The sequence below is a fragment of the Pithys albifrons genome, chromosome 7, assembly GCF_047495875.1.
Source record: "Pithys albifrons albifrons isolate INPA30051 chromosome 7, PitAlb_v1, whole genome shotgun sequence".
In the NCBI taxonomy this organism is placed as follows: Eukaryota; Metazoa; Chordata; class Aves; order Passeriformes; family Thamnophilidae; genus Pithys; species Pithys albifrons.
The window spans coordinates 4941106-5011997 of record NC_092464.1 but is presented as its reverse complement, the minus strand read 5'-3'; the positions used below and the strand labels follow the sequence as shown (position 1 = coordinate 5011997).

The window sequence follows — 70892 nt, the reverse complement described above, 5'->3', positions numbered from 1 at the left end:
GAGAAAATAACGAAATATCTTAATCTCCAAGACTCCTAAAGAGAGAGCTTTTGGGCTCAGCTCTGGGTCAAGGCTAGAAGGATCTGACTATTTCATTTCTCATGATTTTGTCTGGAGTCTCAGGCTGCTGTGGTAGTGGGGAGTGAACATTGCCCTGGAAGGCAATGGGAATTTTACCTTTGACTTTCATGAATGTCCCATTTCTTTTACATTTTCACAAAATTCCAGTCATAGGAGCCCTATAAGGATGTGAGAATCACAGGTTTCCATTTTCAGCAAAAAGGCTCTAAATGTGACTTTTAGGCATGCAATCATAGATGCGACAAGAAGTCACAATTACTAATTTAATACCTCAGACTGAAGATTGGCCCTTGCTCAGGACTGGCCCTTGAATTTTTTTCTGGTCAAGGTCAGCCAAGCTGCTGAGGGAAGTTAATTTTTAACCTCCCTGTGGCAGTCAGGAGATGTGAGGTGGCTCACTCACCATCTAGCTGTATGTCTGGGATATAAATGCCTGTATGTGAGATGGGGCACGCTCCCCTAGCTTTCTTGTGCCATTTGAGGTGGCCCAGGGAGTGCTACCTGGCCTCCAACTGGGCCAGAATGGCACAGGTCTTCTGCAAATTCTATGCCAGACTTGGCAGGCCCCTGTCCTGAATGCTCTGGAGGTTCCCAAAAGCATAGTCTGCTTAAGTTAAACACTAAATCATACTCCTGTGCTAGGAATGTTCGTGATGTGCTGCCTGCAACTAATAGAGACAAACTTCTGTCCTGTATCTTGCTGTGCCCATCCAGCCTTCCAGGAGTGAGTATGAACAACTAACAAATCTCTGGATCTTTCCTCTGATCAATAACTCGGTGTGTGAGCAATGAAGGACATCCCTGGCTTTCCTTGATGGTCAGATGTGAGAAGGGAAATGAAGAGCTCAGCACTGACCTTGGTGGGGTTCTGTGAGCCCAATGGTGGAGGTCTCCCCCAGACAGTGGGCATTTCATCCCAAGTGCTGTCATCCCACACATCAACAGCTGCATCCTCTCCTTCTGTGCTCTCCAGGGGGAATGTGGGGAGGTACTCACTACACGTGTAACCTCAGGTAGGAGGGCAGCTTGATGGGGAGGGAGCACATGGCATCCAGGGCAGCACTGGAGAGCAGATGGGGCTAAACACAGAGAGAAATGAGCTCCACCTTAACCAGAAGAGACCACAGATCTGAAACACGCATGTCTGGCAAAGCTGCTGTTCTCCTCAGGTTTGGGGAACTTTGGTAGAGGGGGCAAAGCCCCTTCAGCACTCAGGCCGTGAGAGAGACGTGTGTGAAGAGCTGAAAAAAAGGAGCTAAACCTCCATCCTTTCCATGATGATCTGCTCAGCCTTTTCATTTTCCTGCCAGCTGTAAAGCTTTCTCTTCCCTTCCCCATCACATTTTCCCGCTCATAATTAGTTCATCAAATCAACGTCTTCTCTCTTTTTTTCCCCTGCAAGTTTCAAACTACCCAACCCCACTCTGTGATAAATCTGCCTAAAACCACAGACGCTTCTTCATCCCTCATGCCTGGATTGCCTGTTTTTATTGAGTGCTTTTTATTGAGTGCTTTCTATTAGACACATATATGTATATATAAATATATATTTCTATGTGCCTCTATTTTCCTCCCAGTGCTATTTTCTTTCCACTGTCTTGTTTTTAATCCCTCTCTGGCCTCATATGGTCATTTGTCACTCTTTGGATGTTTTTTCTTTTATCAAGATGTTTTCTCCGGGAATGCTTCCCACCAACGCAAGCTGCCTGGCCCATTAACTTCCCAAGTTCAGCTGACAGCCTGGACTCCAAGTCCTATTGTCTTGTGATTCTGAGTGCTTCTGAGATGCAGGAATTAGTTGGTAAAATGACCCAGTCACATGCATAATAGGAAGAAATACTGTCTCAGGGTAAAAAAAGATAATAAATTTTGCAGCTGTACTTAGATCCTTCTCTCTCTCTCTCTCTCTCTCTCTCTCTCTCTGCTTTCCCCTCCTTCCTCTTGTGTGATAATCAGATAAATGGTTGTGGAAGTTTGACTGTTTCTTAACTGGAGCTTTATTGAAGCATTTGCTGCCCCAGACAAATTGTGTTAAATTTCTCACAAACACGCCAAAGAGTCCAATCCATTGTCATTCACGAAGATTGATCAGGCTTGTGTCTATATTATTGACACACAGAAAGGCCTTTCAAATCTTTGTTTAAGCACTCAACTGGTGCCATGAATTATCTGTATTTAAATTAGCAAGCTTGCATTTGAGGATTCATTACACTTCCCTGCTAATTGGGTCTTGCTAATGATCATTAAACCAACGTCCCCACCATCTTGTTAGCTGACAATTTAAGGGATCGTAAAAGGCAGCCAGCAGGGAGGCTGCACAATTCCAGAGGTTGTTAATAGCTCTGGAGCTCGTTCAGCTCTGAGTAGGATGTTTGATGCCAGTTCAACATGTGTCTGTGCCACAAAAATTATTGTCACAGTAGACACCATGCTAAAGGACAGAGGACACGTGCAGGGCATGAGGTGATGGTTCCCCAAACCTGTGGAACTCAGGAGTCCTGCTGTGGATGCTTGGATGCCCTTGTGCATGGTTTATATGCAGGCAAACCTGAAGCCTTCCTGGACCAAGAAGATTCAGGCAAAAAGGCCTTGGTTAAGGGGATTTTTGTCGTTGTCCACCACCTAGCTGACCAGAAAGTTAATTATTTACCTCCTCTGCCTTACCCCCGGGGTAGGGGACACGGCTATTAATGTGCACAGTGGAGGTTTGTGGGGGTTGCAGGTCCAAACCCCACGGAGAGCCCAGATGGGAGCAGTTCTGTGCAGGTGATGGATGACCCTGTCTCCTCTGGAGGAGCATTCTCCTACAGCAAATGCAGCCCCGGGGGAATCCAACCTTTCATTGTCCATCCTATGGCTGCTGTGGGTCACTGACCGCTGCTCAGCCTCTTCTCAGGATGAAATGCTGCCTCTGCTTTGTTAGCAGGAGGACTGAGGGCTGGGGCTTTTATAAGGTGGAAAAAAATTGGCTGGGTTTTGAAAAGCAGTGATTTTCATTCCGAGCCCTGGTCAATCTGTGTTATTGCAATCCACATTTGGCTGTGGTTGTGTCCTTGGGCATCTGGATATTCACAGAGCTGGGGCACTGCTCACATGGTTGTGCCCTGCAAACAGCCTCCTCCAGACAGTCAGGTCCCCACAGGAGATGTAGTGAGAGTACCAAGGGGCAGAGAAAGTAAATGAATGAGGTAGTTAAACCTCCACCTCGAAGATTTAGTGATGACACTCTGAAAAGCAAAATGAGCGGCCGTTTGCATAGCAACTGCAACATAACTACACCGTAATTACAGTTCTGTCACAGACGAAGGAGGCCATTTAGAAAGCTCCTGTGCAGCCTCTGGGTCTTCTCCAGTGTGTATTCCCAGATGGAGAAGCAGCAAATGCACCTCAGCATGCAAACCCACCTCAGGGTTCAGGGTGCATGATGGAGTTCACAGAAGCACCTGAGTTGTACAGGGAGGCTGCACCAGTGATGCTGGAAGCACCCATGGAGCAGAAGTCCTGAGTCATGGGAGGTCCCCCAAGAAGAGGGTTGGAAAAAGTAGATGAAGTGGCCCAGTGTAAGTCGGATCCCCCACCAACTATTCCAGCCAATGAAAGTCCAGGGAATGTTATGAGGCAGGCAGTCCATATTTAGGGCAGAAAGGCTCAGACACATTGTGTGGGTGTGTGTGGTTTCTCTTTTTCATTTAATTTCAGTGTGGCTGGAAAACCAAAGAACCAGGGCAGGAATATAACAGATTCATAGGATTGTTTGGGTTGGAAGGGACCTTTAAAGGCCATCCAGTCCAACTCCCTTGCCATAAGCAGCAGCATCTTCAACTAGATCAGGTTGCTCAGAGAACATACATGAGGAGGTGACTGAAAACCCATCAGAGATGGGCCAGATTTCAGATTCCTTAGGGAATAGGTACTTGAACCTGAAATGATACTTGATGTGCAAAACCCATACACTAGATTGAGATGGATTTGTAATTATTAATTCCCACTGGACTTCCCATAGATGAGTTTGGCTGCATGGCCCATTTGAAGCCAAATAATCATGTATGGATTCTCCCACAAAGTAATGCAGCAATGCATCTTCCTCTCTTTCTGCCAAATGATCTGAGTGTCAACCTGCAAGTGTCTCACATATTCCTAAACTTTTCCTGGGGTTTCAATACAAAATAGAGCCCCAAGGCTCTTAAGCAACAGCCTCCCCTTGACCTAAAGAGGGTATCAAACAGCTGAATACCCTCCTCTGTCAATTCTGAGCCAAATTTTTATCACCTTGGAGAACTCATAACCAGCATTAGAAGATAAATCTCAGATATTTTAGGGATCACAGCTTTAATAAGGCCAAAAAGAGAAGCCACACAGGACTGCAGGCACCTTGTGCCCTCTTGGACCACACAAGGAGCCAGAGATGTCCCTCCAGTGGGTCTGGGGAGGAGCCACATAGAAGCAGGATCTGGTTGAGAGAGGAGACACAGGACACCCCCAAGCACAGTATATTTGGGGACAGTTGGATGAACCCTTAATTGTGCAGGCTCTGGAGCCCTGGTTGTAATTTATCACAACCTGACACAGATGTTGAAAATAGGGCAGATGAATCACGCCCTAAAAGTGCCTGTTTCTGCTGACTACAAAGGGAGCCTGGGGTGACCAGCCCTGCTGGAAATGTCTGCATTGTGGATGTATGAGGTCAGGTGAGAGAAATTCCACATCTCCCACTGCTTCTTCTCTCTTTCTTACCTGGAACAATCACTTCTCAAGATAAAAGGCTGTCCCAGGCTCCGGGGCTACTTAATCCTGTATTGAGCTGCTTAAATGACAGCGGTCAGCTGGGTAGGAATTCCTGCAGACTTGTTTGCAAAGTCAAAGTCAATTCTGAAGCAAGGCTGCTTTACTTTAGTGCAGTGGTCAGGAACTCAGCAGAATTTTCAGAGCTGAATTAAAGGTTTTTTAGTGCAGCCAGCAGGGAAATGAGTGATGCAATCGGCCCACTCTTCCCAGTCTTGCTTATTCTCAGATTAAATTCAAACTATTGTATTCCACTTCGCCAGTTTGCATTTCCCACATGTGCTTGTGATGACCAGCCATATTTCCCTCATGAGAATTATTGTGGGGGTAAGGGGAGGAATTTGGGTTCTTATCTCTCCTCTACCCCAAACAATCCAGTCCTGTGTCTCCCCAGGAGCAAGCAACTCATCTGAAGGTCTTCCATCAAACTGAACCCCAGGCAAACTGTTGATAAAATCATATGTTTAAATGTCATCAAATTAAACCCCAGGCAAACTGTTGATAGAAATAATATGTTTAAATGTCATCATTAAATTTCATTGTTATCAACCTGCTGAGAATAGCAGCATCTCTCACATTAAAATTTACAAACTGAAGGAGACATCAATGAATTGGTTTCCTACATTTTCTATGAGTCCACGGTGCCCAGACTTTATATTGAAATCAATGAAATTTATGGTGGATAGTGGATTGGGGTTTGTTGTTTGGGATGGGGTTGTTTTGGTGGTTTGTTATTTTTTTTCCTGTAGAAGGGAGGGGTTTGAAAAAGGAAAGAGGGGAAACTGCAAAGAAAATCAGCAGCCCAGGCTGGTTTGCCCATGCAGGCTTGACGACAGCCCTGGTTGTGATGTATAGACTCGTGCAGCAGGAATGGACTGGAGCCATGACAGAGCATCTGTCAGATGATAACTTGCAGTCATTTGCAATCTGTGCTGGAGGCAGACCAAAGGCCTGAGCCAATGCTTCCAGTTATCCAGGCCTTTCCTCTGGGTCTTAACTCCATCTTCTTTACATCCCATAGAATGAGACTCTCCTACTGCTCTACTGTAGCACAGCAGTGACATCCAGGGGCCATTTCATTTGCTGTTGAGATCAGCCTACTGATATCCAAGAGCATATGTACCTAAGCCAAAACCCCACTGAAGTCGCTTGGAAAGATCCCCATCAATGTCAACAAGCTTTTGATCCATCTGTTTTACTCCATGTTTTTTAACAGTTAGCAAAAAAAGGGCTTTCGAGCCCAATTACCTTGGTTGCTACCTTTTTGGCTGAGTAATCTAAGAAAAAAATCTCACTGAGCCAGCCTTCTGTTCAACACATAAATTGGCTTTGTGCACTGAGATTCACCCAGTCCCACCACGTCTCCCCAGAATGATGACTTACAGCAAGAGCAGTAGGTCCATCCACATTTCTGGATTGTAGTAGTGCAGCCTCTAGTTTTGCACCAAAAGCCTATTTCCTCCTCTAAACATGAGGTCAGAAAACTAACGAGGCAATCAGAGGTGATCTTGGCCACTTTAATGAGCAGTTGGCATGAAAAACCTGCCAACCATGTTGGATGGTGGCTGGTCACCTGGACTGGGTGGGGGAAATCTGACCTCTGCACAACTGGTTCAGATCTCTCACCTGGATTTAATCTGAGTATCTCAGTTCCCATCTTGTTACAGCTTTTCTTGGTGTTATTTCCGGCATTTATACCTGTGCAGATGTTGGTAAACTGCAGTAAGGTAATTTCATTTTTTTTCTTGGATATGTTTTTCTCTCTCTAAAGCAGGTTTTCAAGGCCTGAAATGGCTCTGACAGGAATCTTTGCTGTTTCCTTAAGATCTGGTTTTTTGGCCCTGTGAACATCAGGACTAGACATAACTTTTCAGAAACGGCCTCACTAATGCTGTTTACAGAGATAATATCACTTCAGCACTCCCACTTCATATTTGCCGGCTGCACAGCCAAGGATTACTCCAAACTCTTGGCTAAGACGTTGCTGGGAGTTCATACACAATTGTCTACCAGGACCATTCAGTTTAGTTCTGAGTCACTGATTTCCAGGATGTATCCCACCATGTCCTAGGTGTGACCCACATCCCTTGCTCCAAAACAGCTGTGGCCACACTGAAATGAGTTGTTTAGGGGTTCCCATCTCAGCCATCAGCACCTGTCTGCACAAACAGCCTGTGCCCATGGCTACTTGCCACCAGTCTTGTTTTCACACTGTCTGCAAATTTTACCAGCTCTCTGGGTTGGCTGTTCTTTTTTTTGTCATTCACTACTAAGGGGCTGCTGCTCTGTGGTTATCAGATCACTCACCAGATATTTGCTCTTTGCATTTTTCTTCCTCCCACTTTTCTCTCAGCTTACATTTCCCCACCCAAACTTTTACTCCTTTTTGCTAACATCAGTTTGGTCTGGTTTTGTTTTCTAAAGGTGATTTGTTTGGCTCAAATGACTGGACACAATGGCAGATGTTTGGGTTCAAGGGGAGGTGTAATGAAAGAGGATCACGCTGAGAACATGCCCTCTCTGTCTCTGCTCTGTGTAGATCAGACGTGCTCTGTGTGGCCCAACACAACAGTCATCCTGCATTGAAATTGAGAATATGAAAATATTCATCAGAAAAGAAGAAATGCATAAAGCTACCAGAGGTGGCTCTCCAAAAATCTCTTAGTCTCAGCAGAAAGGAAGTTTCCCATGGTCCAGAAACCGTTTTGATAACCCTTTCCCTGTGTATCAGAATACTAATAAATAGGTAGCAAAAGGAATATTTTGCTACAGGCTTAACTGCAGCAAGGCAAGCATTTTCTCCATATTCATTGTTCTCCCTTTTTTTGGGCTTCCCCAGGTTGGGCAGGGCAGGCTGGAGAGTTGGACTGAGTGCTCACAGGAAAGAAATTAAAGAACAAGTGGAGATTTTGCATTTGTATCCTTAATTCCAAGTTGGAGTATATTGGGCAGTGAGAGGAAGAATGGGGAGGGGGGGAGGAATTAAATTATGTCTGTAAATAATGGGTGGTATGTACACAGCCATGTTAAATGCACAACCAGAGGCTGTGGTTTAGGGTTTTCCTGTGCAAAAGCTATTCACATTCCATAATTCCAGCCACTTAGAGAGCTTCCTCTATAGACGATAGAACCATGGAATCATGGAATGATTTGGGTTGGAAGGGACCTTAAAGATCATCTTGTTCCAATTCCCTGCCATGGGCAGGGACACCTTCCACTATCCCAGGTTGCTCCAAGCCCCATCCAACCTGGCCTGGGACACTTCCAGGGATGGAGCAGCCACAGCTTCTCTGGGCAACCTGTGCCAGGGCCTCACCACTCTTATAGTGAGGAATTTCTTCCTAATATTGGAACTAAATGTACCTTCCTTCAGCTTAAGGCCATTTCCCCTTTTCCCCTAACTACATGCTCTTGTGAGAAGTCCCTCTCCAGGCTTCCTGTAAGCCTCCTTTAGGCACTGGAAGGGGTTCTAAGGTCTTCCTGGAGCCTTCTCTTCTCCAGGCTGAACAACCCTAACTCTCTCAGCCTGTCTAGGATACGAGTTCATCGTCTTTTAACAGCTGTAAAACCCTGATGACCTTGCACATGGCACCTTTTCTCATTTTGCAGTTGCAGAGCTGAGGCAGGGCAGGTTCAACAGCTCAACAGCCCACAGACAGCCGATGGCAAGGAGATGGATGATCAGAAGTCGGTGCTGTCATTGCTGCTCCATCCTCCCTCCTTCCCTGCCTGACCCTGCAGCAGTGTCACTGGGGTGAGATGCTACAGATCATTTCTTCATTGGAGACTGAACCAAACATTTCAAAGGACTACTTTTCTATTTGAAAGCAGATCTTCTTTGGATCTCTTATGCAAAGCATAAAAAGCTTTTCAAAATAGCCAGCATGATTATTCATGACTCCTCATTTGCAGCAGTGCTTGTTTTCCATGGCAGCGCCAAGGAGCTCACCTGAATAAAGATTTATGGGGGACAATCGATAGCTGAAAGTTTTGCAGCAGTAAAGGTGTGGGCTGGCATAGTCCCTTTGGACTTGTTAGACCCTGCTAGACCAGAGACCCCATGCCCATCCCAGCGCTGGTCTGGCCCCTGTGGTGCCCTCACACGGCTGTGCTGCGCCTCTGGCACAGGGAACTCATCCCTGTTTGTTTTCTTTACTAGGATCACATAGAGAAAGGGTTTGGGGGCACACTGGGGTTTTCCAAGGAAGCTCTTGGTGGATGGGCACGCCTGTTGAAGGGTGATGATTCCTGCCAAAACAACCCAGAGTGCTATGCCCAAGGCTGCTTGAGGAGGATGAGGCAGCTCTGGGGAGCGAGCCCAGGTCACTGGGATCCCAGCCTAGCTCAGGATGAATTCCCAGCAGGCAGCATGCTCTGTCTCCTCCTGCTTACCCCTGTCCTCCACGTACTCTGACCAGCAGGCTGCGGGGACTGGAATTTCCTGACTCCTGAGACCTCGGCTGTGCTGCCGTAACACCCACTGGAGTCTCCTTCGCTTCCCGCTCCCTGCCCCCGTCCCCGAGTTCGTTTGTTTGTGGTTTAGCACAGGGAAGAACCGCAGTAACCGGAGGTTTCCGGGAGCCCCCTGCTCCGCACCGTGCACCGGAGAGCAGACAACAACATCGGGCTGCTTTGATCAGTGTGTTGTTCCAGGATATTTAGATGGCGAGCTGCAGATTCCAACAGCAGCTGCGAGCAATGCGGTGCAGCCCAAAACACAGGCAGGGTTTGTCAGCGCAGCCCGGTGCCGGTCGGGCTGTCTGCTGCGTGATGTAACCCCTCCTTTAATTGGTTTTCCAGAAAATTCATTTCGAGAAGTGCTCTGCGAGTGGCTTGGCAGCAGCCGGAGGAAACGGGCTGGGGAGGACGTCAGCTGTCAGCCCGCAGCCCCCGCTGCCAAACCCGGCCAGCGGGACGGCCCGGGGGCTTGCAGGGCTGCCTGCCCGGCCCGGGAAGAGCCTTTGGGTCGGGTCCATGCGGAGTTACTCTCGGTCAGCCGAGTTCCAGCACAGGAACCGTGTTTATTTGTATGCTCTGCAGTGCCCGGCACAGAGCGTCTGCACCTGTGGATGCAACAGTAAAACCAGGCAGAAATAACAACCCAAGAAGGAGCTACAGCAATTTAATCTGTAGAACTGAATACAGTTAACTGGGGAAGGATGCTCAGGCTGGCTGAGGACGTCTTTCCTTTCCTCTGTGGGTGTGAGGATGCACATCCAAGCTAAGGAGTCAAGGGATTTACAGGGTACAGCACACAGAGCGTTGCATGCTCTGTTTCGTGCCACTTGACTCTTTATCTGTAGGAGATGGAGGGAGCATGGCTGAGAGAGGGAAGGACAAGGTGTGCCAACTGCAGCTGGGAGTAGGACAAACTGACAAGAGTCACTTGCCGTGCCCTTTCCCACCCCTCCCCTCCCCTCCCCTCCCCTCCCCTCCCCTCCCCTCCCCTCCCCTCCCCTCCCCTCCCCCCCTCTCCCCTCCCCTCCCCCCCTCTCCCCTCCCCTCTCCCCCTCTCCCCTCCCCTCTCCTTTTGACCTTCCTCCCTCCCTCCCTCCCTCCCTCCCTCCCTCCCTCCCTCCCTCCCTCCCTCCCTCCCTCCCTCCCTCCCTCCCTCCCTCCCTCCCTCCCTCCCTTCCTCCGTTCCCTCTCTCCCTCCCTGCACTCTTGTTTAGTAACACAGAGGATCCCACTGACTTGCTCTGCAGTTCAAAGCCCTGTTACACCATCTCCTCCTTCTCTTGGAAGTCAAGGGAAGATGCGTTGGTCTCTCCCATAGACTCAGAGCTGCAAGGGACCCCAAGGCCATCATGCCTGTCTGCGGCTTCAAGCAGAATCTCGCCAGGTGCAGTCCAAACAGGTGTTGCTGTAAAAGCAGCAACATCTAGGGCTTGATCCAATAGAGCTCCACAACCTCCTGGCAACGTGTTCTGGTGCCTGCTCACCCCTCTCCAGCAGGAAGCTTTGCCTGATGCATAGTCCAAATTTCCCTAGTGCAATGTCGCCTGTCCCTTAGTTGTCCTGCCCTTCAGGGACATGGAGAACAGACTGTCCCTTGGTGCCCTGAGCAGCCTTTCAAGAGCAGACCTTGGCCTGTGTGCTGTGCCCCAAATGGGATGGGGAATTCAGTTCTACATTTCCTGGTAGTGAATGTGTGAAGGAGTCTAATTATTTATGGGAAAGGAGGTTCATGCACCTTTTCCTTCCTTCTGCCACCCTGTAATTCTCACTAGGACCATCAGGGAAGATGACTTCTGGGAGTAAGGCCACTGGAAATCAGCTCCCTGGCTTCTTCCATGACAGCTGACCCTAAGGCTAAAAAGGAGGGGTGCAGGTAATGATCTTGCTGTCTTCAATGGGATTAAGTTAACATATGCCCAAATGCTTTGCTGGAGGAGGTTGGAGGCACCTGCAGTGGGACCGTGCAAGATGGGATGGAGGGCAGCTGATGACCTTCCTGATCTTTAGAGCATGGGAATTGCTGAGCATTTTGGCTTAGCACTGCAGGTAAGCAGAAGGACACTGCAATCTCCTTGCTACCTTGCTGCAGGTCACCTACTCCATAACTCATTGGAGTCATTTCTCCATGCACAGAAGGACAAGCTGAAGAATTTGGTTGGCCAGATTGTGTTATATTTTTTTTTCCTTTTGGAAAAATAATGGCATAGCATTTCCTCTGCCTTGTCCTCTCCCGCGCTGTACTGGTAGCTGCACTGAAGCTGATTGATTAGTTTAATAACAGGCAGTTGATATGCAGCCATAAAATTATGCACTTTTACTCATCAGCCTGATTGAACTTCTCTGCTGACTGTACAGGAGCAGAATGGCAGAGTTAAAATAATGAGGGAAACAGCCAAGGGAAAAGCAAGCATGGTGGTGTTATTGTTTTAAATCTGATGAAGAAAATGAGTCCAGGGAGAAGCTTTTCCAAAATAAATACCAAAATACAGAGGAAAGACGTTAAGATGTAATTAGCACTGGTACAAGTGCCATTAAATGTCTACTGGGGTTGAAGGCGTCTGCAGAGCTTCTTTTACACCCACGTGGTCTGTGTTGGGGTTTCAGGAGGTTGAGGCTGACTCTGCTGAAAACCCTCAGTCCCCACCCCCTCAGAAAGGGCCGTTTGCAGGGTGAATCAACTCAATGGGAAAGAGATGGAAATCCAGTTTGTTGTTTTTTGTTGGTTTGTTGGGTTTTTTTCTGATTCTGGCTAAAGGGGGAAAGGTATGAGGATGGAGCTGGAAAAAAATGTGACTGGGAAGGTTTGTCTCCTCTGCCCCCATGGTAATGGCATCAGTGGAGTGGAGATGGTGTGATGGAGGTGTGGGAAGTACCAGAGCACTTGCAGCCTGGCCTGGAGAGAACAAGACTCCTCTTGGTGATGTCCCTGCAGCCCTGAGCTCTGCTCTCTGTGTTTCTGGGCACCAGGGAGCTGAAGTCAGACTCTGACCTGCAGGCTGTCAATCATGCTCTCCAAAGCCACCAAAGGGAATTGAAGGTTCCCACTCAGCCATGAATCAATATGCAGGCTCGCTGATGAAAAGCCACACAGCCCCCATCCATGCATGGAGAATGGCATTTAAGATTTTATATCCCAATAAACTATTTCCCAGTGCCCCAGCAGGGCTTGCTCGCTTGACAGGCTCACTGTTTGTCCTGCACACATTCATTTTATTTATAAGACCAATTTGTCTGTGAATAGGTCAGTTGGATTCTTGTGCCTGTGATCCCTGTCGCTCCAACCAATGTGAAATGTTTTAATTGAACCTTGTCACGTGCTGTGTCCCCAGCCCAGCCATCACAGAGCCTTGATCCTGCCTCCAGTCTCATCCAGAATACAAAACTGTTCAGATTTTGCCTTTGGGGCACATCTCCCTGAAGGAGGGAATGGGAACAGGGGAGGGAGTAAGTGGCACTTGGCATTTATTTTCTCCCAGAGAAATGTTTGGCAGATGGTTGCACAACTCTTCTTGCCCTTGTCCCTGATTGCATCCTATCCAGGTTGTTCCTGGAAGAAAAGCTCTTCCTTATTTGCTCCAAAGGGCTTTGGGTCAGGCCACGTGTGGGTTGCATGATGCTGTTGGAGATGACACACAGCTGCACTGACATATCCAAGAGTGCTGCTTCTCCAGCAATCTCCTGTTTATTAAGGGTGTTCTCACCTGTGGTTCTTGTGTGGGCTTTCCTTCTGGGCTCCTCCTCTGCCACCTCCTGCTTCCCATCTCCCCCTGGACCAGAGCAGATGAGTTGCTGCTGGATTATCTTGTCTGGGTTATCTTGTCTAGGTTATCTCTCCAGGAGACACAGGTCAGGAAACTCCTACACAGCTTCTGGCAGCCAGGTGTTGACTGGCACAGTCACTGTGCTGGGCTGAGACAAGTGTCTCCCAAGGCCAGAAGGAGATAGACATTTTAGTGTCTGAGCCGCATCCCTGATGTCACCTCCAACAGACCTCAGTGCCTCTGCATGGGGCCCTGAATCCTGCCAAGGTCCTCAGTGACCATCATGGAAAGGAGCTCATGTACAGCCCTTTGCATTCTGCAGAGCCAGTACTGGACAGGATTCAGTTTCTCCAGAGGCAGGACTGGGCAGGATTCAGCTTCTGTCCCTGTGCAGGATGGACTCAACCCACGTCACTCCTGATGGACATTTCTCCTCCTTATCCTTCAAAACCTCTGGTAATGGAGGTCTATGATCTTCACTTTGGTCACTCCAGTGTTTCACCACCCTTAGGCAGAGGTGGGGTACAGCTACTGTTGGTATCACTTTAGGCACCCTGTTTTCTGTGATTCCATGAGATTACTGTGAAATCACAGCTTAAGTAACCTCATAGAAAGAATGTAGTTAAGATTTCAAGAGTTGGATCCATGGTGAACTTCATGTCCCTCAGGACAACATCCATAATCATCCCTCTGCTCCTGGCAGGGGTTCAGTATCAGCAAGACTCTCCTGGGTGTTTTTGTAGTGTGCTATGGAGCTAATCCAGAGTCTTGTGATGTACAGCACAGGGATGGATCAGTCATTATGAAGAACATCCTCACACAAGCCCAAGAACAAAGAGTGAGGTGCTGAGTTGATGAATTTGGAGCTAAAAGTCCTAAACTGTGTTTTCTCTCTCTACAGTTGTGGGTATGTTTCCCTCCTGGCAGTCCCTTGGACTTAGCAAAGGAAGATGTGGAGCCTGCACCTGAATCCAGAGCACTGCAGATGCTAAAGCAATACCTTGCTTCACTGCTAAAGAGCCAATCTGCATGTGGCTCCTTGTCCTCTGGGTTGGAGTGTGTCCTCTGACCTGGATAAACACACTGTGGTGTAGCAAAAACTTTGCTTTTATTCATATTCATCTAAAGTAAAAACAGACCCTGCAAATGACTAACAAATTGTATTTCTGCAAGAGCTGTCAGGGTCTCTTTATGCAATGGAGTTGGAAAACTAAATTTAACTGCTCCTTCAGGCTTCCCTCCCCTTTCTTTTGTTTTCTGGCAAAGGCCCCATTACCAGGATGGAAAGCTTCAGTACTGAAATTTGACATTAAAGTTTTAAAAAACAACCAACAACAACCTTTCCAAATATTTTGGAGAAAAAAAACAAAACCCAAAACTTACTTAAGCTCTTTTTCCCTCTCCTTACTCTGAGCAGGTGCAAAGAAGAGCCCTTTCCAAGGTGAAGTGTGGCACAGGAGAAAGAATGAGAGGATGCAAAGGAAGGTGACATGGGCAAAGGCTGTAAGAACAAACAATATTCTGACTCAAAGGATGTTGCAAACACATTGCATATACTCAGAAATACTTTTAAACCATTTTTAAACCAAAGCAGAAATTGAAGAGAAGTTGGCCCATTGCAGGAGGAGAAAGACGTGGGGTTTGAATTAGGAGTCCAGGGAGAGTGAATGATCCTCAGCCCTGAGGGGGAGCTTCAGTGCAGCGTGAAGAGGGCTGGAGCAGGGGCAATGAGGGTGGGAAAGCCACCAAACTGAGCAGGCTGGTGTGGGACATGGCAAATCACTAATGCAAGAGAGGGTAATGATACAGCTTTTCTTGAAACCATCCAAGCACAGCAGCTTGAAAGGTGTCAGGGCCAGAATCTGCCTGTACAGCTTGAGGAGTCTGAAATAGATTCAAATGGTTAATAAAGGGAATGTTTATGCAGTGGTACTTGCCAGCTGAGAGGGGAAGCCTAACAACAAGTGCCTAGTTATTCCTGATTCCTGCTCTTGGCAGAAGATTTGGCTTGGTGACCTCCAGAGGTCCCTTCCAAACTCATTTATTCCTGGTCCTATGAGCACCAGTCAATGAGCTCACCAGGATCCTCGTACATATTGCATTAAGGATGATGTGTGGTAACTGAAGAACAGAATTAATTCAGTCCATGCTGATTATCTTTCTCCAGACATGAATATCACAAAACCACTTGGGTTGGAAAAGAGCTTTAAGACTATCAAGTCCAGACATTAACCCAGCACTGCCAAGTCCACACTAACCATGTCCCAAGTGCCACATCTACATGTCTTTTAAATAACTCCAGGGATAGTGACTCCACCACTTCTCTAGGTAGCCTGTTCCAGGGCTTGAAAAGCCTTTCTGTGAAACAGTTGTTCCTAATATCCAACCTTCCTCTGGCACTACTTGAGCCTATTTCCTCTGCTCCTATTTCTTGTTACTGGGAGAAGAGACCACCCCCCACCTGGCTACAGCCTCCTTTCAGGTAGTTGTAGAAAGTGATGAAGTCCCTCTCTGAGTTTCCTTTTCTCCAGGCTGAGCCCCTCCAGCTCCCTCAGCTGCTCCTCATCAGACTTGTGCTCAAAACCCTTTCCCAGCTCCATTTTCTTTCTCTGGACATGCTTCAGCTCAGCACTCATGGAACCCCAAGGATGCTACAGCAGGATCTTGTTCCTTTACAGAACTGGGTTTTTACAGACTTTTCCAGCAGAATCTGACTTTATTTTGGAGATGTCCCAGACCACCTCCATGGATTCCACTTCCTTCCTTTCCTGGGAGAGTTACAATTGCTTGAGAAATAGGAACTTTATCCACAGCTGAGAGAAAGGCAGGCACACAAGAGATCTGAGCCCTGCTGCAGCCCTCTCAAGCTCTGTCATTTTATTTTAGTTCTCTGCCCACCCCTCTTCAGCACTTTCCCAGAGCTGCCTCTGTTCCTCTTGCTGTAACACAAACTCTGACTGCCACCAAACTGGAGCTGGCAGCCACTTCCCCCCATGCTGCAAGGTCAGCCCACCCTGCTGCTGCTCTGCTCCTCCATCCATGGCCCACAGCCAGGAACATGGAGCCAGAGACCTCACAGCACAGAGTTTTCACCTGAGAGGGAGAAAGGAGAAAGGAGAGAGGGGAGAGGAGAAAGGAGAAAGGAGAAAAAGGGGAGAGGGGAGAGGAGAGAGGAGAAAGGAGAGAGGAGAGAGGAGAAAGGAGAAAGGAGAAAGGGGAGAGGAGAAAGGAGAGAGGAGAAAGGAGAGAGGAGAGAGGAGAGAGGAGAGAGGAGAAAGGAGAAAGGAGAGAGGAGAGAGGAGAAAGGAGAAAGGAGAAAGGGGAGAGGAGAAAGGAGAGAGGAGAAAGGAGAGAGGAGAGAGGAGAAAGGAGAGAGGAGAGAGGAGAAAGGAGAAAGGGGAGAGGAAAAAGGAGAGAGAAGAAAGGAGAGAGGAGAAAGGAGAAAGGGGAGAGGAGAGAGGAGAAAGGAGAGAGGAGAGAGGAGAAAAGAGAGAGGTGAGAGGAGAAAGGAGAAAGGGGAGAGGAGAAAGGAGAGAGGAGAAAGGAGAAAGGGGAGAGGAGAAAGGGGAGAGGAGAAAGGAGGGGAGCAGAGGGGAAGGGAGAGGAGGGGAGGGGAGGGGAGGAGATTCGAGGAGAGGAGAGAAGATTTGAGGAGAGGAGATTAGAGGAGATTCGAGGAGATTCGAGGAGAGGAAAAGAAAAGAAAAGAAAAGAAAAGAAAAGAAAAGAAAAGAAAAGAAAAGAAAAGAAAAGAAAAGAAAAGAAAAGAAAAGAAAAGAAAAGAAAGAAAAAGAAAAGAAAACCCTAACCCAAAGAAGATTTGCCAGTGATTTAAATATTTACAAAAATATTTTACAGAAAGTAGAAAGAATGGGGAGTGAAGGAAAAGGCAGGTCTTCAATGCCCTGGCCGTGCTTTCCCCTCTGCGGGGCAGCTCCGTGGCAGGGCGGCCGCTGCTTTTGTTTTCTTCCGTCCGTGTGACCTCCCGGTCACTCCAAATGTCCCCGCGGCCTGTGGAGCGGTGGCTCCCCGCACAGCCCCTTCCGGAGGGGGAACGCTCCGGCACCGGACGAGAGACTTGGCTGCAAACACCAGAGAGCAAATCGGTGTCAGAAACAACCGAGCGCTGGGAACAAGAGAGACAAGAGGGGGTTGGTCTGAGAGATCATTATTCATTAGCAGACCCAGTACTAGCAGTCCGTGGACTTCAAAAACAGCCTGAATAGGCTCAAATGCCCCGAGTTCCCAGCAAAAACCACCTTCGGAAATACAGTTTCTTCATGTGGCTTCACAGTCGGACTTTCACCCGATGCACTGATAAAAGCTGGAGCCACACGAGCAGCTCGTGGCCGAGCGCGGGGTCTCTCCCGGATGGCACTGCTTTATTTTGGCGTTGGCATTTAGCTGTCACTGAGGTGGGCACATTAATGCCACAATAAAACAAATATTTGCTCAGCATGGAAAGCTGTCGGTAGGTAAATTGCCTGGCATTACCTCCAGTGTGTCTCACTCACACAGTGTGAGTGGGGATGCACTGGCTGGAGCCAGGAAAATCCCAACCTTTGACCGGTCACAGGCTATTAAAGTTACCAGTTACCCCTCTGGGAACCCATCTTCTGCTTGAAGCTCCATTTGCCACGTGAGCAGCATTGATCTGAAAGTATCAGGAGCTCCATTCATCTGCTTAAACCTGTTGAAATTCTGATGGAGCAGCTGATGGGGACCAGGAAACACTTGTCCCATTTTCCAGCAGAAATCCTAAGTGGACCAAATGAGTCACAGTGCCTCCAAGGTGCCTCTTTCCCCTCAAGGCCTGCCAGGGTGTCTGCTGGCTGCACACAAGGTTTGCTGTGGGGGAATATGTATTGCTGCCCTTTGAGTGCACCCTGATAATTTGTCAGCATTGATGTTAAAAAAGCTGTCTCCTTTGGAATACAAATTCACTTGTGTCTGCTTTCCACTCTGCTATTTTTCTCCAGCAGATCAGGCAGCCCAGTATCCTGTATCCTCTCCTCTCGGAAGCAATCCTCAGCTGTAATGAAGTCCACTCCCAATTTTAGCTTTTGTTTGTTAGCCCTCCCCCTGTGCTAAATATTTATTATGACATTTATTATCACATTATTTTTGTGACTCACCATTCCCAACTTCCCAGCATTGTTTTTAACGGGAACTTCTCAGTACCTGTTTCATTAACACCCTGTGTGGAAGCAACTTTACTGGCACATCCCTTCTCATACTGACTCAACTCTCCACCTCCACAACAAAACCAGTCCCTCCTGACCCTCCTTTGGGGCGAGTTCATGGCCTGCTCTTTGTCCACTGTGATCACTTTGTCCTTTTGCACCGTCACTGCTCTCCCCATGACCAGATGGGACTGTCCTTTCTTTGAATGTCACTAGGTAGTAAACACTGGTCCCAAGGCAACCATCAATTTTTGTCCAGTGCTGAATTAATCCACAGGCACCATCCTGAGGTCCCCAACTGAGTGATTGCTTTTTTGATGCATGATAGTGCATGTTCAGCAATGACCAGCTGTGTTTTTAGGAACACTAATGCTATTCTGCTATTGCAGCACAGGCTTCTCAGGCTGCAATCTTTATTAACCAAGGTCTTTTCATTTCTGCAAATTAATGCCCATAATTTTTCTCCACTTGAACCCAACAGCTCATAACAAATCCCTGACACTGCCCACTCCTGGGTAATGTCAGCTCAAAGATGCAAAGGCTTGGAAGACTCTCTGGCTCTGAGGTTTCAATAAATCTTAAATGAAATGTGGATTTTTTTATTAATAGGTATCCTCTGCTCCCTTTCTTCCCTTCCATCTTCTCCACACTGCAGCCCATGACTGCAGCACTCCACTCGCCTGAATCCCTCATTTCTCACCCCAGACTCCCCACAGTACTCTCTAAACTGCTGAAAATCTCTGTCAAATTTCTTTGATCTGCTCTTGTTACAAAAAATCCAGTTTTGTTTTGCATTTGCCTGCTTTACTCGTGCCTGTTTTGTGATCAGTTTAAGACCTTTTTGCTTGCATTCTCTAGTCTCCAGACAATAAAAAAATCCCCCAGAGCTACCCTTCCTAGGGGCTGTCAGCTTGCTCTGTTATCTGCCCATCTTTGTCTTCTTCCACAAACCCAAGGCTTTCAGCTGTGCTATCGCAGAGGAGGTGGCTCACGCCAGTATTTTTTGCTTTCTTTCTCAATCCTTTAGAATAATTTCCCAGCTGCTCCCCCCTTCAAATTACTACTTCTTCAGACTCAGGGGTTCTCTGCAGTCTGTGCTGACCTGTGTAACTCCATGTGATGCTCCATCTGTTGTTGACTTCTATGTGTTTACTTTCTAAGGGGAAAACTGAAAACGACTTCAAGCTCTGGCCAGTGTCACTGTCATTGCTCAAAAATAAAAGCTGCTGTGGATTGAGCTCTGACTTCAAGCTGCTCACTGTGGTTTAGCCCCAGGGATGCTGATTGAGGGAGGGCCTGTGAAATGTGTCCTGTGCAGTGCTTCATTTCATGTGAGGCCACCTCAGCCCATGGAGGGCCAAGGATATGAGCAGGAGTGGACAGCACCACTCTGCTGTGCACAGCCACCAGCTGTGGGGCTTAGCTCAGAGGGGTCCCCAGAGTTCTGATTTGACTTCCCACTCCACCATGGGGTGCAAAGCAGTTCCCAGCATGGAAGTCTTGGTTTTTGCCCTCCCTAAGGACAGCACAGCAGTAACAGCTCTCCAGAACAGACCATAACCCACCATTTTGAGCTTGGACCAGTACACGTGAACCCCCTTTAATGGGGGTCAGACCCTGATATCTCAGCATATCCAAGAATCTACATTCAAACAGCAACTGGACTGAAGGTATGTCAGGGTTTATATGTACATAATTCTCTCTGTGTTCTTGTCTCCATATAGGCATCCAACAGCTGGACCTCCAGTTCAAGTGTATCTATAAATAAATGTATCCATGCATGGCCAGTGAGGTGTATTAAAACCAGTTTATCTCAGAAATAGCATCATTTTTCCTGGCGAAGGAGAGCAGCTTCTCTAATTTTCTGTGCCACTTGTATTTTTGGGCTTAACGAGGCAAAATGCCAAGGAGCGACAGCATGTTTACCTAAGCAGTTAAAAGAGCTGTGTGGCAATCAAGGTATTGAGTGGGTTGGCAAGAAAATGGATCTGCTCAGAAAGACTTTGATCAAAAATGTTCATCAGGGGACTGGATGGCCTTAAGCACCAGCAACAAGCTCTTAGGGAACATATCCCCCTACACAAACACTGAGCAAGGTGCAACTCCTCCCTCCAGTCTCTTGTGAACCGTATCATGAAATGGGATTAATTATGAGGAATGTGATATTTTTTTTTTTCCCTGGGAAAACCCTTTTGAAAGGGTGTTTGTGGCCTCACTGGGATATTACTGAGTCCTTTACCGCAGCCACTCTTGGGCAATTATTATTGTTTAACCCCTTGAAGCTCTCCTGAGCTCCCAATAAAGCAGGTTGCAAACCTTTTCCAAGCTGTTTTGCCTCCTCCTTTCTTGTTGAGCAGACATGCTCTGCCCTTTGCCAAGCCTAACCTACCCATGTGATTACCAAACTATTCGCCTGCAGCTTCACATATCTCACTATGTACAACACCTTGTGCCAACTCTCCTTTCTGGGCATGTCTACATAGCTGCTTTGGCCCAGGGTGTAGGTCTGGCGTGTCTCTTGGCATCCTGACAGGCATGACAGATTACAGGAGAAAGTGTTTGGGCTCTTTTGGTGGCTCCAGGAGAGCTCTCACTCTGTGATAGAAGAAAAAGAACACAGCCCAGGCTCTGGCTTTGAAGGTGTGGAGATACAACAGGTCTAGTCACAGGCTCTGGGCTCATGCCCAAAGAGAACAAACAACATTGTCATGTCTCTGTAGCACCTTGTTCAGAAGTGTTTCCCATCCTTAATTGCCTCATTTTGTAGTAAATGGGTTAGGATGCTGCACTATGGAGCTTTTTTCCTTTGCAGTTTCTCAGCTGCAAACATCAGGGAGAACTGGCCACCATGCAAGGCTGGGAGAAATTTGCCCACTAGACACAGCACTGTAAAACCAAAGGTCTCCCCAAACTGCCATCAGTGGCGTTACAGACTCAGTCCCTACTGTTATCATGAAAACCATGGTTACATCAGGAATTTTGCATTTCCAGAGCTGCCAGGCCCCTAGTTCTATACCTCATCAGTGGGAAGAAATAAAAGCACCATCTAAGGTTGTTTGAAAGGGGTCCTACGGCTCCCCACAACTTGCAGAGCATCCCGAGTCCATCACTGTCCTGGATGAATCCACTCGCTCCCATTCCCAGCCCCACTGATGTTTAAGGCTTTATCAGATTCCACAGGAAGTTGACTGAATGTGGTCCAAGTGATTACCTGAGGTTTTCCAGCCTCTTATGTCACATCTGGTACAATGAAGCTGAGGATCTTGGTGTTACTGCTCCAGGTCTCCTTCTCCATGTCACAAACACTCCTCTTCCACTGGCTGGGGTAGCGTTTCAGCACCCTATAAAGGTATTGGAAACCAAATTACTATTGGAACACAATGATACTGGCCATGCAGTTCTCCTTGCAGATCTTGGAAATTGCCTTGTTATCCACATCAGTCCTTTCCTGGATCAGCTAACAGCACAAATCTCATTAAATCCCTCACACACTGCCACATGCCTACGGCTCTGGAGGAGCTCAGGGAGAAGAAAAACTCAGGGAAAAGAAAACCCAATTGTTGCCACGTTTGGGTTTAGAAAGAGGAAATCAGAGTGAGGAATTAAAAATGGCAGACTTCTGCAGTGCCAGTATTTTCCTCCTGGACTCATGCCATGCTGGATCTAGAGGAAAGCTGAACAGATTCCCAAACACACCAGTGGAATTGAGGACCAGCATCCTGGAGACTGACTTCTCCTCATCAGAGAAACCTGAGGATGGCAGCAAGTCAGTGACATCTCCTAACTGAGCCCAGAGGGGCTGGATCCTCAGCCTTGGGAAGCAGCAGCCTATGGAAAACAAATAGCAATGAAATATGTGACTTTGTTCTATGGAAAACAAATAGCAATGAAATATGTGACTTTCCAGCATCACTCTGAAGGTCCTTCCTGCCTGATGGAGGAGACAGTAATGGGACTTTTCTGTCCAGTGGTGACTATAGACAGGGCTGTGTTTTCTTCCTTGCATCCTTTACTTAGAAGTGAATGTGAAAGGAAATTTCAAGTGCTGAAATTTTGAAAGCCTTAAAAAAAGAATTTTCATGTATGGACACCAAGCATAGCTTTTAGCTTATGCCTGAATATTTTAGGGCCTGTCTTTTGGGATGCTCCCTATGTTGCTGAACCACAGCCCAGACACTGGGGTTTGAGAATTACTGGTTTAGGGAAGATGATTTCAGACACTGAGGTAGAAGGTTGAGAGGCACAGAATTACTCCTGCATGAACTTGGTTAGTTACTGTGGATCAGCTGACACTCTTCAATTTGCTAAATCAGGTAATCTGACCTTAAATCTAAGCCCATAGTTGCAACAGTGGAAAGAGCACTTCCAGGAATAGGCTATTTATCCTGTAGCTGTGCACAGAATTACAGCAAGATAATAACTCTGGGACATGCTTTATTTCCCTGTGGTTGCTGCGGCTTCTGGGTGCTCAAAAGAAGCTTTTTTCTTGTCTTTTTTTTTTTAATTTTATTTTTAATTTTAACATTGGCATTCCAGCAATTCTAACCTTTGCTGATTTCAAGAGTTTCTGTTTTAAAATGGAGAAAACGAATGAAACTGGACATAGATTAGTGCTGCCTCTGTGGTAAAGGCACCTGCCAACATCCCAGCCCTGGTCAGTTCAGAGCATCCAACTTTCAGCTTCTATCTCTGCAGATGGGATGCTGGGACTGACTGTTCATCATTAGGGGCCAAAGTACTGAATACAGCACATCAGCTACAGAAAACAAATCCTGCTGTGGCACAGCTGACTGGCTGTAGAGGTGCTTTATTTCAGCATGTGATGGGAACACTGAAGCAGCCCATGCCTGGGGGCTCAGGGGCTTGATTCTGCTCACAGCCAAGATCCCCAAAGACAGTCAGTGTCTGTTACCCCTAACAGTGTAGTGCCACTGAAAATCCCAGGTGCCCAATAATCCCTGGATAAACAAGCACAACATCAGCCCACCAGCCAGCTCCTTGTTTGCATTCAATGTGCATTTAGTAGCAGGCTAAAAATACAATATCATGACTAGATAATGCTCTCTTGAAGACCACTTGTATTTCAGATCATGTCAGCCTTATGCCACTTTCAAAACTTGCCTGAAAAGCTGGGAAAATTATTTGCAGGGCTACTGAGGCTCAAAGAACAGCTCCAGTCAAGGGCCCTTTTTCCCATGGTTTTCCAGGCAGGGCATATATAGTTGACATAGGGATCATGTTCTTTTTCAGGAGAGAGTTTCAGGGAGGAAAACTGGTGGATACTGAAAGCAGCTTTGTGTCCTGTCATAGGACCCAGGCAGGACACCTGTCCCAATGCAAAAATACCAGGATCTTATTCCATCTTCCTGACCACAAGGACAGTCAGGATCTGACTCTGTCAGCTCTGTGGAGCCTGCAGAAGTGGCTGATGCTGAGGGGTGCTGCCATGGGCTGTCTGATGCCTCACCAGGTCCCAGCTGCAGTGCCTCAGTTAGTCTCTCTGTGCTCTCTTTATAGCCAGGGATGTCCCTTTTGGGGCACAGCCCATCTTACCCCAAATGAGTCAGCTGGAAGAGGTAAAAAAATTCCTACAAAACCATATTGTAGACTGCTCCCTCCTCCAAGAATATTAAACCCTCTCCAGTCATGTGTGAGATGCCCTGCCTTGATCAGGGGATGGGAGAAAGGAGCAGGACAGCTCTGCTTATCCAGGCAGGAGGCATTAGGGAAGTCACAATGTCCTGTCCGGCTTTTGCCCTTAGCAGGGAAAACCTCCATGTAATGCTTTCCAGAACTAATAGTAAAATCATTGCTCTCTTGAATTCCAGTAGAGATGGAAAGGGGGGTCTGTACAGCCCCTCAGTGCAGTTTTATCCACTACACCTTTAAGTGCAATACTTGCACCTTTCTTGCATGTAGCCTCTCCAATGGCCTTTCCCTCTGTGACAGGCACCTGTCTGCCCTCAGGCAGCTTCCTGAGTGTCTCCAGCTGATGCTGAGGGAATGTGCCAAACCCCAGCTTTGCATCTCCCTTACATGAATCCAGAAGCTGGGATAGGCAGGCCTAGAGGAGTGTCTGCGACCTTCTCTCGTCTGTGTTGTGTTTGTACCTCAGCATCCCCCTTGTTACGTCCCTATTTTATTCCTAGCCTTCTTGCCAGGGTTTATGTCAGTCTCACATGATCCTCACACCAGGGAAAGCTTTCTTCATGGCTCCTGTGTGGCTATAGACTGTCCTGACAGGTCCATAATGAGAAGAAATGCTCACAACCTCCTTACCTGATATCTTCAGGTAAATTAAAATTATGCTTTTTACTCCCGCTGACTTTCCAGCTGCCTCCACAGTGCCACTGTGTAAAAACATGGAAAATTGGGATTTGTTATAGACTGTTCCAGGTGTGAATACCCAAAGAATTCATCAGCATCTTGGGACGGTGCTGGCGTTTTAACATCTATCCCAGCAGTGTCTGGCATTTTTGGCAGGAAAACAAGCAGATGTGGTCAGACTGTTTCTCTGCCACTTCCTGTTCACTGGTTGTGGACCAGGAGAGAATTTCCAACCTTGTTTGACGGTCCCTTTGCATTCTCAAAGGCTGAAGCCTACAGGGTTTGTGCAACAGGCAGGCAGGTAGGGAGATGAGGGAGAGAGAGAGGGAGAAAGGAAGATTTACTGGTTTTGGCATGCAAGAACCCATCCAAGGGTTCAATCTGAAGTCTTACATCCAGGGAAAACTAGGTCACTTACGGGATCAGTCACTCCTTTGAACACCAGTCCTATGGCTTTCCAAGAAGCAAGGGGCTCTGTTACTTATCTGCACTCACTGTATCACCCTAAGCTGGTTTGAACTGGGGATAAAACCCACAGAAGAACCTTTCCAGATTAAACTTGAGTCCTCACCATTGTCCTTGTCCTGATGGACAAAATAACAGAGACAACTGGCAGTGATTCGAAGTCTGACAATTCCAACTGATGGAAAATGTGTGTGTGTGCACGTGTAGGTGTTGGGGGGAGCATGAGCCATTCACAACCAGACCCTGTCCCCAGTGCATCAGGCTTCAAATCCTACATTTGTTTTTGTGCAGAGCAGCTTGTTTGTCCAGGCAAGAACACGGATAGATGCCAAACCAGGCTGCAGGTACCCAGGGGACAGGAAAGAGCAGCCGTGGGAAGCAATAAGTGTCCAGCCCTGACCATCTGCTGCTGTTGGATTAATCTCTAACCTGTGCTCTTAGCTGGCCAAGTGAAACTTGTTAGTGTGAATTTGTATCTCTAGAGTCAGGTTACAGGCTGGCGTGTTAAAATAAACCATCACTGACTTTGTGTTAACCTAAAACCATGAACTGTGGTTTAGAGATGGAGGAGAAATTGTAGAAGGAGCTGTGTGTGATCACCAGTGTGGGGACAAGGAGATAACTCGGTGCTACCAACAGCTTGAGCATAGCCCAGGGCATCTCCTTGAGGAAAAGGAAAGGATGGAGAGCCCCGGGGTGAACGGGTGGCTAAAAGGAGTCTTGGACCCATGAGCAAAGTCCTTCTGCTTCTGCTCTGGGATCAAACATTGTGTGCTTTGAAGAAGCAAATTTGAAACATTGTTTTTTCCTCTTGTTCCTGTTGTTTCTCATTACCATTGTTTGTCTTGTTCTCTTGCAAACCATCCTCTGCCAGAGGAGTAGCAATCTTGAAACTTTGGAAGTATTTTGCAAAGGAAGGAGGACAATTATTTTCTTAAAATTTCCATTTTTCAAATGTGAAATTAAAAAAAAAAAGTATTTTCACTGCCAGGGAATGGTAAGGACAGAAACAGAAATGTCTGGAGAAAAGCAGCCTCCTAGCTTTGTTGAATGCTGGAGAAGGAGACGAATGAAAAGTACTAAAAAACCAAAAGTTTGAGGAGTGGACTTGAAGGCTGATTTTTGCTTATCTGATTCCTCTGCAAACCGGGCTGGCTGTCTTGCAGGATGGCTTCAGGTAGCGCCTGCCTGAGCCCCCTGACTCATCTGCGTGTGGGTTTTGGATGTGTTGGAGCTAAACTGAACCTGCCAGGCACTTACGGTTTGCTTTTCCACACACGGAGAAGAGCTGGGCTGGTTGGACCGAGTGTTTGAAAGGCTCTTTCTAGGAAAGAAGCTTTGCGCAACAGGAGGGAAAATAGGTCGTTGTCAAGGTTTAGGGCATTTGTAGAAGAAAGTAAATAAGTGGTTCAGCGTGGCCAAGATGGGAGAGCAGCTCCACACCGAGCAGGATCTGCCCCTGCTCAAGACAAGGCTGCGCTTGCAAGGTTTGGCTGGGAGGAAGGTCAGCCTCGTGTTTACAACAGCGGGACTCGGATTCTCCACGTGATCCCTGGCAAATCATTTAATCCCAGCGCTCTGGGAGGGAGAAATCACCTCCCCACGACACCCAAGGCTTTGGGTGCCAAGCTATGTGGGGCACAGTTTGCACCTGGGCATGACGCACCCAGAGAAAATGTGGCCTTGGGATGGCTGTGGAACTGCTTGGGAGTGGGAGGCTAATGGGGATGGGGAGCTGGTGCTGGAGCAGTAGCACCAACCACGGCCATGGCAGACCCAGAGCAGAGCCTGTCCCAGGAGGACTCAAATGAGGAACGAAACAAAAGGCAAAAAATAACAACCACCAACCGCCTGCAAAAGCACCGCAATCCTTAAAAATGCCCTCAGGCACTGGCCGAGCAAAATCCCGGGGGAGATTTTGGAACAAATCCAGCTGCCTCCCTGGATGATACTGAACCTTCCCACCGCCCCCTTCCCGGGACAGAGGGCTGGGGGAGGCTGGAACACCGACCCACCCACCCACGCATCGCCAGGCGCAAGAGACCATGAATGGCTCTGCCCTCGCAGCACGGGCTGTGGTTTTGCCCTCGCTGGGAGGGTACAGGCTGTGCTGGAGCGGAGCTGTGGCACCCGGGGGGCTGCGCGGGGGCTCTGCAGAACATCTGCCAGCTGCCTGGCCCCCGCCGCCAGCCCGCCAGTACATCTTGTTTGTGTTTTTCTGCGGAGCACACTCCCAGCGGGTTATGTCAGAGGTGAGGAATGCAGGGCCACCCTGTGTCATGAGATCAGACTTACAATTTTAGGCTGAGCGCTTACCGTATTTGCTGGGAAGCAGCACGCAGGCGGCACGCGGGGCCCCGGAGGGGTGGGAGATGCCCCTTCGCCTGCATCCCTCTTTTTCAGCCCTCGCACCAGCAGTGCCTGGTGGAGCGGATGGGGCCCGTCTGCTGGAACAAGCTCTCCCTCTGTTCCTCGCAAGGAGCAAGAAAGGAAACGCAGTGAATTAAGGCGAATGAAAAGGCAGCAGTGAAAGGCTGCCGGGCTCGATGCCAAGCGCTCGGAAAACGCTCACGGAGAGAACTGGTGGCGAGCTGCTCCCTGCTGCCAGAGAGGGCATCGGCACCCGGCATTGCCCCACGGGGGAAACTCAGCCAGCACCAGGACCCCGCAGGGTCCCAGGGGCTGAAAGCGTGAGGAGAGACATAAGCCTATGCAGGGAGAGCTGGGCTGGGAGCTCTTGGTGGGAAAGCAGTTTGCAGGGTCTGACCCAAAACACCGCCCAGAGCAGTGACTTTCCCCCAGTTTTGTTGCTGAGATCCAAGCCTGAGGTCCAGTCCAGCCTTTCTAAAATTTCTGGACTGCTTTGCCTGAGTCCTTCTGCTCGAGGCAAGCTGGTGCAAAACAGCTCTGCTGATGCACAGAGTTGCTGTGCTGCCCATTCCCTGGTTTTCCCACTTAAAACTTGGAGGCTCCTTTGCTGCTGTGCATCCCATCTAGGGTGCTTTGATCCTGTTGCCACTGCAGAGAAAACCCATGGAAAGCAGGATCAGACCCTGGCGCAGGGAAAGGCTCCCCCTCTGCTCTGGTGTGGATTTTGCTTTCCTTTATTATTTTCTTTTTTTTCCCCTTTATTTCTTTTCCTGAATTAGCTACAATAGTAGGTATCTTGAGATTGAAAAGCCAAAAAGCAAAGAGAAAACGCTTCCACAGACCATGTGCAAACTGAACACCACTGTTTGTTGATTTTTGGGTTGGTTTTGTTTTCGTTTGGGTTTTTTGTTCTCTTTTGCCTTATAGAGGGTTTTGACATGGTGGTGTTTTGTTCTGTGTCAGAAGGAAAACAAACCCTGAAATACCAAAGTCTTTCACACAATGGACTTTCCTTTCTCTAAACATCCCTGTGAGCTGGGCCTCTTGCAGCTCTCAACTCTTCCCAGAACAAGAGAACAAATACTAGGAAATTTGGAGAGATGAACTACACAGAGCTGGCTGTACCAGCCCCTCGTTACTCAGTGTCTCCAGGGCTGGCCGTTCCTCCTGTGGAGGAGGCAGAGGAACCTCCAGCAAGTGCTGGTGGTTTCTGTGCTATTGGTAGTTTTCTGCTGTGCACCTCAGTCTTCTTTTTGGGTGCCTGTGAGATGTGACGGGATAATTTCAGGTCCTCATCTCTTATTCTCCATCATCTGCTCTTCCTGTTTGTTACGCCACCTCCATGTGCAGTTCCAGACTTCTTTAGGCACTCCACTATAGTCCCAAAAATCTGCTTGGGAAATTCTTCCTTTTGTGGCAAATGCTGATATTGGGTCCTCTCTAGACTTGTGGTGCTCTGGAGGCACCAGAAAGTGTCCTGTGGAGATGAGAGAGATGACCAGCAGGGACAGAAGGGACTGGCAGAGAGCTCCAGGGGGACCCTCAGACCCTGCACCCTCCCCTCAGCAAGGGGATGGAGGGTCCCACAAAAGGGAAAGGTAATGTGTTTACAGGAAGGGGCTGGTTGCTGCCTCAGAAAAGTAAGAAGAAGCTATAGTGTGGGATCCTTGGGGAAATGAGGCTTGTTTAATGGTTTAGGATGTTATTCTCTTTCTTCCTGCTCTCTTCATCTGCCTTGGCTTTCATAAAGTTGTGCTTTGATAAGATTTTCTGTTTTATCATTTAGGGTGGAGATTTGGTTTCATTTTTTCCTCGATTTGGAAAGGAAGGAAGAGGCTTCAGGCACCATTTAGCATCAGCCCTGAACACCAAGCCAGGGCCAGACAAGACCCAGAGAAGGGGTTGCATCCACCTTGACTGATGCAGAAGACTATAAATGACATGAAATAAGGATCTTGGCTTTCATTATATCTTTCAGCTGCCTGGAATACTTGAGGGATCAGAAATCATCATTAGAAATAATTATGTATATTTATATTTTATATAAGTTCTGCTCAACTGCAGTGAGCTCATTTGCTTCTGTTACACTCCTTCAGTCTGGGGGGAATACACAGACATTGCTTAGCAACCTTTAATCATTTCAGTGGAGCACAATAGCCCAGGAATACTGAAGTCTATGTCTGTTACCCTGCCCCAGGTAATCTCCCAAATAATAAGTTATCTAACCTTGTAATTTGTTTCTAGTCACCATTATTTTCTGAGTTGCAATTGAGCCTCCTGAAATAATAGAATACCTCAGGTTGGAAGGGACCCATAGGGATCATAGAATGGTTTGGGTTGGAAGGGACCTTAAAGATCATGATGTTCCAACCACCCTGCCATAATCAGGGATTCCTTCCACTAGACCAGACTGCTCAAAGCCCCATCCAACCTGGCCTTGGACACTTCCAGGGGTGGGGCAGCCACGGCTTCTCTGGGCAACCTGTGCCAGGGCCTCACCTCCCTCACAGTGAAAAATAATAAGAATCATCAAGTCCAACTGCCTGCTCCTCACAGGACTGCTACAAACATGTTTTGCTCGACTTCAGCATTGCGTTGTCAGTGTCTCTGCAGCGTGGCAGTGCACCAGGCTGCCTCAGCCAGATCCCACAATATTAGGCAGCAATACCTCCCTCTGACCCAGGCAGGCAGCTGCTGGTTTGAGTCGAACAGCTCAGCAGTGGGATGTGCTGTGCCTGCCAAAGCAGATACTGTAGGTTCTTTATTTCCTAATTGTCACTTTTTCTATGACTGCTTCAAACAGAACCAAGGAGCATGGAAAGAACAGTGCTTGCCCTGTCAGGGATGGGGTGGAAAAGATGGAAAAAAAAGCTGAAGGAAGAATGTGGTGAAAGACACCACAACATCCAGAGACCTGACTCGGATTTGCTTGAAGCAGTGTAAACAAGCAGGTTACAAAACCCAGGAGCTCTGACTGATGCTGTCAACAGAAAAATGAGGAAAATATGTTTTAGACCAATTATACTGGAGAATATACGTGAAGTTTTCAAGACACCGAAAGCCATCATCAAACAGAGCAGGAATTTGAGATTTAGGGCCAGATCTAAACACCAGGGCTACAAGAACCAGATATTTAACCTAATAGAAAGAGACTATTTTATTGTTTCTAAAGATTTTGCATAGTTTGAAAGGTTTCCTACCATAAGGTGTCTCAGCTGTTCTACTAACCTCCCTGCTGGGACACCCCACAGCTGGCCCAGGCTCATCTCCCCCAAGCCCTTTACCCATCTTTCTGCTCTCCATACTCCAAATCTCTAGATAACTTTGTCATTCCATGCAATTCCTTTTCTTTGCCATTCCTTTTCTGCTGGATACTCACCCAGCCTTTCCTGACCCACTGCCATTTCCCCACTCCTTGTAACCACCAGCCATGATGAAGTTCTCTGCTCATATTTGGGGTAGGACTGCCCTTGCCTGTTCTCCTTCCTATGAAACTCACTGGAAGAGCATCCCACATACTTCGACTCCTGAGCAACTCAAGTCACCTACATGAGTCACAATGAGGTAGAGATGTTAAGTGTGAGTGAGGGGCCCAGGTCAGCCCCTGCTGCAAAACAGGACAGTGGAGAAATAGGACAGGACTTGCAGGGAGAACTTGTTCCTTGATGTTCCCCAAGTTCCAAATAGAATCAAGCAGAGCTACCTGGCTTGCATGGATTCAGCTCTCTGTCCCTCCTGGCCACCCCTCCACTGGTCCCTGCTGGGTCTAGAAACAAGGGGCTGCTGCTCCACCTCTATGCAATTCCTCCAGGGTAGACCTAGAGATCTGGGGGAACACGTAGCCATGGCTAATCTGTCTGAAGGCCAAGGGCACTGGGAGTTATGCTGGCACCAGTGGGGTGCCCTGTCACTACCAGAGAGAGGTCTCTGGAGCATGATGTTAGGCTACCTGTATTGTTCCAGAGGATAGCCAGAGATTCCCTGGAACTCTGCTTTATTCAGGGCCATCTGGTATCTCACAGTCCCATGATCCAGCCTCATGATTCATCCTTCCTGGTTCCCATGGAGCAGGGAGAGCCATAGAAGCCCTTGGTGGTTTTGATTCTTCTCAGCTATGGCTCATTGCTCCAGCTCTTACATCCTCCAGGGAAAAACAAAACCAATTCAAGTACAGAAGCAATGATCAATATAATGTTTCATCTTCATTTACACTAACCAAGCACACCCTTCAGCTGTCCTACACTTCCCAGAAAGGTAGACATCTGGGAGATGAGAAGACACCTGGGAGATGATCAGTGCTGCTGCCACTTCAAAAAGGGGTGTTGGAAATTTCAGGCAGTAATAGCACAGTGATTTTACCTCCTTCAGCAGGCCCTTTGCCAGGCATATCCTGTCCAGCTTGTGCTGAACTGACTGGCGATGAGGAGACGCAGTGGTGACCAACTCCAAATGGCCAAGACCAGCCTTATTTTAGTGCTCAGTAGCTGATTCATGTTTTGGTCTTCTGCTCCACCCAGTCTAGAGTGAGTTCAGCCCACCCCTTTGAGCTTCACTTTCCTGCTTCATGGCTCTCCCTCCTTCAGAAATCTTCCAACATTCACAGCTCAACCCATCCACCACCAGTTCTCTCTCTTCTCCTGGACTGGACACTGTGTAGGGCAGGAGCCAGGAGCTTGCTGGCTTTGATTCATCCTCCTCTAGGAAAAAAGCTGGCTGATCCTGCTGGCCATACTTCCTCTTGCACCATCTGCTGTTCCTGACAGCCAGCCCCAGCACAAAGACTTGGTGCTCATCTCCAGAGAAAAAGCCAGTTCTGGGGGTCACTGTTCCTACATGGCACTGCTGAAGGTGGCATCTGGGAAGTGGAGCTGTGGAAATGATGCTGTGCTATGCCTTGGCATTGCAATGACATCCTGTTTCATTGCCTTTTTTTCTGAGGCTTTTGCTAAGGTAGTGACTCAGAAACATCAGCCTGTCCTCAAAGCAGTGCCCTCCACAAACTTCTCCACCATGCACGAGCACCCACATGTCCTGGTGTGCCCAGGAATGTGGCTGTGCCAGCTGGAATGGCTGGTGGGATGGACAGACTGCCATCATGAACACTGCAGTGTGTGCTCTGGATTTGGAAAAAAAACATGACCCTGGGATCATTGGAACACATCTCTATCGCACCAGCTTTGTCCCACCAGGCAGTGCTCAAGTTTGGTGTGTGTTAAAAATCAAAACCTGATGGTTTCTCACAGGTCTCAGACTCCTGAATGATGTAAGCATTGTTGTCCCCATCCTTAAATAACTACAGAGCAGAGCCATCTCCAACAGATGGGCTGCTGACAGGTGCTGTTGGAGGCTGAGAGATGGAAAATTGAGGATGCCCTGACATAGTCTGTCACTAGCTTGAAGAGAAAAAAGCAGGTGAGATCTGGTTTCCTTATTCTGACACATTATTTAGATGCTCTAGAAGTATAATAACACAATATTATTGTTTTAGGAAAATATTTTTACCTTGGCTTAAAGGCAGGAGAGTGGAATGTGTCTTAAAGATAAAAGACTGTGATATATCCTTTGGGACAAGGAGGATCTGCTTCCATAACACAGGTCTCAGAACAAACAGAGTTGTGTCAGAATGGTGTTCTGTAACATAACAGAAAACAAAAGCTTTTCTTTCTCCCTAAATAAATAATTTCTGTGCTTCCTTTGTGGTACAGTTTTAAAAGCTTGCTGAATTCAAGGAGGATGTGGTCACACTCATTGGAAACTCCAGATGCTACAATATAGAAACAAAAATCTGCATGAAATTCACATTTTTTATGAGTTAATCTCATGTGATTTCACCCTGTTTTTATCACAGGGAGATGGCAGGCTGCTGTGGTTTTCATGTCCCATGGAGAGCACTTGCCCAAGTACCTCTGATTTCTCATCCTTGATTTCTTTGACAGGATCCAGTCTTTTGTTATTTACTGATGTCACTGTAGCCTGGGAGAGAAATCAACAGAGTCATGAATTATGGACTGTGCTTATAGGACATTTCACTCTGTTTGATTTAGTATGAAAAACTTCCAGATAATTAAAGATGAGTTCAAGCTGTGATACCTCTCCTATGGCTTCTGAGTTGCCCTAAGTGATAAGGAGTGTCTGGGTGGAGGACTTTCATGTAGGTCATTGGGAAGGTGAGATCTTTCAGCCAATATTGGTCAGTGTGTAGGTCTCAGTTTTGAAGAAGCCTAATATTATAGCGATGCAGCTCTGTCTCCACTCAGGAAGCTCACCAGACTTGGGAAAAAAATCCCTCAGAATCTCTAGGATGAAACCATCATGTGTTGTTGTGTGTGTCCTTCAGCTTTACCCATGGGATCCTCCAACTGGTCCTTCACCTGCAGGTCATTTCCATCCCACCTACCACCTTCTGCAGCTGAGTACCTGAGGGATAAGGAAAGCAGCACCCTGACCAGTGGGTGTGTGTTTCTGAGTTGGGAAAGGCACAAGGGCACAGACTGCCAGAACATAACTTGTGCCTTCTCTGCAAAGGGTACCACCAGCATCCTCATTTTGTGTGAAGAAAAGTAACTCCACCATTACCTTAAAAAAAAAAAAAAGGAGTGGGAAGAGAACAGAATCCTGTTTTCTCCTTGAACAATAAAACCCTTGAACTCTTGACTCCAAGCAAAATCATAGTCACAAAGTGGTTTGGGTTGGAAGGGACCATAAAGATCATCACGTAAGAAGCACAGCTGGACTGCACATGTGATGACCTGGACAGACAACTCAGTCCCTGGGGAAGTGTCCAGTGACTGGTGGGTTTGATGAGACTTATAGGAAAGCCACTCATGGTGGAGAGAAGCACTTTGGATCCCAGCTTCATGTTTTACATGCAGCCATAAAAAAATCAAACACTCATTTAACACGCCATCAGCAGATGGGGTAAGGGTTTTTTAAACCAGAACTGTAATATATCATGGCCAGTACTGATCTCTGCTGTTACAGCCAGAGGTCATTTCTGATGCAGGTGGGGACTCTCCAATCCTGTGCTCATGCAGTGTGACCTGGAAATCCCTGTGGTCTTGGAATTCCCCTGGCTCCAGGCCCATGAAGGAGGGTGAAGGCACTGATTGCTGTTCAGCATCCTGTCCCACCAGAGATTAGATGGAAAAATATTGATTTCCTTTCAGAGGAAGCAGATTCACAGATGCATTTATTGTGGGCTTATCTCTCCATGGAGGCAATGGGATGCAAAGACAAACCCTCTTCTATCCCATTTTGAAGTCTCTAGTCTTGGAACAGGAAGATAACACTGAAACAAGACTCCATAACATGCAAGATCTTGTCTTCTACACCAAACCACAATGCAGACCCCTGTCTGCTATATTGGCCAGCAAATATTAAATAAGTGGCTGTCTCCACCAAGCTGGACCATGGCAGCCCCAAAGTGCCATCTGTTGCTTCTACAAAACACCCCATCCTCTCCAGGAAACTTTCCAAGCCCAGGTGCCCTTTCAGACCTGACCTTCAAGGCTGGGAAAAAACTACCTGGGATCAGATGTAGGGGAAGAAGAAAACATGACTAAGGAGTCATGAGATGTTCAACCTGGTGACAGCAGTAATTGGTTCAGAATTTTCTGGGTCATGTATGTGCACTGGTGCTGTTGGAAGTGGGACATATGAGCAGCACCAGCACTGAGGTGCCACTGCACATGGGTGACTGCCTTGTTGAGGGAGGTTATTTATCTTTCCCATGATATTACCTCAAGTGCCAGAGCAGCAAAACTCTTGTTCTGCAGCACTCAGAGGGGAAGTCCAAAGAAATGGCTTCTCAGAGGGCAACTCACATGCACCTGCTTGAAGGACAGAGGCTCCTCTCCAGTGTCTCAAACACCTGGAAATTTTGGAAACTCGAGGGTGAAAGTCTCTCCATGGTGCATACCTGGAGGAACACTTCATCTTCTCTGGCTGAAGGAATTTTTCTTAACTAAAGCATTTCAATTAAAAGTCAAGACTAAACCACTGCAAAGTGCCGGAGACAGGAGTCATTAATATTGGAATGAAAGTTTTAATAATTATTAATATGCTCTGCAAAACATCCATAAAAGGCTCTTAATCAATATGCATTTCAATTCCTTGCATTAGGGTTTTAGGAATTTAAATTCAAAGCAGTGGAATGTAGGAATTGGTTTAGGGTTGGGAAACCATCAAGAATTTCCATCAGAGCTGTTGCACAACCAAACCTGGGAGGGCATCATCAGGGTCCAAGATGTTGGGGAGGTGTGACCAGAAGGATCAGACTATTTCAGTGGCCTGTGCCAAAATGAATTGGTGGTCCTTCTCCTTGGGGAACAGGTATTGGGGCACATCACTGACATGGGCAAATTGGTGACAACTACAGAGGATTTTGCTTGGCCATCACAGACAGTATCAAATATTCACAGGCATTACTGGCAATTTAAGCCTTAACCTGACCATCCCCTGGTGAGAAGAGCAGAGAGGATGAGGATGGGCTGAGCTGTAGACATTACTTCTCAGGGCTGCAGATGCTCATACTTGGGGACTCCAGATCTTCATATGCAGCATTCACATGCCCTCACAGCACAAAAAAAAATAGAGTTGGTAACTCCTTGCATAGGTACAGGGTTAGTTTTGTGGCTGGTGCAGAGCAAAGCAAGCTGGTTCTCCTTTCTGCTGCTGTCAGAGGGGAGACCCACCATCTCATGGCAGGAACATGGAGAGGCATAAGCTTTCCCTAGGAGAGAAGGGACAAGGGGACTCATCCCAGAAAGCACTGTGGGAATGTGGAGGACTGGATGGTTTGGAGCTAAGCATGTGCTTAAGCATTTGGCTGGATCAGGGCCAGAGGTGCAGAAAGGAAATTTCCAGTAAGGAGAAACCTCTAGGAAGAACCAAACCCTAGAGGAAGCTCAGGGTGAGGTTTGTGCTTCCTACTTCAGGCTAAAAAAAGCCCTTTCGCAGGAGGGGGTGAGTTTCAGTAACATCCAGATAGCCCAACACTTTGTATCCAGGATAGGGGTGATGACAGTAAAGCACGCGGAAGCTCCAGGGGCAGATGGACCCTGGGAACATCCTTCCCTGCAGGTACCATCCTGTGGCCCAGGGGCAGAGCAGCATCACCCTTGGAACCATTCATAGGAGAGATGTACCAGAAGGGAGCAGAGATGGTTGCTGCACCTAACTTTACCCCCAGAGATGAAAACAGAGGCTGAGAATTCATCCCATGGTTGCATGCATGCTCTGTGCCATGGGTTTGGATGAGGGCCAGGTATTTCTCTCCTAATTTTTTCTTGGGGGAAACCAGGAGCTGGAGGCTGTACAGTAGAAGCAGGCTGGATGCAGCCACACTGTTTTAAAAGCTAAAAAAATAGTAGTTCTATAGAGGAAAGCCAGGTTAAGCTATTTATTAGCCTGCCTCGGGCCCTGCAGAGTTTACTGCCAGCCTAAAAATCCCCCGGTGCTGGAAATCAGCTTGGACCGTGTGTACATATTGCTGTGGCTCAGCTCGTGTTCGGAGCTGCATCTGCCTGATTTTGAGACTCTGATGGTTGAAACGAGCTAGGGAAAGGCAGGCAGCCTGTTGGAGAGGGAAAAAAAAAAAAAGGAAAGAAAAACAGAAAAGAACGGGAGTGGGAGGGAAGGAAAAGGGAGGATTTTGTCTCGGGGAGGCGTCGCAGCCTCCAAGGACTGTCCCCGCCGTCGCCCCGCGTTGCGAAAGAACCTTTTGCTTGGGCTCGGGTGCCCCTTGGTTTTGCAAGGCATCCCGGCACGGAAAGCCTGTCCCAGGCCGCTCCTCCCAAAGCTCAGCGGGATGCTGTGAAGCCGGGAGGCCCCGCGCCGGGGCTGGGATGCAGCGGGGCTGCGGGGCGCGGAGCGGGCGGCGCGGGGCCGCTGCCATCTAGTGGCACCGGGACACCGAGCCCTCCCAGCCCCGGTGGAAAAAAACCCCAAAATACAGCCCAGACCCCTTCGACACACCCTCCACACCCCCCATCCCTCTTCACGGGAGGGTATCGGGTTTGGGGTTGGGGCTTCCGGGGGGTTTCCGAGGGGTTTCTGCCAGCGGGGGTTGAGCATCTGCCAGGAAAATGCACCGAGACGTAAATGCGGTGGAGCGTGAATGTATTTGTGAACTGAGGAGCCGAGCTGAATCCCAGCAGCAGTGTGTACTCCTGCCTGTGGATCTTTCCCCCACTCTTCTTGCATCTTTCCCCCTCCTTATACCTCTGCGGAGGGTTTTTTCCTTTCCCTCCCGTAACAGAAATCCCTTGTGGCAGGAGCAGGGCTCTCCAGTCTTCTCCCTCCCTTCCCATCCCCTGCAGACTCCTTCCTGCCTCCCTCGCAACTCTCCCTCCTGCCACTGGCCCCCACGGGGACCCAGAGACGGGCAGCAGGAGGTTTCTTCTCTCCTCTCTCGTTAACATCTCATCATCTCTTTAACATCCTCCCCCAGACTTTTCAGGGGTGCTGATATTTATCTTTCTCTGTACCCAAAAGTTTGCAAGCTGTGGGGAGGGGGATGACTGAACCCCTTCTTTCTTTGTGTTTTCCTGTTAATTGCCTCATACAATAAATCTCCCCCATCATGCTGGGAGCTCCCTTTTGCCAGGAGGGTGGCATGTCCTATTTTATCCCCATGGCATAGCTTCAGACACAGGGAAGGAAATGAAGATGACTTTTCGAAGGCCACCCCAGAAGAGACACTTCTATGATCCCATCCTGCCCCTTGGCATCTTTTTGGGGGCTCTGCAGAGCAGAGCATCAGCATGGAGATGTTCAGACAGCCCCTTCCCAGGATGCTTATCAAGTGCAAAGAGGCCCAGAGCTGAAATCAGATTTAAAAGGAAGGTAAAAGATGGTCTCTGGGCAGTTGTGAGTTGTTAACCAGTGGTGATGGTGTGCCCAAGAGCACACAGGGCTGTCAAAAATGATGCCTCTGCCCGGTTCTCCTTGTAAACCAGCACCAGGCACAGGGGCTCTCTGCAGCATCAGATCAACAGAAATCCACTGTGCTGGAGTGAGTTGGAGCAATTTGGCAGCACCCTGGGACCCAAGGGGATGAGGGAGATAGTACAGGCACATTATGGATCTGTGCCCCAGTTCACAGACTCTCCATCAGCAGAGGATGTAAAAAGCCCTTCCAGACAGCTCCATATTGAGGTACAAACAACCTGGGATACCAGTTTCTTGATAATTTGCAGAAATATCTAGCCCTTCCCACTGAAACTGGGTTGGAGATGTGGTCCAGCCAACCCCAGGTGTGACCCAGTACTGAGGGTCCAGTTTGCTCTCATTTACCAATCTAGTTTGGTGTAAAATCCTGCCTAATTTTCCCTCCCATCCTACACAATCTCTCAAGGATCTAGCAGCGTGTCCTGGGTCTGAGGACTCCAAATCACTCTCTCAGTCTTCAGCAGCAGCAGCACCACAAAGAGGCAGTCAGGGTTTCTTTGTGCACTCCCAACCCACCCATCTCTAACCTTGCTCCAGAAATGTGCACACCCTCTTTTTTCTTCCCATTTTTCTTCTTTTATTGCTTTGTTCCTTTATCTAAAAAGCAAACAGCACAACTTTAAAAGTTCAAGTTGACTGTGCAGTCTAAATCCTCATGCAAGTCCCCAGCAGATGCTTTTTAAAGTCCTTTGGCAGATGAGCTGCATCCACAGTTATTTGAGAATAGGCAAGGAGAAGGTCTTTTTGGCCTTTGTGTTGGGATTGTCCTGTACCAAGTGGTGATAGCACTGGGAACTGGTTCCAGGCATGTTTCATTTGCAAGGAGAGGCAATACTGGGGCCAGCAGCGTGTGCAGGGCAGGGTTTTATCCAGGGAAAAAGGCTTGAGGCACCAGTCTGGCTCATCTCCATTCTCCTGATGGAGGGCTGCAGGATGCTGCACTGGGGACCAGTTGTACTCCACCACTGAGGATGGGAGGAAATCTAGGAGGAGGGAAAAAAAGATATTTTGGAGAAGTGCTGCTACCTGGTACAGGTACCTCCAGGTGCAGCACAGGATTCTCATCTCCCAGGATTCTGCCCATGTTTCCTCTACCATCCCAGCTGGTTGGGATTCCTCATTCCTCCACATGAGCCAGTTTCTTCTGAGGCTGATTCCACAATCTCCACATCTTAGCTCCATGACAAGCTAGAAGGGGGCTGTACAGTCCTTACGCTTTTATCAGCACTGGATTAATTAACAAAAAAATAATCAGGAATAGAAAAAAGCTTGGCATTAACCTCGTGCTAGAGCAATTTCCAAGCAGGTACTGCCAGCGAAATAAAAACAGCAATTTGCAGCTAAATAAAAATAACAGTTAAGCATTTGAAACACAAATGCACCATTCAGAAGCAGCAGATAAATATTCAGATGCGTTCATTAGGAGTTTGAGGCTGTCTCTCAAATAAACAGACAGGTACAAAATAGCAGCTGGAATACTCCAATTACCTCAGCATTGCATCAGTGCCGATGCTCCCAGCTCCAGGAGGTGGGAGGGAGTGAAGGGGAGATGGGGAGGAGGAGGGAGGCAGTGGGGAAAGCATGTGTGGGAAATGTTTTTTTTTTTTTTAAATTGGTCTTAAATTTTGTTTTATTTAACTTTTTTTTGGATTCTCCCCCATGGAGGGCTTTAACTGCCAGGGATGGGAAGTTCCCCTGTGGCACCCTGCTCGTCACAGCTCCTCTGCCTGACGTGGTGCTGGCCTGGCTCCCAGGGAAGACCCACCACACTGGGGAAAGCAGGTCTTGGCCTCCTGCCTGAGGCCCTAAACCCTCCCCGAGGGTCCGGCAGCGGGTGCTGCCCACCCGGCACAACCTCCAGGCAGTGAGGGACAGTCGTGGATCAGTGGAAAGCAAAACACCACTGAGCCCAAAAGCTACAAAGCCTTTGGAGCTCAAACGCTGCAGCCAATTGAAAAAATAACATCCCCCTCAGCCCCCCGTGCTCCCTCTTGGCCCCCAGTGCATCCCTGCCCCGCACGTGCTGGGACCTGGCTCTGGGACAAAGGTTCACCGAGGTGGCCTGAGTGGGGATGGGCAGTACCTTGGAGGGGTGCTCAGGGACAATAGGGTGTCCCCCCCAGGGACAGCTACATTTCTGGGGGTGCCATGTGTCACCTGAAGGAGAGGGGAACAAGTACCACGCTGCCCCACACATGACTAAGGGGGGTACAGTGCTGTACCCATCTGTGGCCTGGGGGAGGATGCTGGGAGAAAGTGGGGTGTCCCAACATTGGGTACAGCCACACTTTAGGGGTGCCATGTGTCACCTGGGGGGGAGTCAGCAGGTACCACTGCGAGGGTTGCAGTGCTCCCCATCACACACGAACACTGTATCCCCTGAGTGATGCTCAGGGACATTGGGGTACATCCACCCAGGGGCAGGTGCACTTCTGGGGGTGCCGTGTGTGACCTGGGGTGGGGACAGCTACTGCGCTGCCCCACACAGACCACAGAGCCTGCAGCACTCCCTGCCCCACACAAACATTTGTGTTGGCTAGGGAGGCTGCCCAGAGGTACCTCCTCAGGTACAGCTACACTTTTGGGGTGCTGTGTGTCACCTGACATGGAGCAGCTTTCACCTGCCCCATGCACACCACAGGGGAGCACATCACGACCCCTGGTTTGGGGCCAGTGGGGTGTTCAGGAACAGTGGGGTCGCCCTCCCTCGGGTACAGCTATAGTTTGAGGGTCCCAGGTGTCACCTGGGATGGGGACAGGTACCGCTTGCCCCATGCAGACCACAGGGGGTGCAGCACACAAACCCTTGTGTGGATTGGAGAGGGGTGCTCAGGGACAGTGACGTGCCCCCCAAAGGGACAGGTACACTTTTAGGGGTGCGATGGATCACCTGAAGGAGGGCAGTTGTGCCTGCCCCACACACACTGTGGAGTGCCACAGCTTGAGCACTGGTCTGGACAGGGGAGGTGCTCTGGGGCAGTGGGGTGCCATGTCCATCCCCAGGGACAGCTACATTTTAGGGATGCCATGTGTCACCTGGGGTGAGGACAGGTACTGCCATGCCCCATGCAGACCACAGAGGGTGCAGCACTCCGCACCACCCTTGTGTGGGTCGGAGAAACTGCCCAGCGACAGTGGGGTGCCTTCCCCCAGGTAGAGCCACCCTTTTTTGGGAGGTGCCGCGTGTCACCTGGGGTGGGGACAGGTACCGCCCTGCCCCATGCACACCGGAGGGGTTGCAGCGCTCGCTCCCCACCACACCCAAACACTTGTGTGGCTCGGAGAAGCTGCCCAGTGACAGCGTAGTGCCTCCCCACAGGTACAACGACCCTTTTTTTGGGAGATGCCGCGTGTCCCCTGGGATGGGATGAGGATGGATGGATCAGCTCCCGCCTTTCCCCGCTCCCACCGCGCGGGGGCGCAGCGCTCCGGAGCGCTCCGGTGCGCCCCCTGCCGGCCGCCGTGCCCCTCTCCGCCAGTGCCGAATCTGCGGCGAGTGCGGAAAGTGCCGCGCCAGGGCCCGGCCGCGCTTTACCCGGGCCGCGATTTCATCATGCTGGGGGCGGGCGCTGCCCCGCCTCCCCCTCCTCCTTCTCCTCCTCCTCCTCCTGCTCATGCCGTTTCCCCGTAGCGCCCTGCCCGCCCTGCTGCGCCTCCTCGCCCGCCCGCTCCGCTCCGCCGCCCCCGCCATGGACGGCCCGCAGGCCGAGGCGCTGCTGGCGCCGCTCCGGAACGCGGTGCGGCAGCAGGTAACGCGGCCCGGCCGGGGGGTGCTGGGCTTTGGGGGACGTGTCCCCCCCTTTCCTATCCCCAGGGATTTGCCCGCACTGACCGGGGGTCGCGGCGCATCCCTGAGCCCGTCCCGGGGGTCCCCCGGGCGTTCGCGGGGTCCCTGCCCAGGAGGGTCCCCCGGACGTTCGCGGGGTCCCTGCTCAGGAGGGTCCCCCCCCGGGGTCCCTGCCCAGGAGGGTCCCCCTCCCGGGTGTTGGCGGGGCCTGTGCCCAGGAGGGTTCCCCCCGGGGTCTCTGCCCAGCGCTGTTCCCCGGTGCGGGTTGCGGGGTCCCCGCTGCTCCCCAGGGCAGTGGGTGCCGTGTGCGGGGCCCCCGTTCCCGTCCCCGCAGAGCCGGGGCTGTGCGTCAGCCCAGCTGGGTGTCCCCTCCCGGGCTGGATGTGCCCGCAGTGCCCAAGCCCGTGTCCTCATTTAGAGCCCTTCTCCACCTTCTCTTTGCGGAACAGCCCCCATATGTTTGCGCATCGCTTGGGGTCACACGGCAGTGTCCCCTTAGAGCCGAGTTTCTCTTGGGTTTCGGACGTAGATGACGTTCCCCAGAGTTGCATATTTGCCCAATGCAGTAAGGCACGGTGATTCCTTTGCATATTTTCCATTTCATCATTCTCGTTTACCTAGGTAGGTGCCGTCTCCTTTTGGCTGGGGCTGCATCGCCTTCTCTTCCCATCTCCCATCTTTAGCATCCTTCTTACCTTCGGTTGTCTGTGAATTTCCTGAGTAAATCTGGGTACCCTTGCTGCATACAGTAACGGCAGTGGAGCTTGTGGAGTTCCCCTTCATCTCTTTACCTGTGCCTGTGGGTCCCCATGTGCCTCCTTTAAGTGGCTGGATCCATATTATTCTCCTTAGCTGCACACATAGCTACGTGTGTGTCCCTTGTATCCATAGATTTGTGCGTGTGTTTTCCCATTAAATGAGTGGATTTATGGCCCTCTAATTATGCCAGCACTTCAGTGAGTTTGTATTATGAATCACTGTACAGCATAATGCCTTGGCAAGGGAGCTGCTTGTAAATAAAGCGATGGTCTCTAGAACCAGCCAATTTATTTAGTTGAAAATCCTGGGTGCTGTCATTTGCCTTTAAAGTATCAATGCACCCCTTCTTTCTGGGATTCCAACTGGAGTGTGGGGTGCCAAGGGAAGGTTTGTGGGTAAATTTGTGTAGCTGGGGCTGCACGTATTGTATTGTATGACTGATTGTAGTAATTCCCTGAGATGTTTGTCCAAGAGGAAAGGGAGGGAGTAACAAAGACTGGGGGAGTTGGTGCCTCTCCATGCAGGGGGCTGTGTCTGTCAGCTCCAGGAGAAGGAGTTTAATTAAACCTAAGGGACTCTCAGCCTATGGAGAGGGAGCAGCGTATCTTCCTGCAGCAGTGCCTGATGCAATAAGCTGCCGTGATCCAGGGGTGGATCCCTCTCTGCTTTGCTGCTCTGTGGGACAAAGCTGCAGCAAAATTTGCCACATCGAGTACTGCTGTTTACTCCTCCTCTGGGCTGGGCTCAGGATCGGAGCTTTAATTAGATTGAGTCCTGTCAGCAAACGTAATTACTTGCCTCAGTTGGGGTTTTTTTTCTTCTCCTTGCGTATGTCTGAGTATGTCTTACTTATAGGTCAGGACAAAGAGTTGCTGTGTGCTGCTTTTGGATGCTCAGCAGCGAGCAGGGTGAGGGCTCTGTTGACTCAGCAGTAGGTGCTTTGCTGCTGTCTTGATGTTTTTCTACTACCGACCCCCTGGCTCAACAAAGGCAATTTGAACTTACTACTTTAAAAGAAAAAAAAAAACCCAGATCAGATCCCTCCCTCTGCCACGTTACCCAGGAATGGCAATTGAAGTCCTCAGTCCCAGAGTGAAACTTTCACGTTTTTGTACAAGTAGTTCACAGGAAGGAAACAGTAGATTTGTTCTGTTTTTGTAGCCCATGGGGGTAAGGAGCCTGACAGGGTTGTTATTTTTCCTTCTTCTCTTTGTGTGTGTTTGTTTTAATGCAGTCCTTGGAGACGTCCTTTCTTTATTAATAAAATTAGCCTTTGAACCTCTCTGTCTCTGAAGTACTTTTAGTTTTTCTAATCTGATTGCAGAATGGCAATTTGTATGTTCTGTTCTCTTTGCTTTCTAAGTTACCTGAAGTGTTGATGTCAGGAAAGCTCAGAATTTAGGAAATAGCTGGTGTTATGGAAATACTGTAATCACTATGGATTGTGGGTTTTTTCCCTTTTTTTCTTTCTTTTTGTTCAGTGAAGAAGAGCAAGATGCACAAAAAATGCTGAACTTGGAGCATTCCCTTTTTAGAGCATCCCACCTGACATCTCTGTGCTTTTTCCTCCAGCTCCTTTGTCCTTCTCAGTAATCCAAGATAGATCTTGGTTTTGGTGCAGAAGAGTGGACTCAGAGGAAGACTTTTAATTCATTTATCTCCCAGTTCATTGGCAAGCTGGGCATGACTGCTGAGGGTCATGCTCAGAAAAGAACCCAGCTGGGTGTGTAGGGGTTGAGCACTTCCCTGGGGTGGAAGGGCAGAATTACCCACACAGGGCAGAGAGACCTTTGTGGAACTATGACAAGGTGATGGGGGTTTGACTCAGGTCAAGATCTTGGTATAAGCCCACTGCAGGTTTTGCTGCTCTGAAATATTTAGGCTTTGGAAGGGTATTTTAAGGGTATTTTTTTAAAAATTTATTCTTTCTTGAAGTTACTGAACAGGTTTTAAAAATAATAACAGCTTTTATAGATCATGCAATGCCTTCTTTGCTGAGACATTAGGCTAAGAGTGCCTGTCTTCTGTGAGAGCCTCTGAAAATTTGTGTCCTTACTGGCCAACTTTGATCAGACAGGACAGAGGAAAAGAAGTCTGAAATGGTCGTAAGTTTTGAAGAAAAGGGAAGGAGTAAAAGGAAGAGTTACTGAGTGGGAGAGCACAAAGCCTGTGTTCACCATCTGAGAATCCACTTAGTGCGTCCTCAAAGACAGAAAACGGGAATTTGTGGAAATCCACTGTACATAGAGGAGATATTTGCACACTGAGATTTAATAGCAGGTCTGGGGTTTAACAGTAGTGTGGGTGGTTGGATTTCTCTAGTGATCATTACTTCTGCTTACTCTCAAATGCATAAGTGTTCCTCACCTGCAGCCTCTGGAGACCTGTGTGGAGAGTGGGATGCCAGACAGACCCCTCCTTTTGCATTGCCAGGGGAGCAGGAGGAAGGAGAGATCTTCAAAGAATGACTCTACATTGTTCTTTGCTTCCTTCTAGGGAGAACTGGTAAGGAAGCTGAAGGAAGAGAAAGCTCCCCAGGTGGATATAGACAGAGCTGTAGCAGAGCTCAAAGCTCGGAAGAGGGTCCTAGAAGCAAAGGTGAGTCTGGAAATGAAATTCTGAGTCCCACAGCCTTGTCTGAAAAGCCTTGAAATCTCTACTTAGTTCTTTTTTGAAGTATTGGTTTGGGCTAAATAGTCACAGTAGGGCAGACTGTTTAAATACCTTTTGAAGTAGTTCACAGGTTTTCTACTAGAGGCAGTTTCATTCTTTATCTTACACTAATTTCTTTTAGCATTAAATCAGTGTGCAAACAAATAGATACCAGTTCCTACTGAGGTTTTCTGTAATCAAAGCTGAAATTGATTGTGTATGTCACTAATCTTTGTTTACTGTATAGATCTTTTCTTGTGCACAGTGAGAGCACATGCTGGTCACTGTAGTGAGTTTCCTCTTCAGATTCTTTGTGCAGCTTTGAAATTCCCAGCCTCGTACAGAACATGTTTATTTAGAAATAACTTCCTTTGCTAGAGTTTAAACAAAGTTTTTGGAGACATTTCAAATAACCTTACAGAGAGGGGTAAATTGAAATTGTATCCCCTTTTTTACATGCAGTTGTGCTCTGAAAAGTCTTTGTGCAGATGAAATGGTGGAACTTGAATTTTGTTTTGTGTCTAGATCAATAAACAAGTAAAATACATTTCCTTATTCTATGAGCTTCCCTCTCCTTCCCAGACTGAAACAACAAAAAGAAATTCTTGAAGCTGAAACACAGTCAGGTGTGCAGATTCAGCCCAGAAACTGCAAAGTTCTTTCTAATTTACATTTCATATTAAAATGGTTGTAGCTGTGCTTTGGTGGTGCTCTTAATGAATTAATAAATAAATGCACCAGTGCTTTCAGCTGCCTCACTGTGAGAATGTGAGTGCACCTGAACTGAAACCCATTGACCGTGTTTGTCCTGCAGAGTCGTGTGAGACGAACAGGTGCTGCTCCCTGCCAGCTCTGGGGTTGTGGCTACCTGTTTGCACACATTTAACCCAAGAAAATGGCATCTTAGTACTCTGCAGGGATCTGTGCTCTGAAACCATTGCCTGAAAGCTGCACTGACAGCCAGGTCATCCTGGAGTAAACAGTATCAAAATGTTTCTGTGATTGTTTCCCAACCCTTGGAAGTCTGGAGAGATGTAGCCAGGCAGGTTCGGATGTGGTATCCCTGCGAGCCGCACCTTTGTGTAGGAAGAGTGGTGCAGGATGCAGTGTGAGGGTGTGCTCACCACTTACACAATTTGTGGGGGCTGTCAGTGCAAGAATGACCTTGTCAGTGCAGCGTCTGCCCTTGTGAGTGCAGCACTCCAGGATGGGAGTGTGTCTTTCCTGATGGTGTGCCCAGCAAGGCATCACAGTCACTTGCACCTTTTGGGGGAGGCAGCAGTGTGAGTCCTCCTTTGCTTTGCTGGTGGTTTTCAGTCCTTGTGGTTCCTACTTAAAGACAGCAGAGCAACTCTGAATTTGAATCCTTGAGTTGAGTGAAATTCCTTGGCCTTATGTCCTTAAACAATGTTATCAGTCAGGAGATGATTCTGCTGCTGTACAGGGTCTTTCTTCCCCTTGAAGGCAAACACGGGCACTTTGCCTTCTGTCTGTGAGTATATTTATGTTTATAAACATGTGCTTCTCTGACATGTGCACCAGTTCAATAACTACTCTCTTTAGGTAGTAAAGGGGGTCTGCAGAATTCTGTACCTACTCCAGTTACTGCTGTGCTGCTGCCATTTCTTCCTGCCAGTTCAGAGCTGGGCTGTGTTACTGCTGCTCTCCTTCTGTCCCTCTCTGGGCAAAAGCCATCCTGTCTGTTAGGAAACCCTGGTCACTGAAATGTGGTTTTCTGTTTTTAGGCAGAGTCTTCCAAATGGATTCCCAACTATGGTTTCAAAGTCCTGTTCTGGGACTTGCTGTCATGAGTGTTCTCTCTCTAGTTTTGACTCTTTCTGTCTCTCATGCAAAGTTATTCCTTGGCTTCTGCTAATTTATGGGAGCAGCAGAGGTACAGTGCTTTTTAAAATTAGACCATTCTTATTGTCTTTAAAGATGTTAAAAAAGGAAAAGTTTGAAATAAATGGACATTTTAGTTACCAAAAAGCTGTTCAAAATTATACCATGAGCCACTTAGGAGGATCTAAATTTATTGAACTACCTGGCTTAACTCTGCTTTAATTATCAAAACACCTTTCTGAAAGAAAATCTTTCAAGTTTGTTGTCCTCACTCCTGAATTTGATTACAAAATTAATAAATTTTCAGATAAAATGAGTCTGCTGTAAAATGTTTTCACTCTATCTAGTCAGAGCATTAAGGCATTCTGTAACTAAATTTTCTGAGTGCAGGGATGCATATTTATGAAATATATTTACATGTTGCAAACAGATATTCCATGTTCAAGTACCTAAATACACAGCTTTGTCAGAGCATAAGGACAATGGTGCTTATAATCTATATAGTCAAAATATTTTCATGTGAGGAGCACTTTATTGAAAGTTTTGTGTGTGCCAAGAGTTACGTGTGTGTAGTCTGAGCTGGTCACTTGCAGCTCTTTTTAGAGTCAGGAGAGGGTAATAGGTCAGAAGAACTGCTTGGGCAACTGGCATTTCTGTGCAGTGGTTGTGAAGAAAACAGCATCATTAGCTCTGGTTTAGGTATCTGAAAGTTAGGTCATGAGTCCACCTCAGGTGTCTGAAGTGCTGCATTCACACAGTGATATTTGTAACTGAGCACTTGAATCTCAGTGGGACCATTCCCCTTTGGAAAATGATTGTGTTGGTCGGACACCTTTGCTTTAAAGGGGGTCTTTCAGATTTTTGACTCACAATGGGGAGTGGAGAGGATTTCTCCTCCTGCCAGAAACAGGAGCTACTCCCTGATTTTGGTTTGCTTGACTTACAGGAACTGGCCTTACAGCCCAAAGATGACATCGTGGACAGAGTTAAGATGGAAGACACTCTTAAAAGGAGGTTTTTCTATGACCAAGCCTTTTCTATTTATGGAGGTATGGTTTTGAAGAAATTTACATTTTATTCCCTTTAGGCTAATATTCTGGTCTTTCTGGCTGAGTGAAATGCTCTACTCTTGCAGTGTTGTAATTAATGCACCATAAAAGAATGTTTTTTTAAGTTGGCTTTTAACTTTCTTGTTTGAGTCTGTAAGCCTTTCAGAAGTTCCCCCTTTGGGCTGAAATTTTGTCTTTATAAATTTAAATGAGTGGACTTCAGGATGCATGTTCTGAGCATTGCATTGTAGAAGATGGTGTCTCTGCAGAGGGATAGGGTGTTTTGGCATTTAAAGGGGTAATCAGATTATTTCATCATAACTGTTCATCTCTATCTGAGCTTTTCCTGGCAAGATAATCCCAGATTCACAGAATATTCTGAGTTGGAAGGGACCCACAGGATCATTGGGTTCAACTCTTAAGTGAATGGCCCAAATGAGGATCAATAATGCTCAAATCTACTGTGAACTTTAGAACCTATTCCTGTAGTGAACTTTGTCAGTCAGCTTTATGGCACAGGTGAATAAATGTGGCTGATATGAGCATCTCAGGAGGCAGCACAATGCCTGTATGGTTACTGCTCTTTCACCTAAGATACTAAAACAAACACTCTGGGTTGTTTTATTGGCCTTTTTTCCCCTTTTTTATCTTTGTGGCCAAACTGGTGATTGGCAGATGTGTTATTACTGATAATAATATATTGCTTCAGCCTATGCATGATCACATCTGTATTCAGATTCATCGTTTGGATAGATTGCTCCCCCAAAACTCTCCACAAAATACGATCCATTGGAGGGAGCATGGCTTTTAGTGTTGTTGGTTGCACATATTTATCTGTTTCAGCTTCTGCCACTACCTGATGCCCCAGTGCTCTGCAGCTGAACTGTGCTGGTTTGTGTATTGGGTGGTCTGTGGGTGCTTCACAGTGTTTATTTTCAGCCTTTATCTCATGGCTCTTGAGAGAAAGAGCTCTCTGTAGTGACCCACTCTCTGTTCAGCCAGGGAAGCTGATGCATCATCCTCAGAACATGAAAACAGCTGATGGAAACCCTGAGAAGGGAGGACACCTGCTCCAAACAGTGCAGGTTCGTACAGTCTTGCACCAACCACTTTTCTTTACCTTTTTCTCTTTGCAGGTGTCAGTGGTCTGTATGACTTTGGGCCTGTTGGGTGTGCTTTGAAGAACAACATCATCCAAGCATGGAGACATCACTTTATTCAGGAAGAGCAGATCCTGGAGATTGACTGCACCATGCTCACGCCAGAGCCAGTTCTGAAGTAACTATGGGTCTTTTTTATTGCTGCACATCATTTCTGGTCATAGTTCCTGTTTACAATCTGCAGTAAAATTACCCACAGGGATCTTAAGAGTGGGTCACCCAATTTCATACTGTGCTGCAGTGCCAAGTAATTAGATCCCAGGGCACAGGTCAATGTAAGAAGCTGTTGTTCCATAAATCAGGGAAAACAGCAGGACTCGTGCCTGCCAATCCAATGCTTTAATGTCTCCTAGTAGTACCATTAGGTAAAAAATTGTCATTATTTCTTTTTCTAAAAGTTATAAAAGACAAAAAAATGGATCAGGTGACTTGCCTAAATCTGAGGCACCTGGGTCCTAGTTTAGGACAGTGGCCTGACCATCCTTCCCTTCCCTGTGCAGGGGTGGCCCCATGCATTGTGTTAATTGACCTCTGAATGCAAATGATGCTTCTGTAGCTTTGGGGATTGAAGGCTTCTCTTTATCCACAGGCCAGGTAGAGGGACCATCTTTCCAGGGTGAGAGCAGAGTTCAAACTCTGGACCCTTTCACCTCTGCACAGGTTTGTGATGATGTCAGGAGCTTTTGGACTGAGACCTGAGCTGAGTCAATTTGCTTTGTGCTGTTGTGCCATAACAGGCAGAAGCTTTTGTGGATCTCTGGTTTAAAATACTGGGAATCTGTCCACCTGAATTACTGGTTGATCCTCACAACTGCAGCTATGTCTTGTTTTGATTGCAGTGCTGTTCCTAAAGGCACTAAGTGTCATCTTAGTGACACATTTTAAGATTTAGATGTATTGATACTTCACACAGGTCAGATTTCCTGTGGAATGGTGCTGCTTATCATGACTCTTTAATCTGAAGCGGGAGTGAGCCTGCAGTTTGAACATGTAGTTTGAAGGATAATGGTCTGTCCACTGGGATCACACAGTACCTGGGGCTGTTTGGTGGCAGCTGTCATGTTCCTCTCTTTTGTATTATCTTTTTTAGGACTTCTGGGCATGTAGACAAGTTTGCTGACTTCATGGTGAAAGATGTGAAAAATGGGGAATGTTTTCGTGCCGATCATCTCTTAAAAGGTTTGTCTTTGTTCCAAGGCTGGGTGGGCTTGGAGGTTTCTTGTGCTGGTACAAACACTGGAAGTGAGAATCCTTCTCAAAGGAAGCCTGTTGGTGTAGCCAGACTTTCATACTTGTGTTTGTAGTTAGATAATCCTGCCATACTGAAGATCCTGTAAGTTCTCTTGGCATCTTAAATGAGATACAGGATCTGTAGAGAAAACAAAATTGTGTCCCTTTTTATAAAATCTGATGTCATCAGGCCACAAAAGATTACTGTGTTGTGTGAGCTGAGGACTCCCTGTATAACAAGATTCCTTTTCTCTACTGCATTCTGTTCTTGGTTTTCTTAAGTTTCAGTTGCTTTTTATTCAGTACTGAGAAATGATGTAATGATGATGTAGAGTCAGCATGTTTTTACCATGCACAGGGCAGTTACGTGGAAGTTGCTGACTGTGGTGTGTACCTTAGAAATAGACTTCAGGCATTTCTTAGGTTTGCAAAGTCCTCACATTTCTTTCTAATTATTGATTAGAATTTGTTTAAAAGCAAACAAAAAATGATACGAGTTTTAGAAATATGAAATGTATTTGAAAACTTTTTCACGTACAGCTCCACTGTGAGAGGAAGGATTGTTCTGCTCTCTGTTTAAGTAGTTTGTGTTCTCTCCACTTTGAGCCTTTTCCTTGGAAGTTAAACATGTGGAACAAGCTATATTGGCATCAAAGCAGTTTTCATAATACTCATTTAGAATTTTTTTTTTAGTTAAAAAAGATTCAAAAGAAGCTCATTAGGCCTCTGCCTCCTTTGCTGAACAGCCTCATAAACAAGCATGTCCCTGTCTCCTCTGCAGCCCATCCCTGGTGAACAGCCACCTGCTGTTACTGCCAAACTGAACTGTTGCTGACTAAAAAGTCAAATTGCTTTTTTCAAACAAGAGTGGGAAGTCTTGGCATCACTGCCTGCCTTTGTGTCTCATGGAGGATGTTGTGCTGTGCAGTGGAATGCAGTCTGACCCCAGTGTACAGCTCCCTATGTGCCTCTGTGCACTGGGATAAAATTAACCTTGCTGACTCAGGATCACACATTGCCTTTAATTTCTGTCTGTATAGAGTGGAAACGAGGAGAATGGGACTGCAAAGCCATTGCTTGGGTTTAGGGAAATAATATTGGAAAGAAGTGAGATAAGGACCAGTTGTTTTCCCTCTGGCACATCAGAACAGTGAACTGTAGACCACCATTGCCCTGGTGACGTGAGGGGAATGACCTGATGGACGCTGTCAAGACAAGTTGTGGAAACACACTTAAACTCATGCTGGAGGATCCTCCTGATTTGCCAGGCTCTAGAATGGGGTCAGTGATGGAGTTGGAATATAAACTCATAACCTACTTTTCTTACAGCTCACCTGCAAAAGTTGATGTCTGATAAGAAGTGCACAGCAGAGAAAAAGGCAGAAATGGAAAATGTTCTAACACAGGTGGGTGCAGGCAAAGGGAGGTGGATGTTTCCTGAAGCCAGAGGTGTCCCTTTTCTGTTCCTGAGGATGCTCAGAAGTGTTTACCTCAGAGATACATGTTGCTGTACATGCTCTCAAATACTGAAAACCTACTTGTAATAAATACTGTGAGCTTGCTGGTTAATCACATCTCCCTCCTGCTGTTTTGGAGAATTACTGCTATTAGTCTCTTGAGTGTTGGATTGGTAGGGCCGAAGCTTGGGCTTTGGAGCTGGTCTGCTCTGTTCCACTTCACACCCTGGCAAAAAGCTTTTTACCTTTGTCAGTCCTTCACTGCTGGATTGTCACACAAAGGAACAGAGATGGATGAGAAGTTTTGTCAGGGTTTTCTGAATCAGCTTAGCACTGAATTGGAGTGTTTTGAAGTTGTCTCAGCTTTGAAGCCCTTGAGATTTGTTGCTCTGTCTCCATCACCCTGCACAGATTTTTCCTGTGTTTACCGTGAGAATAGTTGCTGCTCAGGCTGACATTCCAGAGCAGCTGTACAGACATTTGCCTGCAGTTTTTATTCATTTGTTTTTCTTAGTTTGTTTTAAATGTTTGTTCTCATGACTTCTAGGAGAATTGCTTCCAGAGCTATGCATAGAAATGAATGTTTTCTTGCAGAAAGAGAAACATTTTTTGTCAGTGTTTTGTATCACTAAGCAGCTGTTATTAGGATTTCCACACTACAAAACTGAACTTTGACCATCCTTTAGGGAAATTTCTCTATTAGTAAAATCTTTTTATATCCTGTTTCTCTGATACATGAAGTATCATAACAATTTGGTAGCTCATTGGATTTTAAACTGGAATGTTAAATTATTGCTGCACTGTTCAGTATAGATACTTTACAGTACTGGAACAACATTTGAAGGTACATATGAAGAAAGCTGGTACATAAATGCACAAAACAATGCCAGAAATCATTCTCTTATGTAGTTAGGTTGCAGTTAGGTAGTGGTTCTCTACTGCTTGATTTCCAGAGAAAAGGCAAGTAGTGTCCTGGAAGGGGCTGGTGTGAAAGAGTCTGGTCATTACCAAGTTATTTTTACAGGAAATGAAAAATCTCTCACCAAGAAGCCTTGAGCTGCAGATTGGCTCTAGTAGCTAAAATGCAAAACAGCTCTAAAAGAACATCTAATAGATAGCTTGAATATTGTATTTCATACAGCAGAAGAAAGAGAAATTAATGCAGACAAAGCCCTGCCAACACAGAGCTCCCCATGTTTTAGCTGAATCTGTTCAAAAGAAGCTTCTGGTGGGTGGTGGTGCAGTCCCAGTGACTTTTCTTCTGCTTTACACCCACTCTTGTGCTCAGACTTCTGTGCTATGACTGAATCCTGGACCTACATTACTAAAATGGGTTTGCAAATGTGCAGTGTATTCTTCTATCACTGGCTCAAACTTCAGCTTGCTTGAAAATTTATGTTAAATGGGAATATTTTGAGCAGGTGATTCAGAGCTGTGGCTCATGCTCAGTAACAGACAAAGAAGGCATCATTAATTCTTGTTATCTTGTCAAAGAATTAAAATAATTCTTCTGTGTGTTGCCGTTAGTTGGACAATTATGGCCAGCAAGAACTTGCAGATCTCTTTGTGAACTACAATGTGAAGTCACCTGTCACTGGGAATGACCTGTCCCCTCCCGTTTCATTCAATCTGATGTTCAAGACCTCCATTGGGCCTGGAGGAAACATGCCTGGGTAGGTACTAATCTTCATTCTGCTTTATGGATTGATTGCTTGCAATAAAAATCAAGTCTCTTGAGTGACCTTCCCCTGCCTTTCAGTCCCAGCCTTCTCCTTGTACTTTTGGTGGAAGGCAGGAGAAACAAGGAGCTGTTCCAAAATCATGAAGATACTTGAAGCACCCAGAATATGTGGATCCCAACTGTCCCTTTGCTGGATGGAGTAGTTTCCATAAATCCAGTTAAGAATGGATCTGCAATTGTCAGTGACTTCATGGCTGTAGAAAACCTGTTTCAGGGTATCTGTTTGAGGATGAAGTTACTCAGCAGGGTGATCCACTGGGAGCATAATTTCCATGTGTAAGAATGTAAAAGTTGTTCTGAGCCAGGGTCTCCAAAACTAAAACCAAAACCTTCACTGAAGAATAGAGAATATAATTCTTGCATATGCTCTGGAATGGGATAAAAGCTACATGTTCTATGTGTTCTCCAGTGTAGTGTGTGAAATCCTCTGTGTAGGTTGTACTCTCTGAGGAAGTCACAAATCACTGTAAGGGTTGTAGAGACCTTACACTAAACCCCCTCACAGCTGTAGTCATAGTCTGCTTCAAAATCCATGTTTGTAAGCAGCCTGGTGCAGCACAGGAGAGGTGGAGGCTTTAGTCCCTGTGAACTTCTGGATGTCACTGGTCACTGTATTGCACTCAAACCCACTTTTTCCATTCCATGCTTGTATCTCAAAACCAGCCAAGTCATCCAGTTTATTTTGGGGGTAACCATGGAGGGCTGTGTTTGGGCTGCAACTGATGTAGGGACTTTTTTTCCTGTCTTCAGTCTATTGCTTCAGTGTTTTGTGTCTGGAGTTAAGACTCAAGAAAACAGGTACCACCTTTAAGTTTGGTAGTAACTGTGTTTTTCTTTACTCCCTGCTTTCCCTGCCCTTTTACCTTCCTGATCTTTCCTCTCTCCCATTTCCTTTCAGCTATCTGAGGCCAGAAACTGCACAGGGAATATTCCTCAACTTCAAACGTCTTCTGGAGTTTAACCAAGGCAAACTGCCTTTTGCTGCTGCCCAGATTGGAAATTCCTTCAGGAATGAAATCTCACCCCGCTCCGGCCTTATCAGAGTGAGGTACTGCAAACTTCCCTTCTCAGCAGAGGGTACCTGGGAGCAGGTGGCACCTCCCTTTTGTTCCAGTGTTTGTTTCACACAGGATTGTTCTCACGTTAGTTCTTTCTCCCAGAGAAATCCTGATTATGTGTCTAGTGAGTCTCAGGGTTCACAGATGAACTCAGTTAAGGTTTTAAATACAGAATTCTATCTGATGTTGGCTTGTAAGAAGTAGAATTTCTGAAACAGTCTCTGTATGAGAAAAAAACTCACTTTTCCTGACAGAATTTGGCTTCCATCACAGCCTAAATGAATCGTGTTAAAGGTAGCTCTGTTCTCTATAGGACTTTGCTTGTTTAATTATGTTCATGCAATTTAGTTCAAAACTGAAATTAAAATGGGATTGACCTTGTAGCAATATTTCCTTGTCTCAGTCCTGCAGATTCTGCAGTTCCACAACTTACTACAGAGAGGAAGTTGCGAGATAACTTGTCTTAGGATATGTGTTTGTGTTGCAAGATCAGTTGGGCAGGAAAGCTCAGGGTTATTGAGATTTACTTTAAGTTCTGTCTCTGCATAAAAGTGATTATTGCATTTCACTAATGATAACCTCTGTATTTTAACTGGACTATTCTGATTGGAAAGCTCTTCCATATAGTTTGGAACAAGCTCCCGTGCACAGGCAGGACTTGCTGTAAACTTGGGAACTGATTAATGTGGTGCCACAAATGTCACAGAGAGGCAGTGGCATTGTTAACATGAAGGGAACTCTTTGGAATTTTCTCAGTCCTGTTCTCTTCTGCACATCTGGAAATGAGAACTTTTCTCACTGAAAGAATTTTCAGTCAAATATAAATGATATCTTTGTGGCACATTTATTGGAGACTGTTATTATGCAGTCATAGCAAATTACATCCTGATGACTGTGATTTGCAGTTAATGATTACCTGGAGCTTTTTAAAGGTTCTTGGTAATGAGTTAATTCAATGGAAAGTGATTTCAAGCAAGAAGGCTCAGAATCAGTCTGTGAGTACAGATGTATTAAAGACAAATTCTTAAAACAGATTGCACAGCATTGCTGAGTGTAGGTGTTTCATTACCTACAAGAAATTACCACCTCACCTGGTTATTTTTGGCACCTCTGACATGAGTTAAGGCTACAGAATTAATCAGTGGATTAGTCTTCACTGACTCTGTAGGGAACAAATACTTCTGCTATGGGCATCACAGCAGTCTGGAAAAAGTCTCCAGAGAACTTCTGGAAGATGATACTCTCTCCTCTGATTCACTCTGGTGTTAACCATGGCCTGAAGAGATCTAGATGAATTTGTAGAAAGTTTTACTTGGAATTCGAAGATAAAACTAAATCTGGGGAGGAGACTGGTTCATGTTCCAGTCTATACATTGTCTTGGCTCAGGATTTGCATATGTTTTTAAACTACTGACTTGCTTGTGAGAGGCTGAAGCACAATAATTTGTTGGAGAGGCTGTGGCTAATGCATAAAATATTTAATGCACATCTGTTTGTTTTCATTAGGGAATTCACCATGGCAGAAATTGAGCACTTTGTGGATCCCAGTGAGAAGAACCACCCCAAGTTTCAGAATGTGGCAGATCTCAACATCCTCCTGTACTCCTCCAAGGCCCAGGTCAGCGGGCAGTCTGCCCACATGATGCGGCTGGGAGATGCTGTCCAACAGGTAACCTTCCTCTTGCAAGCACCTGGAACTTTGCAAAATTGCCCTCAAGGCTAAGTTACAGACTGCTGTGTTGGTGCCAGCTGGGGTTTGCTCCCAGATTTAAGAGTAGGTTCTCCTCAGGGAATTGGTGTCACTGAGATCCAAGCCTGGCCTTTGTTACCAGTAACAAAAGGGTGCAGGTGCTGCTGGGATGGTGGTTAGAGGCTGAGCTCCACTCTTAGCTAGTGGCAAAGGACATTAATACAAGCACTAGCAGGGAATCTCAGTACTCAGCTGCTGACCCCCATCAGCACATGGCTGGCTTGCACGTTGAGGTTTTACTACCTGATGCATCCAGTTATGAATGGGTAGGTTTACCAACCCCCTCCACCCCAGCCCCTCAAAACCCCAAATAAAAAAAGCACCAAAACACTGCCCCCTCCAAAAAAAACCTAAAGAAACTAAAAAACCTCAAAACCAACCCCCAAAAAAGAACACCACCCTCCTATTGTGTTGCAGCTTCGAACCGTAGGGTGCCGCTGTAGTAGTGCCAATGACTGCACTGTTCCACACAGCAGGGTATTTACAAGTGGGTGATCTTCAGAGACAGTGAGTTATGAGTCATGGAGTAACAATAACTTACTGTTTTGTTCAGGTGGAGATAGTGCCAGTGGCATGAAGTGAATTTGAAAACGTGTAGCAGTTTCATGGGAAACATAGTACTTTACCTCAGGCAGGGGCAGGGAGTTCTGTGTATAAGGTGTCAGGTTGTCTGCAGAAGTACAACAAATTGTGGTGTTGCTTCCTGAGGAACTGACATGAGTCTTTTCTTCCTGCCTTTTCCCTCTGCAGGGTGTGATCAATAACTCCGTTCTCGGTTACTTCATTGGCAGAATCTACCTCTTCCTTACAAAGGTCGGTGTGTCCCCAGAGAAGCTGCGCTTCCGACAGCACATGGAGAATGAGATGGCTCATTATGCCTGTGACTGCTGGGATGCAGAGTCCAAAACATCCTATGTAAGTGGCAAAGGGAGAACAGCAAGGGGCACTCCCTGTCAGATCTGCTTTATTTCTTGCTCTTTAAAATTAGGGCCCTGAATCTGATGTTTCTGCCTAGTCTCATTTTGGTCTGAACACCCTTAGTGCTGTGGAAATGTTTTGAATCCAGAGCTAAGGGGACCGGTCAGCTCCCAACTGTTCATGCTGCTTTTGTAAGTCTAGACCCCTTTTCTGGAGCCTGAAGCAGCCTAGGGACATTTCACTGGTTGAATTCCTTCTGGAATTAAAGGAAACCAAGTCCTGGTGCTTTCCAAAGACTGTAACCCCTGGAACAGCAGTAGGGAAGGATTTGTTTTGCTGGAGGCATTGCTCCAGGGCAGATTTCTTCCTGCCTGAATGCTTGGTCTTCCTTTCCCTCTTCCAGTCTGTGAGAAATGAGTTCATTCCTGCCAGTTCAGACAGCTGTTGCTGGGAGAAAAATTTCCCAAGGATTTTTTATCATCTTCCTGCTGAGTCATTAAGAGCTTTTTGGTTGAGGCCTTGAGTACTTGTTCTTACATTGTTGATTGGATTAAGTGTTATCATTAGGAATATTTTGTTACAGCTAGTTAGAGGTATAGCAACTCATAAAGTTCTACCAAAGTTAAAGTTAGGAAAAAACCCCTCCTGCATCTCAGATGGGTGACTTGTCTTCATGTAGAAATGATTGAAGGAATGGCTTCCTCTGAACACCAATAGATGACTTCCATAAGTTCACAGTCTCTCTTCCTAGCCTGCCCAAAACTGGACATGTGTGGGCTACACTATGTAAATAAGATTATTAAGCTTTGTAAGCCTTGTTGTGGGTCAGGACAGCACTCACAGGGCAGTGTGTCCAACATCCTAACCCAGAAGTGAGCACAGCAATCTGAGAGGCGTGACAAAACCTTGTGAGCTGGACCACACTTGGGTTTGTCACTTAACTCTGCCAAAAATATTTATAACAACTTGCAGCACTCAGTAGTAAGAAGTGAACTGCTCTGAATAGCATAAAATCCATCCTGTAAAGTTCCTGCATAGAATGGTTTGGGTTGAGGGATCTTAAAAGATCCAAAACCCCTGCCAGGGGCAAGGACACCTTCCACTGGCCCAGGTTGCGCCAAGCCCCATCCAGCCTGGTCTGGAACACTTCCAGGGATGAGGCAGCCACAGCTTGTCTGGGCAACAACCTGTGTCAGAGCTTCATCATCCTCAGAGATAAGAATTTCTTCCTAATATATGATCTAACCCTGTTCTCTGTCAGTTTGAAGCCATTCCCCCTTGTCCTATCACTCCATGTCTGGGTCAGAAGTTCCTCTCCATCTCTCTTATAGTGTCTTTAGGTACTGGAAGGGGCTCTAATGTCTCCCCAGAGCCTTCTTTTCTCCAGGCTGAACAACCACATAAACCTGTATTTTGTGTTTTCTGAGAAGAAGCTGTACCCTGGTGTTTTAATTTATGTAAAAATTCCTCAAGATATTCTGGAACACCGTGATTTTTTAAGCATGGGGATTTCTTCTGTTCACATACCCTTCCTGACACTCTGTTGTATCACTGCAGACTGGAAAACCACACAGCATCTGACTGCCTGAATGTCCACACTGATGTGACAGAGTGAATGGGAAGCAGCTGATGAGCCTTTTCTTATATGGGATTGTCTTTTAGAAAATCCAGAGGGAGGTTGTATTTGCTGCAATTATTAGAAGGCTTCATCAGTTCTGTGTGAATGGTGATGGGGATTCCTCCTTGCCATACCTCCTGAAATGTTGAAGGGAAAGCTTCCCTTGCATGGCATCTGTGTCATACCAGTTTGTGAGCCAGGCTTTTGGCCATTCCAGTGTGGCTGGTTCCCTGCTGTCTGTTCCGTGCCTGGGAGCAGCGACACCCCGGGCCATGATGTCTGTGTGCCTGTGGCATGTGAGTGACAGGACTGTGTGCTCTGGCCCAGCCCTGAGCTGTTGGCACAGTGCTGTGCTCTGCCAAGCCATGTGGAAAACCTGGCCCTGAACACGGGCGCTGGTTAGATGACTGATCGTTTCCTCTGGAAACAAATGGGATCATTCAAATGAAGGGACAACCAGTGAGTGAGGGCTGCTTATTGTAACAGAGCTAATTATGTAGAAAAAACAGTCATGGGAGCAGGGAGGGCTTAGGGGTGAATAAACATATTTGATGGTTAAGTGGACAAAAAAGTGAGTTGGTGAAAGCTTCCCCTTTTGTTTTTTCAGGGTTGGATTGAGATCGTTGGCTGTGCTGATCGTTCCTGCTATGACCTTTCCTGCCATGCCCGTGCCACCAAAGTCCCTCTTATAGCTGAGAAGCCTCTCAAAGAACCTATATCCTTTCAGAATAAAACAGATTCTTGTGAAGTCAGAAGTGATTTGAGAGTGAGATGTTTGGGAGAGCTGTGAAGCTCTAATTAAAGTTACATTTGTAAGTTTAACAGAGAAACTTAGAGCTACAGAGCAGCATCAGTTTGGGAAGTAACCTGCAAAGATTGGAGCTTGTGGGTGTTTGTTATTGTTCCTTTCCTCTCTTGGAGAGAAGTTCCTCAATCCAGAGGTGGAGGAGATTTGTTTGTGTTGAATAACAATTAGCTTTGACGTAATGAAAGAAACTGGCCCTGCTTTCTGTCCTCCTTAACTGCCTTGTACAGAACAGTCAATATTGTTCAGTTTGAGGCAAATAAGGGAGCCATTGGCAAAGCTTACAAGAAGGATGCAAAGGTGGTGATGGAATACCTTTCCATGTGTGATGAGTGTTACATCACTGAGATGGAGCAGCTGCTCAACGAGAAAGGGTGAGCTGGCTCTGTGTGTGTGTGGTACCCTCCTGTGGCACCTCTGGTGTGGGTGCCAAGTGCTGCTGCATTTATTTGAGCCACCTGAAAACAGCTTCCTCATGAGAACAGGCTGTGTGGCTCATCTGAAATGTTTTAGTGCTGTCCTTTCCACCAGTCCCTGCTGGTCATCCATCAACAGATCTCTTGGTGTATGCACATAAATCAAAGATTTGTGTGTTTGTGTGGGAATGAGCTTTAGCAGGATCATCCCAGAAGAGAGACACTTCAGTGAAGTGGCAAGTGTTTACCAGCCTCCCTGCTCTGCTTTGAGAGTTGATGAGGATTGCCAGATGGTTTTAAACTTAAATTTTAAAATGATTAAAATAATTCTGTGACTGAGGGAACATAGTTAATAGCAAATAGTTAAATGAGAATCAAAACTTGTGTGAGTATCCCCCAGTGTTTAGTGAGCTGCTTTAGGACCTCTTGCTGCAGCCTTTGACCTACTGAGGCAGGAGTTTGTGTATTTTTCCTTGACCTGGCTGCCTACATTCCTAACACATGCAGGAACTGAAAATATGAGAGGTCTCTGCAGTTGTCAAATTTGGCTGAAGCAGGCCAACAGCTGTATATGTTATGGGAAAGCTTATGGTGCAGTCATAAAAATATAGGCTTCATTTCCTGCTGGAAATGGTGCAAGGTGTAGGATTAATGAATACATTCCAGAATGGTAAAATTTACATCTTTCATTTTATCCCTGAGCTAAGATTTATTTCTTTTACATCTCTGACTGTAAAAGTGTAGAAAAAACAGTAGCAGAGAAACTATTGCAGAATATGGTGTGCACACATCAAACCCAAAAGAAAGTGAGTTTAGTCCCTTCAGAATCTCACTGAAATGTTCCAATAGATGAGTTACAAGCAGCATCCCTGGTTTTATTGATAGTACAGTCTGCAGGCAGTGCCTGCTTTGTGTGCCTTCCTTTTTCTCTTCAGTGTGTATGCTTCATCTTGAGTTTTCCATTTCCTAATTGAGTTTGCTTCAGGCTGTTAACCACAACTAAGTTCACTGTGTGCTTTTAATGTACATGTAGTAATTTTATTATTAATGCAAATTTCTTTTAATAGGTGTGCTTCATGTTCCTTTCATCTCTGGAGTTTGCCCTGGCTTCTATCATCCCACTCTTAATAGTCAACCAGCTGATACAATTAAGGAAATACAACTTGTTTGTTTATTGCTGTAGCTTTTAAGTGACTTCTTTTTCCTTTGCAGGGAATTCACTGTTGAAACTGAAGGGAAAACTTTTAAATTAACAAAGGACATGGTTACTGTGAAGAGATTTCAGAAAACATTACATGGTAAATTTGTATCTTTGTTGTTTGATCCTCAAATATAAGCAGGAGGTCAGGATACACTTTGAATATGATACATGTTAGCAGTGGCATTGTGCTGTTAATATTGTATCATGCAACAGGAAAAACACCAAGTGTAATTTCATTGAAACGTAACTGAGTTGGAAAGGTTTCACACACAGCAGGTGGATTTCAGTGACCATTGATGTCTGGTCTTGTCACTAACCCATTAACAGACTTTGGGTGAGGTATTGTAATCACACTGCTACAGTTGTATATTCCAGGGTTTGTGAGGGCCCACACAGTGCTGTGAAACCGCTGTTGCAGTGATGGAGGAGCTGGGAAGGTGTGGGAACCTTCACCTCTACGTCCATGGCAGTGCAGCAGATGGGTTGTGACAGGCTGTTGGGAGGGCTCCGTGCAGACTGTTGTGCTCAGACCTCCTCTTGTCACTGCTGCCTGAAACCAAGTCCTCTGGCCTCTGCCAGCCTGCCAGTCTGCCCTCCTGACCAGACTCCTTCAGCTCACAACTCCAGTCAGTTCCTCTGGTAGTCAATAATCCCATCACCTTCAGTCAGTCAGAACTTTTGTCCTGATAGGGAAATGGGGCTAGAAGGTAACTTTCAAAAATACATGGATTTAGTTCCTCAAAGAAGTCTTATCTTTCCAGCCAGCTACGTAAGCACCTCACCCAAAGTCATTTGGGAAACTTTTGACAGAGTAGGAGACTGAGGTAGAGCTTTCCCCAGTTCATACTGTTAACTAGTGGATCATCCTGCCCCAGGTTGAGAACATAAGCGCTGGTAGGAGGGGGTAGAGGAGCTTGTGCAGAGCATATGTTTTCTTGCAGCTGCTGAGCTTGTGGGATGTCCAGATACCTTTCAGTCAGCACATGCTGCTGCTATGCCAGGCTTTGCATTGTCACAACTTTGAAGAAGGAATCAATGTTGTTAATGAGGGCCAGCAAGTAGAACCCCAGGTGTTGGTTTGAATATCTGGCAGTTTGGCTGCTGTCTGTAAACAGAAGGAAAAGCTTACGTTTTTCCTCTCTTGTGTCTTGAAAATGGGTTGGTCAATGCACAAATAAAACAAGATCATCCTGCTCTGGGTCCTGCAACATAAGAAGGGTGTGCACCTGCTGGAGTGAGTGCAGAGGAGGCCATGGAGATGCTCTGAGGGCTGGAGCACCTCTGTTTTGGAGGCACGCTGGGAGAGCTGGGATTATACAGCCTAGAGAAGGGAAGGTTCCAGGGAGACCTTAGAGCCCTTTCCAATGCCTAAAGGGGCTCCAAGAGAGCTGGAGAGGAACTTTGAACAAGGGCCTGAATCTTCAGGAAGGCAAAGTTGCACTCTGGGCTTAGTTGAGAGGATTGTTCTCCAGTCACAGAGAGTGGGAGGCCAGTTGGGATGCAGTGCTGGAGAGCTGGATCCTACTCTGATCTTCAGAAGCAGCTGATGCCTGTTTCTTCTCCAGCAGCGATCTGAGCTTTTTGTGAAGAGCTGCTCTGTCAGGGCAGGGCACCTGTCCCTGAGCTCCTTTCATATACAGGAGGGAGAAGGGGGAAAAAGCCTCTGACAGACACGTGGCAAAGACTGGAGAGAATGACGGGTATATAATAAGAGCACATCACGATGTTGAGGGTTTTTGTGAACACTGACTAGTTCATTCTTGCCCTTTCCCTCATGACACATTGCAGGGGCATGGAGAATAGGAAGGGTGGCTTTGCCCTGCCATCATCTGGGTTGTTTAATTGCTATTATGCTCCCTGGCATGGCTTTGGTCCATGCCAAACAGCACCCCCAGACAATGCCTGGACATGGTTTGTGGCTTGGTGTGAAGCAGGGATTGTCCCCAGTGAGTAGTTTGGATGAGGCTTTGCTGTTGTGAAGTGGAAGAAGGTTTATCTGCATGGATGAAAGTTGTGCAGTGTTATTTGCTCTTGGGGCTGGAGAAGGGGCCCTGAGTTAGTTTTTTACAGCCTAAATACATTCTATGTGTGGGCCAAGTCCAAATCTCTATTTCAGGTATTTGTATGTAGAGCAGAAATGTTTAACATTTTATTTCCATGTGCTCAGCTACATGTAATCAGAACTTCTGAGCAGAAAGGCAGCATCAGTAACCGCATCTTTTTTGTGTAGAAATCCATTTTTAATGATGTGTTATTTTGTATTCCAGTGGAAGAAATCGTCCCAAATGTAATTGAACCCTCGTTTGGTATTGGAAGGATCATGTACACAGTGTTTGAACACACATTCCGCATCCGGGAAGGAGACGAGCAGAGAACGGTGAGCTTTCCTGTCACTGGGCCTCAGCTTGAACCAGCTGCAAGCATTTGCCTTTCCCTAACATTCATGGAAAGGGCTGAAATAAGGCTGCACAATGCCCAGTAGAGATGGAGAACCCAGGTGGGCAGTTGAGCTGCTGTTCTTGCCAGCGTACGTGTTATTTTTACATGTGCTCTGAGAGCATTCTGGGGCCATGTGTGCATGAAGCTCTTGCTGTATTACTGGCAAGGGGGTGAGAAATTCCTCCTGGATTCACACTTGGCACTGTCCCATCACTCAGAGAAAGGCATCTCTTCAGTGTTTAATTTCCTTTCTTTCTGCTGCTTTTCCTGGAATCCTAGTTCAGTGCAGCAAGACGGACAATGGACTAACTGTTTGCTTGGATCCCTCTGAAATTCAGCCTTCTCTGTTCTGAACCCCACTAAAACCTTGGCCAGAAACTTTGCTGTAGCAGGGGCCAGTGTGTGTTACATACAGAGCATCAGCCTCTTCAGCCAGTGTCCAAAAATGATGCTCTGGGCCATTGCTGGTGGCCCATGGGAAACCGGCTGGAAAGTTTATGCTGGTTCTTCTTCATTGTTTCTACCTGCTAGACTGTAGGAAAGAAATGTAACAGTGCTCCTTCATGTGCTGCAGGATGTGATTCAGTTTTAAGTGGAGGAAACAAGGTTCAGGAGCCCAGAGCTAGGACACAGTTGACTTTCTGTCACAAACTGCTGGCGAAGTATAATGTATTAGATTTAACTGCCCTTCTAGTACCCATTTACTTTCTGTGTAGTGTAGGCTGTTCTGTATTGTGGTACATCTTAGATTATTTCTGTCCCTTTTATGCCTTGCTGATTGCCAGGGAAAATTTTATTATTTTCCCTCACTTTTGGCACATGTTTTATTTTCTGAGGGTGCCTGTGGAGGGTGCTAAGAACATTTGAGCTGCATATTTTTCATGTGTGTGGATTCTGTCAAACAGGGAGACTAAGAATAAACCTGTCTGGAAAGACCCCTCTACCCTTCATTTTTCCATCATTCAGATGAGATGAAATTTCTGTGGTACACCTCTTTTGGTTGCAGGTAACCTTTAGCTTCAGGAGATAAGGAGGGGTGGACAAGAGCTGGAGAAACCCAGTCCTTCAGTGGTGTGAGGTGCTACTGTTGGACCCTGAATGTTGATGTCTTAGAGAAGGCCAGTGACTCCCCTGAACAGTCACCCTGCCTCCAGCCTCAGAGTTTATTCTCACCTCCCAAGTCTGACCTAACCATTAAACTTGTATTTATTTGTGCTTTTTCCTTTTTTCCTTAGTTCTTCAGCTTCCCAGCTGTTGTAGCACCGTTCAAGTGCTCCGTTCTTCCTCTGAGCCAGAATCAGGAATTCATGCCTTTTGTCAAGGAATTATGTAAGTGTGTTAAGCACTGTGGGTCTGATGGGGATGTGCACTGGGAGGAGAGGTTTGTTCCTTAGCTCTGTAGGGAGAAAATAGCATTGGGATCATGTGGCTCTCACACATGCAAAGGGAGTGTTTCTGACCTCAGCCTGCTGACTTGGTATCTGTAAGCTTTGGGTATCCATCAAACTCTTAAGCTTCCCTCAAAAAGCCCAACACCATGACCTTTCCTGTGCTAGTTTGTAGTGTAAAAGACATTTTTGTTTTTCCTTCTATATCAAAAATAAATCTTCCTCAATGCTTAGGAGAAGCTTGTCCGGAGCAGTGTGGGGGTGGTTTTTGTGTTTGTCGTTTGTTTTGTTATTAAAATTCTCTGCTTTTATTGGCCAACTAATTTATTCAATCTGTCCCAGAGCTGCTGAGCCTCCAAACATTCTGTCAAACTGTCCCCTGGTAGTGGGCATCATGATGCAGGATAGGAACCATAAAAAACGGAATACATGAAGGAACAGGGGTTGCATGTCAGCCAGTGCCTTCTGCTGTTGACATCAATTCTGCCTGGACTTTTTCTCCCTGTGCTGCATATGCCCCTACACATGTGAGGCTGGGGTGGTTTGGAGTTAAAGCAGAGTTGTGGGACTGTGATGACAGGGTGAAGAAGTCGATGGCTTTGCAGTTTGAGTGAGAGTTGAGTGATACAGTGTGGGGAGCTGTGAGAGCAGCAGTGTACCTGTGGTGTGGGTTTGAGCTTGTATCTTGACAGAGACCAAAACATTTGGATATTCTGTCAAAGTAAATTTGAGGGTCTGTGACGCTGCTTGAAACCAGGACTCTTCAGGTAGTGCCATTGTGTTCAGTTCTGGGCCCCTCAGTTCAGGAAAGATCTTGAGGGGCTGGAGCGGGGCCAGAGAAGAGCAACAAGGCTGGAGAAGGGACTGGAGCACAAGTCCTGCGGGGAGAGGCTGAGGGAGCCGGGGGTGTTTAGCCTGGAGAAGAGGAGGCTCAGAGGTGACCTCAGCACTGTCTAGAACTGCCTGAAGGGAAGTTCTGGCCAGGTGGGGATTGGTCTCTTCTCCCAGGCACTCAGCAATAGGACAAGGGGGCACGATGGGCTCAAGCTCTGCCAGGGGAAATTGAAGTAGGAGATCAGAAAAAAATTCTTTGCAGAGAAAGTGCTCAGGCATTGGAATGGGCTGCCCAGAGAGGGGGTGGATTCCCCATCCCTGGAGGTTTTTAAACTGAGATTGGATGTGGCACTGAGTGCCATGATCTGGTAAAGGGACTGGAGTTGGACCAAGGGTTGGACTTGATGATCTTGGAGGTCTTTTCCAACCCAGTTGATTCTGTGATGAGGATACAGGAGACCTCTGCTAGGTGTGTGTCACCTGCTGAGCATGTAACAAGTCCTGGTGATCCCCCTTCTATGCTCCTTGCAGCTGAAGCACTCACCAGGAACGGCATCTCTCACAAGGTGGATGACTCCTCGGGCTCCATCGGCCGGCGCTATGCCAGGACTGATGAGATCGGCGTGGCCTTCGGGATCACCATCGACTTCGATACCGTCAACCGGACGCCTCACACGGCCACGCTGCGCGACCGCGACTCCATGCGCCAGATCCGCGCTGAGGTGAGGGCCAGTGGGTGGCTTTGGCTGCTGGCAGAGCCAGGCACATCCATTATGGGCCTGGGGAGAGCATTAGCTGCTGTTCCTGATCCAGCAGGAGCTGCCTCCAGCTCTGCAGGTGATTTAGCTGTTCTGAGAAATCCCCAGGGAAGAGATACTGGTCCAACAGAAAATACAGGCCCTGCTGATAAAATGAGAAGAAGCTTTTGTTTGTCTTGAATACAGAAGTGTTGATCTTACCTGAAAGCCATGCTTGGGCTGATTGCACTGCTCTTGAGAGTGGCTCTTTAAGAGTGAAGGCTGCTGAGTAAAAGCATTAACTGGATTGTGTCTGGCTTTCAAAGGCAGGGCTCCTCAGATTCCACAGGCACCAGAAGACAGATCTTTGCCTGCTGTTTGCCTTACAGCTTCCTTCCTGCTGGTGTTGCCTGTGCAGCACCAGAGAAGCTGATGAACCATTCCCCAAAAGTCACACCTGCCCTAAGTGTGCTCAGCTGGTATCGTCGTAGTGCAGAGACTGGAATGGGAAACCTCCCTGTGGTGGTCTCTGCCTGTGAGCAGAACTGCTCAGAGCTGTGGACGTGCAGTCTTGGGAGTTTTGGTGTTCTTCTCTCACTGTGCCCTTCTCTCCCTGGCCCCCACCCCAGGCACAGTTTGGCTCCTGATGGAGGAGAAGGTGGTGCTCACCTGTGAGGCTGAAGTTGTAGCTCTGCTCTGTACAGAAGCACCTGTACTGCCTGGGGCTGCATAACTGGCAGGGGGTTTAGCTCAGTGCCAGTTCCTCAGGGAACTGTCCAGCTGGGTGACCTCTCACTGTCCAGCAGCAGAGATGAGACTTTGTTTTCCTTCCATTTCTGCCAGTTTTCTGGTTTCTGGCTGATGCTTTGCACCTTGACAGTGTGCTATGAGGAGCAAAGAAAAAGCAGCTGGCAGCTTCTTCTGTGCTGGTCTGAGAGTTAATAGGGCTTGGCTAAATCCTGGCTTACAGCACCTTTTGGGTGTGTGCATTGGTTTTTTTCACTTCCAAAACTGTAGCACATTACCAGGGATGAACCTTACTGTGGTCCAGTGATAGTTGCATTTCCCTCATGGATCACCCTGATAACTGAGATGACACAGGCTGTGATTTAATATCCTCTAATTAATGGTTTTCTCTCCAAAAATGATCCTCTAGGAGATGCAAAAATTCCCCATGTTTCCCAAATATCCAAAAGAGAAACTTGAGTCTGATAACTTTGTGTTTCTTATGTCTTTGTGGCTTTGCCTGCAGATCTCTGAACTTCCTGCCATCATCCGTGACCTGGCGAACGGTTATCTCACCTGGGCTGACGTTGAGGCAAAGTATCCACAGTTTGAGGGACAAGAGACTGGCAAAAAGGACACAATAGAGGAATAAAGGAAAGGACCTGAAGTAAAAATCCTGTCAAATGTCCACTTTTTACTGTTCATGTTAATATAAAATAAACTTACTGTGTATTATTCAAAGCTGCATTGTTTGTGCACCCAGGGACTATTTGTTTTTTGTTTTTTTTTTTTCCTCAGTTGCTGCCCGGATTTAACTTTAAAAACTGAAATAATTGCAGTCTGAGTTGAGGGTGTTATGAATAAAAACACCATTATCTATGCCTGCTTCTCTGTGTTCCTGCAGCCTTGTACTTTCTTCAGAAATTACTTTATTCCTCCTCTTTTTTGCCCTCCAGCTTAGGCCTGTGGGTGTTGGCAGGCTCATTACAGCCCCTCAGGAAGGCAGGGATCGTACAGGCTTTTCCTCTGGATTTGCATCACCTTGGACTTCCATGCAAGGTGGTACCAGATGCTTGGCCATAAAGGGTTGATCAGGTGTCAGTCCTTCTTTCACCATTGCACTGTGCTTCAAGCAGCCACCTAAAGGGATGGGTTTAGGGCTTTCTTTTGGCTGCAGGTGTTTAATACCTGTTCTTGCAGAACTGGGGGCATTTGTATGTGTGATGAACACAGAGGGGGTGGAAAATCCTGTCTGAGTTCTTGCTCCTGCTTGACATGGTTGGTTTGTTTGGCTGAGGGAGCAGGCAGGGTCATTTTTTTCATTAAATGTCTTCTGGCAGCAAGGACTGAAACCAGAGACTGCCCTGAGCACGTGGGAAAAGAGGCAAGTACCCTTTGAGTTCCCTGGGCACTGGGGAAATTCAAACCTCTGTGCTGTCAGAAGTGCCTTCCTGCAGCTGAAGGTAGGAATGGCACCTTGGTGTTTGGGGAGCACCAAACCCTGCCTGGCCTGGACCAGGTATGAGAGGCGTCACACGTGCAGGCTCATCCCACTGAGAAATGGAGAAGCGAGGTCTTGTCTCCTTCCATGTCATTTCAGCTTTCTCAGTTGTCCTCCAGCCCCTGGAGAGGGCTCTGGTACTGCCACTACAGGGATTTCTATTCCTGGGCTAGAAACATCTTCAGAGGGCAAGGAAGTGTTCTCCTCCAAGCTTTTGCTTGGGTGTTAACACTCTTTTAAAGACACTTTAAAAAAACATGAATCCTAGAGTGGTTTGGGTTGAAAGAGACTTTAAAGACTATCCAGTTCCAGCCCCTGCCCTGGTCAGGGACACCTTCCACTATCCCAGGTTGCTCCAAGTCTCATCCAGTCTGGCCTTGGACACCAGGGATGGGTCATCCACAGTTATTCTGGGCAACCTGTGCCAGGGCCTCCCCACCCTCACAGTAAAGAATTTCTTCCTAACATCTAATCTAAATCTACTCTCCTACAGTGTGAAGCCGTTCCCCCTTGTCCTGTCTCTCCATGCCCTTATCCAGAGTTCCTCTTCAGCTCTCTTGGAGCCCCTTCAGGCACTGGAAAGGGCTCTGAGGTCTCCCTGGGGCCTTCTCCAGGCTGAACACCCCCAGCTCTCTTAGCCTGTCTCCACAGCCAGAGGTGCTGCAGCCCTCAGAGCATCTTAGCTCCAGTTCCCCTGTGCTGTGGTGACTGAGGGTCATGATCTTGGCAAATACCCCAAGACGTACAGGGTTAATATAATAAATTAAACCTGGTTATTAATTTGAGTGAAACACAGACTGGACAAGCCCTGTGTACCAGGTGCTGTGCAAACTCAGCCACGGGCAGGGAGAGGAGCACAGAAGGGCAGGCAGAGCTTTCCAAAGCCATCAGTGGTTTGAGGTGTCCCTGCTTTTGAGGAGTCTGTGGAGTGACATGGATTTTGAGCTGCAACAAAGGACCTTCCTGCCTCCAAGAATGTGTCAGACCTGCTCACTTCCAGACACTTTTTGGAGAGTCAGGTCAATTCCTCTTCATCCTTCTCCCAGTCCCTGCTGGTGTCCAGGCTTGAAAAAGGTAATTAAATGCTCCCACACTGTCACCAGATGCAGCAGTACCATGTTCTGGGTAAGAACAGAGAAATCGTTGCAGTGACTGGGAAAGTTGACAGTGAGTGGGAAACCATCACCAGGGCACTAATTAGCAAATTGTGAATTGACTTCATCACTTGACCTTCAAAGGGGTGTTAGCCCAGGATGCAGGTAAGCCCTGCCTGTGGTTTGTAGTTAAAACCTTGTCATTTAAAATATAAAACAGATCCTGGAACCAGCTGCAAAGTTTTAAATTAGTTCAAGTGGACACCAGACCAATGCTGGCCGCAAGTGAGGTGCTTCTGCTGTCGAGGGCAAGGGATGAGGAGGATTTTGGATGAGGTGAATTGTGAAGTGCT

General features: G+C 47.2%; 1 protein-coding gene across 1 annotated transcript; it reads left to right on the top strand.

The window, feature by feature from the left end:
• Nucleotides 1-41965: 41965 nt before the first annotated feature.
• On the top strand, nt 41966-68825 carry GARS1 (glycyl-tRNA synthetase 1). Its single transcript, XM_071560034.1, has 17 exons — nt 41966-42126; nt 45420-45521; nt 48364-48466; nt 49603-49744; nt 50717-50805; nt 52186-52262; nt 53841-53986; nt 54953-55102; nt 56619-56781; nt 57613-57777; nt 60006-60114; nt 60433-60577; nt 61832-61917; nt 64088-64197; nt 65495-65588; nt 67013-67203; nt 68471-68825. Exons 1-17 carry the CDS (start codon nt 41992-41994, stop codon nt 68594-68596), a joined length of 2133 nt encoding a protein of 710 aa, XP_071416135.1. The 5' UTR covers nt 41966-41991; the 3' UTR covers nt 68597-68825.
• Nucleotides 68826-70892: the final 2067 nt, after the last annotated feature.

Excerpts from the sequence above, each read along its gene's own strand:
- GARS1 (XM_071560034.1), top strand. The coding sequence starts at position 41,992 with ATGCCGTTTCCCCGTAGCGCCCTGCCCGCCCTGCTGCGCCTCCTCGCC. Across the intron at positions 45,522-48,363 it reads AGAGGGTCCTAGAAGCAAAG|GAACTGGCCTTACAGCCCAA; the intron begins GTGAGTCTGGAA and ends CTTGACTTACAG. Across the intron at positions 52,263-53,840 it reads TGGAAAATGTTCTAACACAG|TTGGACAATTATGGCCAGCA; the intron begins GTGGGTGCAGGC and ends TGTTGCCGTTAG.